This window comes from Silene latifolia, chromosome 4 (assembly GCF_048544455.1).
Source record: "Silene latifolia isolate original U9 population chromosome 4, ASM4854445v1, whole genome shotgun sequence".
In the NCBI taxonomy this organism is placed as follows: domain Eukaryota; kingdom Viridiplantae; phylum Streptophyta; class Magnoliopsida; order Caryophyllales; family Caryophyllaceae; genus Silene; species Silene latifolia.
In genome coordinates, this window is record NC_133529.1 from 58,063,801 (window position 1) to 58,135,889 (window position 72,089).

The 72,089-nt window shown below is 35.7% G+C and overlaps 1 protein-coding gene across 1 annotated transcript; it reads left to right on the top strand.

Moving 5' to 3' along the window:
- The first annotated feature begins 23,542 nt into the window (after positions 1 to 23,542).
- Positions 23,543 to 45,892, top strand: LOC141651547 (putative glucuronosyltransferase PGSIP8). The gene is made up of 5 exons (XM_074459252.1): positions 23,543 to 23,739; positions 43,852 to 44,107; positions 44,340 to 44,541; positions 45,073 to 45,220; positions 45,352 to 45,892. The coding sequence occupies exons 1-5, from the start codon at positions 23,543 to 23,545 to the stop codon at positions 45,890 to 45,892; spliced, it is 1,344 nt and encodes a 447-aa protein (XP_074315353.1).
- Positions 45,893 to 72,089: the final 26,197 nt, after the last annotated feature.

Here is a 72,089-nt window from a genome sequence, read left to right on the forward strand (position 1 = left end):
GACGCACAAATTAAAAGCCGAACCCGACCCAGTCCTAAGGCGCATAACAGAGACCACTCCAAAACTGAACTCAAGCAACCTGAATCACGAATCCATATGAGCCATAAACCGGGCTCAAACACACAGGGCTCGTGACGGAAACTCGGGCTCAAAACAGTCCCATGTCAAACACCATTCAAGACGAGAAACATCATACAAATGCCAAACAATATAAAGGTTTAAACTTTAATAAACAAGAACATTTAAAAAGACAAAAAAAATAGAAATTTCGACGATTGTCGAGTAACCTATCACCGTTACCTTTAACTTTCGAATTCTCGAGTGAAAAACGTTCCAAGTCCGAGCTTTCCTTCAGGGTTCTCAAAGTCTTCACCTAGAAACCGTAATAACAGCCGAGATTAGTTTAAAAACGTTACCTTCATGAGACGGGTCGAGACAAAAACTCCACAAGACTATATCTTTCTTACCTTAAAAGATGAAGGAAGAGATAGGGAGAAGAATGGTACAAAAATCAGGAGGAATGGTGAAAGGACGGAGTCAAAATCTGGGTTTTAAGGACGGCGGAAATGAGTTTGTGAGTTCTGAATTTCTGATGGTGTATTTTTGTTGCTGCAGTGTGATGTTTACAGGTAATTCGAAAAAAAGAAAGGAGGGTCAGTGGGTTGGGACTTGGGATTGGTCTTATGGATAGTGTGTGTGTGAGGGTGAGAGTTAAATAATTATTTAAATGAATGTGAGAGAGAGTAATAAGATAGTAGGGGTATACCGTATATGGTGTGTTGGGTCGTCGGATTTTGGTTGGTCCATACTTTATCGAGGTTCAAAAGTAAAATGTGACGGTCTATAGCTAGACGGAAAAATGTCTCGAGTCTATATTAACTTGAGACGGAAACTAATATTAGTATTGTCACTATTATTACTATCCGACCAAAAATATGTATACATATATTCTTATATAAATTATGCCTCAAGAATATAAATTAAAAATACGTATTTTTATAAAAATGAGCTTTTATATTTATTACCTTTATAAAAATCGCTTTTGAATTAAAATTAATTAAATTCAAAAATTCAAAAATATATAATAAAGTGATTAAACGGTTTAATAAATTTTAAATGTCAAGACGGGAAATTCACGGGTGTTACAATCACCCCACCTTTTAAAAAGTTTCGTCCTCGAAACTTGAAAGTAAAAATGAAAGGTTACATAAAAATAAAACCGTAATTTTGAAATCGGTAACCAAAACATTAAAAGGTTACTTATCGTAAGAATTAAAATTCGTTCAAAAGCTTCAAATAAAATTTTCCGACATAACCAGATCGAAATGTAAATCATTCTATAAATCAAAAATCAAAATTTTCAAAAACATTAACGGAGAGTTTTCAAAAGTATAAGTCTCATTCATGGAACGAAATTGCTCTTGTCGTGCACACAAGAACGCTAACTTTCCAAGTCAAAGACAAGTTTTAGACAAAAACCATTCATCGATAAGCGCAGGACAAGTTATTAGACGCCTTTAATAACGAGTCCTAACATTCCATCAATGTTATAACCAATCGAAAAAGGTAGTCAACTCAAATTTTCTTTTGCAAAAACCAAAATGAAAATAAAAGTTTCATTTTTTTTAAACTCAAAAAGGAGTAAGTCCTTGAAATTATAATATTAACTTTGACAAGGGATCATAAATAACTCAAAGTTAGTTAGAAATTGAGCAAAATTTAAAGTAACTCGGGCTTAGCAATTAAAATCATGATAAATAATTTTACACTCAAAGAACAAATAGAGTACTAAATCAAATTTTCATTTTCGAACCTTTAAATAGGTAAAGTTTTGTAAAAGTAGCATAAAATATTTAACAACGAACCAAGATGGTAGTTTGAAATGTTTAGAAATGGTACGAAATGAAAAGAATTTAGATATCCTAAGAACAAAGTACGCTAAGAGGGTTCAAACCTAACTAGTCAAAAGAGCTATGATGAAGCAAGGAAAAGAGGTGTGAACGGCAACGCTTATGATCAAGGAAAAAAGGGGAATTAGACAACAAGGAAACGCCAGACACTCAAATCTCAAATAACAACATCATCCAAATGGTTCTGAAAACTTCCTATCAACAAAACTTATAACCACAACACTCCCAAGAGTTTCCTCGAAACACTTACGCTACCTCATCCTAAGCCATTCCATGAAACAAGGTACTCCACTATAGGTGTGATTTCACCACTCCAAATTCTCAAACATCTACAAACAACTCCCACGAGATCAAGGTCAAAGCTTCTAACAAACCTATACTCAGATTTAACTAGGGTTAACCATGGGTTCCTCAAAATAGTAAACCATCAATCAAAATCCAAATTCAAAAGTTCTTTTGCCCATTCTATTATCCCAAGGAGATCTTTTTATACTCTCGAAACCTAAGGCATAAATGGTGACATTCTCCAAACTACGAGACAACCACCCAAAACATCTAACTCACCTCAGCTCAATATCTATCGATCCCAACTTATAATTACATCTCAAGAACTCTGGCTACTAATCCTGATTACCGCGAAGTGGATGCCCAAATGAGATTCCAAAACTAGCAAGAACTCTCACCTAACATGGTTCCTATGTAATCATCAGAACACTCACAAAAGTATACCGACTATGCTAAACTCGAGCTCAACTCAAACTTCCAAGTATAAACAACAAGGCTAAGTTCCATAACTTTAGTAACATAGGCAACTCACTCTTAACACGCATAATCCACCAATCATTTATACTCACTTTATCAAAGAACTAGGTATAAGAATCACTAAGTATGTCTCACCACACTACCTAAGTCTTTCCAACATCACAACTTCTCAAAACCAATGGTTATGGGTCAACCACAAACAAACTCCACAAAGCCAAATTATCCAACTAAAATAAACGTCTCACAAAAGAAAGAGAACTATCAAAAAGGCGTTAAGGGAGGATAAGCAAGGAACAAAGGACAAGTTGGGAGATTACAAGAGCAGCTTCCAAGGAAGAGAAAAGAGAGTTTAGAAGAAGGATGAGTATCATGGAATAAAAGTGAGATAAGGTTGATCAAGGATAGAAAACACACCCGAAGCGGTGTCGGGAGGAACGACGGCTCCGACTTGATTCTCAACACGAATGGATCCTCTTGACCTGGCTTCCGGAACATGAGGAGGAGGAGCAATCTTCTTCTTCTCGGGGCAATCCTTGATGAGATGACCGGGCTTCTTGCAATGGTAACACTTCAAGGGCATATCAAAGCATCCAATCCCGGGGTGATAAGCTTGCCTACACTTGAAGCACTTGCGGGTATCCTCAGGGTTGTCTTCCGACGAGTGAGCTTGTCCGCCTTGCACTTGCCCACTTGGTACTTGTCCTCTTGGAAAAGGCTTCTTCTTCTTCTTAGCAGATGACGAAGATGAGGGAACAAAGGATCTCTTGCCACAGGAGTTAGGACGATGATTGACTTGGGCATTCGCATCTTGTTGATTCCGGAGGATTTGAGTAAGAGCTTCCATGATAGTATTCTCCACCTTGGTTGGTCGCACCATCTTCTCAAGACACCAAATAAATCAATCAAGTTAGCGCCTAACAAATAACCTACACAAAGAGACTACTAACTTAGGTCCTTAGTTCTACCCATCTCTCATTCATTATTTAAGGTCAATTTCAAATTTAAATTGGGGTACACGTGTGTGCGTCGGGAGCAGCAAAGGCTCTGATACCAACTGTGACACCCCGCGGTAAAGTGGAAAATATAACTAATAAAATGCAGAATTTTAGGGAATTTTTAAAACTTTTTAAAATTTAAAGCGCGGGTTCACCAAAATCTAAATAGTAAATAAAGAGTGCGGAAATAAAGATTTTAAATTATACAAACGTGATAACCAAGGTGAGGGAAAATATATCCCTCGAATGACAATACAATAAAGGTAGCTCTAAACAATCCTAATAAACCAACTACTAGGGCGAAGTGCTCGCTAGCTCACACATGTCTTCACCCCATGAATGCACCACTAATACCTGTCATTCATGTAAACATGAACGCATACGATCGGTGGGGAGTAACTCAAGGTTCTCCCAGCCACAAAATGTCGAAACGAACATAACAAAGAACTAAAACAGGTAAGTCATGTAAGACTCTTACAAAAATGTGGATATCAAGTTTATGTTTAAACATGGTAATTAAATGAGATGGAACAAGATAGATCAATATTAGCATGATAACGGTTAAACTACTCATATGAGAGAATTAAATAATATGGAAGACAAGAATACGGTCATTTATACAAGGGCACGCATTTCAAGGAACTACAACATAGATATGAGATTAGAATCCGAATCATGTGAAGCAATTAAGTAAAAGGTCAACCAATGCAAATTACAAGGATAGAAACTGTAGCCATTACTTGAAAAACCACTTAGCAAACATTGTACGGGACGTGGCCACTAATGTCACATTCATACTTATGGCTTGCATCTCACCATAAGAACGGATGGGAACATCAATCCCGACGATCATATCGCAACTAGAGGGCTTATAGCTCACCCCTAGTGTCCGATAGGACCAAAACAAACAACAGACAAATACCAATATCTATAACCAAACAAGACCTTTACTACTCATATATCAATATATAATTCCCCTGGTAGGACGACAATGGTACTCCCAAGACTCGGTCCTAGTCTAAATCGCGAGACTCTCGGGACAAAGCACAGTTCCCGATTCGACATGCGGCAGGACAGTCCGCATCCAAGACCCGAACCCTAAATCGGAAATCGAGAACCCACAATCGGCAGGACAGTCTGAAAGAGGCGGAAGATATGAGCTAAACCCACAATCGGCAGGACAGTCCGAAAGAGGCGTAAAGATAAGTCAAGCAATACGGTATAGCATAAAGGCATTATCAAACGAACACGACTCAACCAAGCGATACGAATCAACTTGGAAAGAGACTACTACACGACTCAACCAAGCGATGCGAATCAACTTGGAAAGAGGCTACTAATGAAATGAGCCGATGATAATCTAAATAAGACATTTCATGCCAAATCATAATCATGAATATGAATAAGTAACCCATTTCTTCAATATTTGTCACTTGAATAAAAATTTAAATAAACGGAGATGAACCATTTATGAAAAGCAAAACAAGCATCCAATTATAAATGACTCAATTTAATTAAATAAGTAGAATAATTCACTCACATTTGAGATACGATCAATAAATGGGAATGAACGGATTAAAAACTCATATTATAGGTAAATGAGACATTTCATCAAATTTTGACTTGAATAAATAATAAATTCCACATTTATGATTAATGTGAGAAAAATATATGAATGAACTATATATAACGAATTATGTCATATAAGGAATGAGACGTAATTTAAATAATTCGAATAATCCGAACTTGGCACCAAGGGTACCCCTAGTAAGTTTGGCCCAGTAGCAAAAGGTACCTATGTGCAAGCCCAATTGAGATACATAACTAACCCAATTGAATAAACATACTAGGCCTAATTATCTAAGGCATACCATCACCAAAAGGAAACAAAGGGTTATGGGAATATGGTGTACCCAAGCCTCCCCACCCGAGACCACCTCAAAACAGCCAAGCCATGGCCACACCAATGACCTACGGCCAGCCACAACCCGCAACAACAAAGACCCGCCCGACCACTCCTCCACGGCTGCCCCAAACTGACCACCAAGCAAGCTACCCAAAACCCGTTTCACAACTCGGATTTACGGTCCAAGCTAGGCCGAAACATACCCCCCCATAAACCGCTCAAGCAACCTGAGAGCTACATCGTTCCGACTCGAAAATTCAGCATCACAACAACCTAACGCGGCCACGAACAGCCGACACCCGACTACCACTCACACCATCCGACTACTCATGGCCACCCCTCACACCACTTCTTAATCCGACCCAAAAATCAGACCAAAGCAGACCAAAAGACGCACAAATTAAAAGCCGAACCCGACCCAGTCCTAAGGCGCATAACAGAGACCACTCCAAAACTGAACTCAAGCAACCACAATCACGAATCCATATGAGCCATAAACCGGGCTCAAACACACAGGGCTCATGACGGAAACTCGGGCTCAAAACAGTCTCATGTCAAACACCATTCAAGACGAGAAACATCATACAAATGCCAAACAATATAAAGGTTTAAACTTTAATAAACAAGAACATTTAAAAAGACACAAAAAACAGAAATTTCGACGATTGTCGAGTAACCTATCACCGTTACCTTTAACTTTCGAATTCTCGAGTGAAAAACGTTCCAAGTCCGAGCTTTCCTTCAGGGTTCTCAAAGTCTTCACCTAGAAACCGTAATAAACAGTGAGATTAGTTTAAAAACGTTACCTTCATGAGACGGGTCGAGACAAAAACTCCACAAGACTATATCTTTCTTACCTTAAAAGATGAAGGAAGAGATAGGGAGAAGAATGGTACAAAAATCAGGAGGAATGGTGAAAGGACGGAGTCAAAATCTGGGTTTTAAGGACGGCGGAAATGAGTTTGTGAGTTCTGAATTTCTGATGGTGTATTTTTGTTGCTGCAGTGTGATGTTTACAGGTAATTCGAAAAAAAGAAAGGAGGGTCAGTGGGTTGGGACTTGGGATTGGTCTTATGGATAGTGTGTGTGTGAGGGTGAGAGTTAAATAATTATTTAAATGAATGTGAGAGAGAGTAATAAGATTGTAGGGGTATACCGTATATGGTGTGTTGGGTCGTCGGATTTTGGTTGGTCCATACTTTATCGAGGTTCAAAAGTAAAATGTGACGGTCTATAGCTAGACGGAAAAATGTCTCGAGTCTATATTAACTTGAGACGGAAACTAATATTAGTATTGTCACTATTATTACTATCCGACCAAAAATATGTATACATATATTCTTATATAAATTATGCCTCAAGAATATAAATTAAAAATACGTATTTTTATAAAAATGAGCTTTTATATTTATTACCTTTATAAAAATCGCTTTTGAATTAAAATTAATTAAATTCAAAAATTCAAAAATATATAATAAAGTGATTAAACGGTTTAATAAATTTTAAATGTCAAGACGGGAAATTCACGGGTGTTACAGAAAGGGTCATAAAAACAATAAAAACGGATTAAAACTAATTAGAACAAATTAATGGCAAGATTAATTACAAGGTTTAATAATGAATTAAATAAACTAATTAGGTTAACTACATTATTAATGACGAACTAATGACGATGATGATAATTAACAGATGCAAATATACAAAAGATGAATTCAGAGACTTGATATTGATGAATCAAATCTCTAAAACCCGGATTTGATTTAATGACGAAAACCTGCAAATACTAATTACTTGGGATTTAAATCGGGAATTTAAAGATGATAAACTATTAATGATTTACATGCTAAAATTATTATACGAACGAAATAAGAAACAAACAAGAAAAGACGAAGGAAAATAGAGGAATTAACAGAGGACGAAGGAAGAAGAAGGAGAGCAGGAACTGCGACAGCCTCAGGAAGAGGCGCAGCAGGTGCTGCGTCCCTTCGAAGAGGCACAGCAGTTAAAAGGGTTTGAATAAAGGTTTTATAAATCGGTTTTGAATATGTTTTCGACGTAAACCTTACAATAATAATTACAAAAATAAACTACAATGATAAAAGAAGAGATTTACACCCTCAGACTTACATGATTGACGAAACGAAATTAACTAAGTTAACGTTTAGTGATTGCTCGACTCGAATGTATGATGAAAGTGCCTCTAAGAGGAAAACGAACAAGATTGATTAAGTTGATTGATGTGGAGTTGGTCAAATTGGTCGGTCATGCAAAACGAGGCTGGTACTCAGAAAGATCCGAGCTTACGTGGTCGAAAGTTCAAGCACGTAGATGCCAAAAAGCAAGAGCGTGGTCTTAAAATGCAAAGGGAGAAGAGAAGGGCGGACACTAGCGTGAGAAATATGAGGAACGGAGGTCCCTATTTATAGTAATCACACGGAGGAATTAGGTTTCGGTGAAACTTTGGAAGTAAATCTCGAAAAGATTTGAAAATATGCAGAAAGGAGCTGGGGAAGAGGCGCAACAGACACTGCGTCTCTTGGAAGAGGCACAGCACCTGATGTGCCGTTTCCCCAAGGGTTTCATCATGCGGAAGAAAGATTTCCGCGTTTCTAATATGGAATTGCGGTTTGATCTTGATTTCCTTATTATTTATAAAATAATTTCGGGATATAATTTACCAAAGATTAAAAGATTGAAAATATAGAATAGAAATATCCAGAACATTCAAGAATATTCTGACTCGGCATTTTAAAACGGTTATTAGAAAATGAAGACGGTTTTTGACTCGTACTCCAAATGTACTCTAATTACTGTCAAAACGACCGTAATGGCGCGTAGATGACGACCAAGGGGTTGACACAAGTGTTTGAGCTATTACTTGACGATAAACTTACGAACTGTCATAAATCGTTCCGTGTACCAAACATGCGGCCCAATCATCACCGGGTGGCTTGCGGGAGGTGCAGAAATGAGGTATCTACACATAGTGTAAAACATCTCCCGCCGCATAAACACCAAGACCACCAAAATGAAAAGGGAATGTAGTAAGGCGCCACTTCCAATCCCCAAAACCCGGGCCAGATGCGGTGACAATACCTTCCAAACTGGAAAGAAGAGCAGCATCGAAAGGAAGATGGACCGAAGCAAAAACACTAGGGGAGCAAGTACGAAGAGAGAAATAGAGCTTAGAAATACCAGTACAAGCTCTAAGCAGAAGCAACTCGCATTGCGGGTCCTCAATCCTCGCGACCAAATCCATAAGCACAATGGTCTTAGTCACTCTCTTCGCCACAATCTCACTGCCAAAAATAGGGCAAGTACTGACAGGTCCACCCAAAACAGAGACACCACGCAAGGGCCGAGCAATAGAAGGGGGGAAACCCCCGGGAAGCTGATTCCGAGGATCCTCAACAGGCCAAAAGACCTCAGTCTTGGAGACATTAAGATGCAGTCCAAAACGAGGGCCATCGGCGATAATTAAATCCAAAAACCCTCCCCACCTCCAAAGTGTCCCTAATGATGGTGCCATCATCCAAGTACCACGTCTGCATAGTAAGGTGAAAAGAGTCCCGGATTTTGCACACCAAGGGATGCAAAACCAAAGCGAAAAGCAAAGGACCCAAAGGATCACCCTGCTGGACACCCTGACAAGACCACAAGTAATGCTCCCCATAAAAAAGACGGGAATGGCTGGAGTAACAAAACTCCACCCAACGGGAAAGAACCGGGCAACGACGGCGGACTTCCTGAAGCATGGTCGCACGATGAACAAGGTTGAAAGCATTCTGGAAATCGACCAGCATCATAGAAAGTCTCACCTCAGCACCACGAGCCTCAATGAGCCGATTCAAGGCATGCAAGATAGCCTCTCCTCCAGCGGACACACCCACCCCAAACTGAAGTCCAGCAAAATAAGAGGTCAAAGAAGGACCGACCAAAAAAGCAACAACCTTAGAGACAAGCCATCTCCAGATAGTGCCAACAGCAATAGGACGAACACCACCACCCGGTTCAACAAGCGGCGTGAGAGGGGCGCTGACAATGTACTCACCCAGAGCTAGAGGACACCGGCCCTCAAGAAAAAAATTAGTCACCCTAGTAATAGAAGTGATCAAATCATCAGATATAGCCACAGTAGCACCACTCAAACAGTCCATAAGGTGTTGGGCACAAAACCCATCCCTCCCACAAGAAGTACCACGTGGGAAGCTCTGAATCATATCGAAAACAACTGTTGAAGAGGCAACCAGAGGATGATGATCTCCAGACAAAGGAGGCAAGGAAGGAGGTGGGGCAACCGGATGCTTCTCTCGCAAGGCCACAAGGGTGGCATCGGAGTAGGGGGCAACCCCATAGGAAGAAAGCACCCGAACAACAGCAGTATAGTTACCCTCACAAATCTTCCTCCGACATTGACGGAGGTTAAGCTTACTCAAATCAAGATCCCCCTCCACATGAAATAAAGAAGGACCCTCATCCAAACACTCCTGCAACAGCTGCAACCCCTCCCCTGCCTCCCCCCCCCCCCCAGGTACCCCCCAAGCGAGGATATCCCTAGCAATACTCTCCTCCTGACGCTGGCGCCGAATAGCAGTCCTACACTCAAGATTACTCCGAGGAGCGAATGTCTTAAGTAGACAAAGTGGTAAAACAAGCAAACGAATCCAGCGGGAGAGATCACTAGGGGAACCAGCCACATCATCCAGGGCTCCTTTTAAAGCCCGAGCAAACCCAAGACGACACTTAGGAGGAATAGATTTCACGGTGCGAAGGCCCAATGACAATAAACGATCAAGCGAAGATATAGACCACTGAACAAGCTCAATACTATCATCAGAAGAAACCGAAGTAGAAGGAGCCAAAGGTCTCGGAATACCATAAATATGAAAGTTGTAGAGGCCATCAACACACTCCGGATGCACCACAATATCACCCCGACTATGCCGACATCTAGCGCGAGTGGTACGGGTTTTAAAGCACACCCCACACAACCAGAGCCTCATCCGTCTCAAAGTACTCTCGGCATTGGAATAAACAGTCAAACTATCAGTAAGAGTCTGACGCGTAAGTTCCAACGCCCCCTCATGACAATGTCGGTCCTGAAAATGCTTCTGCCATGCAGCCTTAGTAAGGCCCTTACCAAAACCATCCCGACACGCATGAAGACCCGAAAAAGGACAATGGAACCGCACAAGATCAGGCATAAAAGAAGAAATAAAAACCTTCCTCCTCACGCGCAAGGACCCACGCAACCACCAACCAAAGCCTAAAAAAAATTACCTAAAACGTAACAGCCAACAGGACATTGAAGCAGGTCAACTCTGAAAGTCAACACAACAAGTCAACGCTGCAAGAAACGCTAACCTGCACCACGCAACAATGCACCACACAACTCACCAAACCACCTAACCCAAGCAATCCGTAACCCAGCAGCGGCCAGCACAGACTGAACCCTAAACACCACGGACCAAATAGAGCAAGGAAAAGCAACGGGCAGAAGGCTTCACCACCACCGGAGAAGGCAGCCGAGGAGACACAAAGAGGAAAAGGAAAACAGAAATGCCGAAAAAAGGAAAGCCTTGACACAACGAACCTGACCGGAGATGACAACCAGTGATGATCAACGGCAGCGACAGCCAAGAAATATTCGAGCAAGAAAGCCGGCAACAACCAACGTAGCAGCCGAAAACAAAAACCAAAAAGATCTCGAAACCGAAACCGAAACGATCATGAGAAAACCCAAAACGGAACCCAAAAAGACCACCAAGGCCACCAGCAGACACCTGTGGTCGGCAACGTGAGGTCTAAAGATCGATGGTGATGGTGGTGATGGTGGTGGCAGACTGTAACGCCGACGACAGCAACAGCCAACACATCTCTCTCTCGCACGCTCTCCCCTCACAAACCCTAACGTAGCCTAACACCGTAAATCACACGGTCGACGACGTTGATGAAGTGGCCTGTGTGAGAAAGTGACGGCAGAGTAGAGTGGTGACGGTAACGGCAGCAATGACCGAAGGAGGCGCCTGAAAAAGCATGTAGCAGAACCGATGACTGCAGTGGCCAATAACACCGCTAAACCTAAACCGCAGAAAACCAACCAACCAAGCACCGACGAGCCCACTAACGACGACGTGAAGGGACCGGCGTGAGACAGGAAAGACGATGATGGCAGTGGTGGGAATGACGGTGGCGGCCGAGAGACGGTGACAAAGCGTGAATCAATAATAATAATAATAATAATAATAATAATAATAATAATAATAATAATAATAATAATAATAATAATAATAATAATAATAATAATAATAATAATAATAATAATAATAATAATAATAATAATAATAATAATAATAATAATAATAATAATAATAATAATAATAATAATAATAATAATAATAATAATAATAATAATAATAATAATAATAATAATAATAATAATAATAATAATAATAATAATAATAATAATAATAATAATAATAATAATAATAATAATAATAATAATAATAATAATAATAATAATAATAATAATAATAATAATAATAATAATAATAATAATATTACTATTATTATTATTATTATTATTATTATTATTATTATTATTATTATTATTATTATTATTATTATGTAAGACGGTCTTATTAATTCAACAAAAAAATTTGAAATGACTAACTTAAAAACATGACATGTGTAAGTAAATTGTCCATATTTGAAGGGTAGGTATATGGTTCAAACAAAATATATACTCTCTCCGTCTCAGTCAATAGTTTACATTTGCTTTATTCCCATCACAAAATACAGCAAATGTAAACTATTCATTAATTTTCACACCCGTCTTTATATTAAGAGAAAATTGTTGATTACAGCCTTTTATAAACCCCATTTTGAAAATTACAGCCTTATATAATTTTTTTTGAAAATTACATCCAAAATATTACTTTTCTTCTAAAATTGCACCAACTTGAGGTTTTTGGTGATTTTTGATGATGTTTTTATGATGTATCCTTTATTATTTGAGAGCCTACTTACCCAGATTTTTTACCTCTCCTTAACACAAACCAATTAATCACCCCAAACATCATAAAAACATCATAAAAATTCACCGAAATCCTCAAGTTGGTGCAATTTTAGAAGAAAAGTAATATTTTGGATGTAATTTTCAAAAAAAATTATATAAGGCTGTAATTTTCAAAATGAGGTTTATAAAAGGCTGTAATCAACAATTTACCCAAACAATAATCATAAGGGCTATCAAAGCGCCCCGATTCTCTTACACTTATGATGATTAATACAGAATAAATTTTGCTAGAATTCGCGATAACAAAGCTTTAGAGGATACTTAATGCTTAGAATCAAATACGTATCAAGAGACCATAAGCGATTAGGATATTTCATGTTTTTTTAGAATTATGTGACACCCAGATTTGAACTCCGAAGCAGCTATTCGATAATGTTCTATAATTTAGTTTTAAAATAATCAAGGTCATTAACCCGTACGAAGTACGGGTTTTCAAACTAGTATATGTATAAAAGATGCTTTTTTCAAGCGATTCTAAGCTGTCCACATTATGAAAAATCAATTTAAGAAAATATCATAAATAATATTTTCTGATATAAAAAAAAAGTAAAAAATCTTTTAATTATTATAATATATATTTTCCTAAATTATATTCAAGAAATTTTTCTAATTTTTATATAAAAACTTTGTACATTTCATTTGAAGAAAAAAAAGTATCGTTAAAAAATTTATGAAAATAGTATAATTAGATTCGTGGTAAAAAATGCTATCACGAGAGTATAGATTTCATATTATTTGCACTTATTAAAGATGAATACTTCTTAGTATTTTATATGTTCCACATTGAACATATATAAATAATAAAATTGTCCTACATTGAAAGATTAGTATAAGGTGGGGTGATCCTATGATTATAAATAGAAGGCATCCTTGGAATTTATTTATCAACCCAAAATCTTTTGGGTCTCTCAAGTATTGTCTTAAAGAGTTCTTAAGAGTTTTATCATTTTCACAATATGATATAAAAAATAATGTGGAGAATGTTTTAATTATTATAATAATATTTCCTATATTAAATTGGGTTATAATGTTTATAATGTTTTAGTTATTCAATTTAATGAGAACGAGAATATAAAAATGAATTAGATATTATTTTATTATAATGGGACCAACTCACTGAATATTAGTCAAACAATTAAGCGGACAACAGTTGCAGAAATCCAAGTATAGCAAAGAGCTCATGGTTCAGCTACCATGTTAACTCTAGAAACTGCCAACGCACTCATAATAAAATGCTACAAAAACATTTTCCTAAAAGACGCATAGGTCATAATGTTTTATGTAGTCTTAATACCAAATTTATTTGTATTTTATTATCACGAATTTTTATTTGGGACAGAATTATCCGTAATCAATCTTTTTTTGTTTAAATAGGTACTTAAATTAAAAGAATTACAAAACGTGTTCATACATCAATTAAGGGGGAGTAAGAGGCCTGACTCCAAAGAACAAATCGTTATTAAATCGAGTTAGATGTCGAACTAAGTGCGAAAAAGATAATGTATTTATTAGTATGTTATAGGTCACATATTGAAAAATAATGTAGATGTGGTGAACTTACTACGTATAAATAGTAGAAAAGGCGGGGTCATCCTATTATAAATAGTAGAATTATCCCAAATCGAAAGATTAACATAAAGTGTGTTGATTCTATTAATATAAATAGTAGAATTATCCTATATCGAAAGATTAACATAATGTGGCGTGATCCTATGATTATAAATATGAGTCATGCTTGGAGCTTAAATATCAACCCAAAATCTTTCGAGTCTCTTAAGTATTGTCTTAGATAACTCTTATAAGAGTTTGTATTATTACCTCCACAATAGTGAAATTTATTTGTATTATACTTTTGATTTTGGTGGTTTCACAATTATATAATTATATATAGTTATATCATCTACTTTTCTACTCAAATTTAGTAGTTTAGAAATAAGTTATTTATTTTTTAATTTTTAATCTGAATTTTTAAATAACGAACATACATCGGTAGTATACTTATTATATAAGACACTTTAAAAGTAACGTTACATAATGTTAATTTTTCATGTTAATTTTTCAATTTTTAACATTTTTTCATCTAGAGAGTCCAACCCTTAAAAAGTACTTATTATTTATAAGAAAAAATGTTAATTTTACACGTAAGAAAAACTTTGGACTTTAGACAATATTATTTTGTTAGCAATAAGATAAAATTGATCAAATGTTACCTATATACGTGCGAAAAAACTTAGACTCTGGATAAGATTAGTTTGTTAGTATTTGCTCATTATTAATCGAATTGGATGTTGAACGTACAAATATTAACATATAGTATTTGCTCATATTATTAAATATAACTACTATTAGATATAATGAGTAACAATTGTCCGTATTTCGGGATTCGGGTTGGATGTCGAGCTAGGTGTGAAAAAGATGGTGTAATTTTTTGTATGTTATTTGTCCCACATTAAAAAATAATGGAGGTGTTGTGAATATACTACGTATAAATAATGGAATTGTCTAACATTGAAAGATTAACATAAGGTAGGGTGATCTTATGATTATAAATAGAAGTCATCCTTGAAACTTGGGAATCAACCCAAAATCTTTTGAGTCACTTAACTATTGTGAAGGAGAGCTCCTAAGAGTTTCTATTATCAACGGTTAAAATTAAAATTTGACAAATTATAATTTTGTTGTCACTAAATTGTATGTTTGCTTATAGTAGCCAAAAAACGTAGATGAGTTTATATTTTACGCCTTTACAGTGAAATGATAGCAATAAGATGATCATAGGAGTATACATTACATGTGCTTCGTGAAAGAAAGAACATAAAAATGAACTCCGTGTATCACAAATTAGAAGATTATTATTATTATTATTATTATTATTATTATTATTATTATTATTATTATTATTATTATTATTATTATTTTTATTTTTATTATTATTATTATTATTATTATTATTAGTATTATTATTATTTTTTTTATTTTTTTTTTATTATGAAGGGATGCGCGCAGCTTTCATTAAAATATAAATAAAAGTTTACATGAAATTGGTGGGGAGCCGAGAGACAATATAATTATTATTATTATTATTATTATTATTATTATTATTATTATTATTATTATTATTATTATTATTATTATTATTATTATTATTATTATTATTATTATTATTATTATTATTATTATTATTATTATGTAAGACGCTTTTATTAATTGAACAAAAACATTTGAAATGACTAATTTAAAAGCAAGACATGTGTAAGTAAATTGTCTATATTTGAAGGGTAGGTGTTGGACCTTTAGTCTTAATTAGTTGTTTTGATAATGACAGTAATGATTTGTATGTGGACTTAATATTATAAACATATGCGTGTAATTGTGTGCTCAAGTCTTAATATAGAAAGGAATAATTACAATGATGCAAGCTTGAAGTTTGGCCCAAGGAGGTATAACTTCAAAAGAAGCAAGCTTGAAGTTTGGACCAAGGAGGTACAACTTCAAAGACGTTTGATCGTAATATTCAAGATCAAGATCAAATATCAACCACAAGACTCAAGATGAGAGACTTGTGAAGAGACGATTCGTTTACTGAAGATCTACTGAAGATTAGATAGTATAGGTCGTCATCCGGTAATGGTTTTACTTTATTTGATTTAAAGGTTAGTAAATTTATGACCTCATAGCTATAACTTTACTGCTAGACAAAAATGATGCGTTAAATTTTGGAAAATATATTTTTAATGTTTTATAAGAATAAGAGAGTATTTATATAATTGGAATTATTTAATTAGAATTTAAGTTGGATGTACTATCGGTTTGTAGCACGATATTTATGTCGACATGCAACCTAGGGTTTCAACTAAATTCTATCTCGATTTGTTGTGAACAAGTGGAGGCCAAATTGGACTCATGAGAGCCCAATGTTGGGCCGGCCGAACCCTAGAGGCCGAAATCTCCAACCCTAGCCTCCTACTTGTTCGTCAAGTTATTTAGGGTTTCACACCTTCCAGAATATTCTAAACCCTAATTTCTAACAACTATAAATACCTCTCTTCATTCAACCATTATTGGTGACACATATCTACAATTTTCAAGAGAAAAATATTTAAGCAAAAATTATTTGAGCTTTAATTCTTATTTTACAAATTGCTTATACAAAAATTATGCATCATATTTGTCAATCACTCAAAGGAAATCGTTATAGGATACTAAGTACACAAAGATATTATACTCACTCGCATAACGTGAGATTAGTATTTATCGTTGTACTTTTCTTATTAACGTAAGAGCAATCTAGAATATTTAGCGATACTCAATCTGAGTTATAATCATATTGTTGATTATACGAGTGGATTGATAATTTTTATAATCCGTAGAAATGTACTAAAAATTATTAATCGAGAATAGTGGACGTAGGTTTCGACTTGTGAAACTGAACCACTTCAAAAATCCTGTGTGTCTCTCTTTCTCTCTTTATTTATTTTTGTTATTTCGATTTTGCGTTTATTATTAGTAAATTAATTAGTTGATTTTAATCAATAAAATCAAATAATTAATCTTACTTCATATATTTCGAAAAAGTGGGCATCGTTTTTAATACTCAATTCACCCCCCCCCCCCCCTCCACACTCGTATTCAATCAACAGACTCCTCAATTGGTATATGGTTCAAACAAAATATATACTCTCTCTGTCCCAGTCAATAGTTTTACATTTGCTTTATTCCCATCACAAAATACAGCAAATGTAAACTATTCATTAATTTTCACACCCGTCTTTATATTAATCATAAGGGCTATCAAAGCGCCCCGATTCTCTTACACTTATGATGATTAATACAGAATAAATTTTGCTAGAATTCGCGATAACAAAGCTTTAGAGGATACTTAATGCTTAGAAGCAAATACGTATCAAGAGACCATAAGCGATTAGGATATTTCTTTTTTTTTTAGAATTATGTGACACCCGGATTTGAACTCCGAAGCAGCTATTCGATAATGTTCTATAATTTAGTTTTAAAATAATCAAGGTCATTAACCCGTACAAAGTACGGGTTTTTAAACTAGTATATGTATAAAAGATGCTTTTTTCAAGCGATTCTAAGCTGTCCACATTATGAAAAATCAATTTAGGAAAATATCATAAATACTATTTTCTGATATAAAAAAAAAAGTAAAAAATCTTTTAATTATTATAATATATATTTTCCTAAATTATATTCAAAAAATTTTCTAATTTTTATATAAAAACTTTGTACATTTCATTTGAAGAAAAAAAGTATCGTTAAAAAATTTATGAAAATAGTATAATTAGATTCGTGGTAAAAAATGCTATCACGAGAGTATAGATTTCATATTATTTGCACTTATTAAAGATGAATACTTCTTAGTATTTTATATGTTCCACATTGAACATATATAAATAATAAAATTGTCCTACATTGAAAGATTAGTATAAGGTGGGGTGATCCTATGATTATAAATAGAAGGCATCCTTGGAATTTATTTATCAACCCAAAATCTTTTGAGTCTCTCAAGTATTGTCTTAAAGAGTTCTTAAGAGTTTTATCATTTTCACAATATGATATAAAAAATAATGTGGAGAATGTTTTAATTATTATAATAATATTTCCTATATTAAATTGGGTTATAATGTTTATAATGTTTTAGTTATTCAATTTAATGAGAACGAGAATATAAAAATGAGTTAGATATTATTTTATTATAATGGGACCAACTCACTGAATATTAGTCAAACAATTAAGCGGACAACAGTTGAAAAAATCCAAGTATAGCAAAGAGCTCATGGTTCAGCTACCATGTTAACTCTAGGAACTGCCAACACACTCATGATAAAATGCTACAAAAACATTTTCCTAAAAGACACATAGGTCATAATGGTTTATGTAGTCTTAATACCAAATTTATTTGTATTTTATTATCACGAATTTTTATTTGGGACAGAATTATCCGTCTTCAATTTTTTTTGTTTAAATAGGTACTTAAATTAAAAGAATTACAAAACGTGTTCATACATCAATTAAGGGGGAGTAAGAGGCCTGACTCCAAAGAACAAATCGTTATTAAATCGAGTTAGATGTCGAACTAAGTGCGAAAAAGATAATGTATTTATTAGTATGTTATATGTCACATATTGAAAAATAATGTAGATGTGGTGAACTTACTACGTATAAATAGTAGAAAAGGTTGGGTCATCCTATTATAAATAGTAGAATTATCCCAAATCGAAATATTAACATAAAGTGTGCTGATTCTATTAATATAAATAGTAGAATTGTCCTATATCGAAAGATTAACATAATGTGGCGTGATCCTATGATTATAAATATGAGTCATGCTTGGAGCTTAAATATCAACCCAAAATCTTTCGAGTCTCTTAAGTATTGTCTTAGATAACTCTTATAAGAGTTTGTATTATTACCTCCACAATAGTGAAATTTATTTGTATTATACTTTTGATTTTGGTGGTTTCACAATTATATAATTATATATAGTTATATCATCTACTTTTCTACTCAAATTTAGTAGTTTAGAAATAAGTTATTTATTTTTTAATTTTTAATCTGAATTTTTAAATAACGAACATACATCGGTAGTATACTTATTATATAAGACACTTTAAAAGTAACGTTACATAATGTTAGTTTTTCATGTTAATTTTTCAATTTTTAACATTTTTTCATCTAGAGAGTCCAACCCTTAAAAAGTACTTATTATTTATATGAAAAAAATGTTAATTTTACACGTAAGAAAAACTTTGGACTTTAGATAATATTATTTTGTTAGCAATAAGATAAAATTGAACAAATGTTACCTATATACGTGCGAAAAACCATAGACTCTGGATAAGATTAGTTTGTTAGTATTTGCTCATTATTAATCGAATTGGATGTTGAACGTACAAATATTAACATATAGTATTTGCTCATATTATTAAATATAACTACTATTAGATATAATGAGTAACAATTGTCCGTATTTCGGGATTCGGGTTGGATGTCGAGCTAGGTGTGAAAAAGATGGTGTAATTTTTTGTATGTTATTTGTCCCACATTGAAAAATAATGGAGGTGTTGTGAATATACTACGTATAAATAATGGAATTGTCTAACATTGAAAGATTAACATAAGGTAGGGTGATCTTATGATTATAAATAAAAGTCATCCTTGAAACTTGGGAATCAACCCAAAATCTTTTGAGTCACTTAACTATTGTGAAGGAGAGCTCTTAAGAGTTTCTATTATTAACGGTTAAAATTAAAATTTGACAAATTATAATTTTATTGTCACTAAATTGTATGTTTGCTTATAGTAGCCAAAAAACGTAGATGAGTTTATCTTTTACGCCTTTACAGTGAAATGATAGCAATAAGATGATCATAGGAGTATACATTACATGTGCTTCGTGAAAGAAAGAGCATAAAAATGAACTCTGTGTATCACTAATTAGAAGATTATTATTATTATTATTATTATTATTATTATTATTATTATTATTATTATTATTATTATTATTATTATTATTATTATTATTATGTAAGACGCTCTTATTAATTGAACAAAAACATTTGAAATGACTAATTTAAAAGCAAGACATGTGTAAGTAAATTGTCTATATTTGAAGGGTAGGTGTTGGACCTTTAGTCCTAATTAGTTATTTTGATAATGACAGTAATGATTTGTATGTGTACTTAATATTATAAACATATGCGTGTAATTGTGTGCTCAAGTCTTAATATAGAAAGGAATAATTACAATGACGCAAGCTTGAAGTTTGGCCCAAGGAGGTATAACTTCAAAAGAAGCAAGCTTGAAGTTTGGACCAAGGAGGTACAACTTCAAAGACGTTTGATCGTAATATTCAAGATCAAGATCAAATATCAACCACAAGACTCAAGATGAGAGACTTGTGAAGAGACGATTCGTTTACTGAAGATCTACTGAAGATTAGATAGTATAGGTCGTCATCCGGTAATGGTTTTACTTTGTTTGATTTAAAGGTTAGTAAATTTATGACCTCATAGCTATAACTTTACTGCTAGACAAAAATGATGCGTTAATTTTTGGAAAATATATTTTTAATGTTTTATAAGAATAAGAGAGTATTTATATAATTGGAATTATTTAATTAGAATTTAAGTTGGATGTACTATCGGTTTGTAGCACGATATTTATGTCGACATGCAACCTAGGGTTTCAACTAAATTCTATCTCGATTTGTTGTGAACAAGTGGAGGCCAAATTGGACTCATGAGAGCCCAATGATGGGCCGGCCGAACCCTAGAGGCCGAAATCTCCAACCCTAGCCTCCTACTTGTTCGTCAAGTTATTTAGGGTTTCACACCTTCCAGAATATTCTAAACCCTAATTTCTAACAACTATAAATACCTCTCTTCATTCAACAATTATTGGTGACACATATCTACAACTTTCAAGAGAAAAATATTTAAGCAAAAATTATTTGAGCTTTAATTCTTATTTTACAAATTGCTTATACAAAAATTGTGCATCATATTTGTCAATCACTCAAAGGAAATCGTTATAGGATACTAAGTACACAAAGATATTATACTCACTCGCATAACGTGAGATTAGTATTTATCGTTGTACTTTTCTTATTAACGTAAGAGCAATCTAGAGTATTTAGCGATACTCAATCTGAGTTATAATCATATTGTTGATTATACGAGTGGATTGATAATTTTTATAATCCGTAGAAAGGTACTAAAAATTATTAATCGAGAATAGTGGACGTAGGTTTCGACTTGTGAAACTGAACCACTTCAAAAATCCTGTGTGTCTCTCTTTCTCTCTTTCTTTATTTTTCTTATTTCGATTTTGCGTTTATTATTAGTAAATTAATTAGTTGATTTTAATCAATAAAATCAAATAATTAATCTTACTTCATATATTTCGAAAAAGTGGGCATCGTTTTTAATACTCAATTCAATTCACACCCCCCCACTCGTATTCAATCAACAGACTCCTCAATTGGTATATGGTTCAAACAAAATATATACTCTCTCTGTCCCAGTCAATAGTTTTACATTTGCTTTATTCCCCCTCACAAAATACAGCAAATGTAAACTATTCATTAATTTCACACCTGTCGTTATATTAATCATAAGGGCTATCAAAGCGCCATGATTCCCTTACACTTATGATGATTAGTACTTAATAAATTTTGCTAGAATTCGAGATAACAAAGCTTTAGATGCTACTCAATGCTTAGAATCAAGTACGTATCAAGAGACCATAAGGGATTAGGATATTTCATCCCCCCTACTACTAAGAGAATAAAAATTCTCTTAGTTTTCCCTCCAAAAAGCATATAGTTTAAAAAGGCAATAAATAAAATTTTCTTTCATTACATTATTATCTTTCAATGAATATATTCTTATAAATAAACTCTAATTTCTTAAATAAATTCATAGTTATGATTTTTTCATTAAAATAATATTAAATTATAAAGTATAAGTTGCTAAATTTTTCAGTAATGGAATAATTATTACTGTAGAGAATAACTTGACACATGCTTACTATTAGATTCGTGACAAAAAACATTCACTAAAAAAAATTCACAGCTTAAATAAATTTTTTTATTAGTTTTCCATTTCAATTTTCTTGTTTCATATCAAAATACAATGAAGCGAGCTGATAAATATTAATGAGGTGCAAATTTTAAAAGTATAAATCCTCTTATATACTAAGAGAATACAATTTCTCTAAAGTTTTCCCACCAAAGTGCTCAAACTTATATATGGAAATAAATTAGATTTTCATTTATTAAACTAATTTTTCATTTAAAATAATCTATACATAAAAATTGTATCTCCCATTATTAACTTCGTGAGGAAAAAATATTTTTAAAAATTTTTTAATGTAGTTAAAATATTTTCATAAAATTCACAATTCATGGAATTATTCAATTCTTTTGATTAATTTTAATATTAGTTATTTTTTATAAAAATTCGCGAGATATAAATCTAAAATCTATAACTAATACACTAAAAATTAAAAGACCTATATTTACCGCACATTTGCGCGGGATCTACACTAGTTTTTTATTAGGATATTTCATTTTTTATTAATAGACCATAATAGATCTTACTAGACCCACAACTCGAAATGACATGAACCACCAATAAGACTTGAGATAAATCTTGATTGGGTGTATCAAACTTATTTTATTTCCAAAATTTAAATATTAACATAAACTTAAATTTTAATTTAGCATGCATCAACATATTAGCCATGTCATAAAGTTTTTGTTTGTTTTAACCATAGTACATTTGACATCGCGAAAACCAAAACATAAATCCCAAAATGACTAACTGAAATTAAACTATAACCAGAACAACTGGATTCATCCCTAAACCAAAGTTAAACATTATAAATTAAATGCAAATTGAAATAAACAATTTTCAACTTATACGAACCCAAGAAAAACCCGAACCAAACTCGACGATTGACACATTTGACCAATCTTCTTTAAAACAACTAGTGATTATAATCCGTATATTTGATGATGTAATAAGTAATAATCTCCTTAGAGAAGAACTCCTAATAATATTGTATTGTATGAGATCAATCATCTTTTTTTTTTGTAATACATACTCAAAAAACATAGTCATTTATTAACAAATCTGGTCATTGCTCCTCTATCTGGAGCAGGCTGTTTTAAAAGTTTCCTCCTTTCCTCCTCTTTTCCTCCTTCATCTCCTCCTTTCTCTTCAAACTCACATATAATAACATTCATAAAACAATAATAATCTTAGTTGATCAAACTACATTGACTTGTTAGTTATTAGGTTATACTTCGATGGGAAGTCTACGGTGGCGGATGGTTGCGGCGATGATGGTGGCCATGTTTTTTACGATGGTGGCGGAGGGGAGGTACGGAGAACAAAAGTACAAGAACGCGTACGCTACAATGATGTATATGGGAACACCAAGGGATTATGAGTATTATGTAGCGACACGGGTGCTCATGAGATCGCTTGTGAAGCTTGATGTTCAAGCTGATCTTGTTGTCATCGCCTCCGTTGACGTTCCTCCTCTTTGGGTCCGCGCCATGTATGCATTCCTCTTCTTTTACCATCTTATATTTTGCGGAGTGTGTTGTACCGTCTAGTGAAAAATGAATTCAATTACATACAAAGGATATGTTAACACTCATTTATTCATTTATGATCTTTTTAACTGAGTACTCCTAAGAAATGATTTTGAATCCATTTCTTTCACATGTACTCGTACTAAAGTTTTATAGGAAAATCGGTAACTCGTGTTAGAGTATAAACCGATCGATTTTGGGACTTTAACTATAAACTTAAGTTTTTTTTTGTTGAGATTGTTTCTTAACAACCTATAAAAAAGAGTTTTAACCCATGATGTGGCGTGTAACGTCCATAAAAGTGTCTTTGTTTCTCATGAATTAAGTGAGCTTTTTACTCCTCTTCAATCCGTTTAATTTATTTTTTCGAGGCATAAATGCTTTTATTCAACATATTATAAATTTATAATGCCATGCCAATTGCCAACGTTCTTAAAAGAGATACTCAACTTGGCGGGTTCGTCAAATTACGTGACTTAATATATATCAAATGATACCGGAGTACTCTGTACAAGTTAACATATTCGTAATACACATTAAATGAAAAATACAAATTAACTTAACGTATTTTGATCAATATTGTTAATGAGTATGCTAATTAGAGTTAACTTATTTGCGAATTATTATCCAATCTCAAATAATCTTTCATTAACCAAGCAAGGGCGTCATGGTAATTGGTATAAACTATAGCTAATTAATTATTTTGAGTTAATTTGAAATTGTCTTAGTTTCTTGCTTTCTTAACGAAATTATCTATGAGGAGTGAGGACTAATTGATTGTGAATTTGTGATTGAGTTATATTATAGCAAAGACAATGTGTTTTTTATTTTATTTTTGAAAAAGACAATGTATTGCATTAATCTATTTAACAACAATAATTTCTGACTAAAAAAATCAATAATTTGGAGTTTGGAAGTTTATAAGCATATATTATGACCGATGTGTTTCTGATTATATAGACTGATAGACATTGATAGACGACGTGTTCTTCGGCTACATGTTTAATATTGGACAATTGGATGTATCACGTATGAAGTTGAATAGGTTAGTGAGAGATCTGCCGACCTGGTAAGGAGGAGACCAAGATGCATGGGTATCAATTTGGATTCCCTCGATTTCTTTCTCCTAATTTCTTTTCTAATATACTTTTATTTTAATATATTTTTTCTTTTTTTTTTTCTTTCTTTTTTTTTTTTTGATGATGAGCGGGTTGAATCCCCCGGGCCCATGCATTTCCGCACCGCCACATGGACCATGTAAGCCACCCCTTCGGGGGCTGCAATCATGGTTTTAAATCTCGGTATCGGTCGTGGTCGCGGTATCGGTATAATCGGTCCTTATTCGGTCTTCACGGACGGATCGCGGAGAATCTTAGTGATTTCTCGGGCGATATCTCATATCGGTAGAGTGAAAATCCGATACAACTCGGCCGAGATTTTGAACCCTGGCGGCAGTGGCCAAGTGATCATCGCCCCAGCTGGTAGTCAAACCCGGAACCTCTCAACTCCTGCATTTCTGCAAGCTTCATTGTTTAACCCGGCTACCACTGGACTAACACCACTTGGTTATATTTTATCTTTTCAGTTATTAAAACATTACTTTTATAAAATAACTAACGCCATTAGATCGTCCCTAACATTTAACAAAGCGTCTTGCTTGTGACGGCTAATCTCGTCACAAGCTAAAAACCTCTCACAAAAAGGGAAAGGGGACAAGGTCTCACAAAAAGGGAGAGGGGACAAGGTGGGACACCCCCATGTTCTTCCCACTCACCTCTTAATGGGTATTTTGTGAGAGGAAACGGTATCCGTCACAAGCTTGTGACGGATATCGCCCGTCTTCAATGAGATTTTGTGAACATTTAATCCGAGCTGTTTAACATAAGACTATAATTTGTGATTAGAAAATGGGTTACAAAAATTATTTACCAAATTAGATTGTGAATGAAAATATTTAGCGTTGTGCTATTCAGATATGATCGGAAAGCGAACCATCATCAAATGAACAATACTTGGTTGTCGTTTTTGAAAAAGCTGTACTGTGTTCGTCCAATTCATTTGTTAAACTTAGATTAAAATATTTCTTAGTTCTTACAAATAAAAATGGTAATAGCGATTCTATCCTATTTATACCTAATAGCTCAAATAGTCCTACATCATACGATTAACAAAACCAAGAAAGGGACTACTTGTTATGCAGTTCTGAAGCTAGACATGAGCAAGGCTTTCGACCGAGTATCCTGGCACTTCCTTATGGCGGTTCTGCGCCATATGGGGTTTCCTACTCATTGGCGCGACCTTATTTGGGAATGCATCTCCACAGTTTCTTACAGTGTTCTTATAAATGGGACTCCTTCAAGTATTTTACGACCTACTTCTGGTCTACGTCAAGGCGACCCACTTTCCCCGTATTTGTTTATTATCTGCATGGAGGTTTTATCTCGTCAGCTGGCCATGGCCGAAAGGATGAAACTTTTTACGGGAATCAAAATTTCGCGATATGCACCAACTTTGTCACACTTGTTCTTTGCGGATGATGCTTTACTTTGCTGTAAAGCAACGCCTAACTCTTTTGAAGTTCTACGAGATTTGCTGAAGAAATTCGAAGTTGTATCGGGTCAAATGATTAACTTGGATAAATCCTACATTAAATTCAGTCCGAATTCGCCAGCTGATTTTCAGACACACATGAAGTCAATACTCAAGATGCCTACAGTCTCTTATTTTGGTGACTACTTGGGTGTTCCAATTGATATCCCTCGCAAGAGATCGGAACCGTTTCTCCCTTTAATTGACAAGTTTACTATTCGCATTGCTTCGTGGTCCGCGCTTCATTTGAGCCAATCAAGCAAACTTGTTATTATCTCTTATATCTTGCTGGCTTCTTTAAACCATATCCTCTCCTGCGTTCCTATACCGCATGGGATTTGTCGAAAGATTGATGCTCGATCTTTGCGATTACGGTGGAGAAGTGACTGGAACAAGAATTCGATTCACTGGCTTCATCGTGATATTTTACATGCTCCCAAGTCATATGGCGGTCTTGGTATTAAAAATACTTTCGTGCTGGGCCAAGCCTTACTCCTTAAAAAATTCTGGCACATAACTTCTCAACCAACTTCTTTACTTGCAAAATTCTGGACGGCTAAATATAAAAAAGACTTACCTATTCCGAAGTCCAAGTCTTTGGTTTCAAATGTTTCTTACGCATGGTCGGGAATTTGCCGTGCTGTGAATTTAACTAAAGAGGCTGTCTGTTGGAAAATTGGAAGTGGTAAGTTGATTAATATTTGGTCCAGTCGATGGGTTAATGGCGAGCTACCTACTCTTAATCCACAATGTCAAGACTCACTACCACCTTTATCATCCTTTATTTTGCCATCTGGGAATTGGAATCCAACAATGCTCTTCCGTTACTTTTCGACAACAGCAGCAAAGGTAATCATTGCTATGGAACCTCCCGTACCTGAGATTGATGATTTTATTTATTGGAAATTTACGGAAGATGGTTCTTATTCGCTAAGTCGGGTATTGTTTCCTCCTGGTCACAAACTTCATCCGGTTCCTCTGTTAGATCTAGTGCACGCGTTTTCCTTGGCATATTGTGCGGAGAAAGAACATCACGAAAGTTGTCTTTGCTTCTCTGGCAAATGGCTCACAATATTTTGCCAACGAATGCGAATTTACTTTCACGCGGTTTGAATGTGACACAGGAATGTCACTTCTGTCATAATTCGATTGAATCGATGGATCACTTATTTATATCTTGTTTGATAACACAACATTTATGGAGGTCTTCCTGGCTTGGTATCAATTCCATGGCGAACCCGCTTACTCCTTTTAGCACATGGACTACGGATTTATTATCTTACCTTTCTCATCATTCTTTGAGCCAGAATGAGGACTACAGTTTGATTTACTTTTGTTCTTTAATCCGGGCGATTTGGACTTCGCGCAATCTGGTTGTGTTTCAAAACCATCCTGTTGATCCTGGTTTTGTTTATCGACTCACCGATGAACTGGTAAGTTCTTGTACTCATTTGCAAATGAGTAGATCTTTATTCACGACTCCTGCTTTGTGTTTCTCTCCTACTGCTATCACAGATACCTCTTCCTATCAATCTAGAAATAGTTGGATAACCGTCTCTACACAACGTCATCGTGTTTCAACAATCTTCACTTGCTCCTTTTGGGATTCTGCTTTGGGCCGTTTATTCTCCCACAAAATACGTATCGAAACCTCAATTGACGCGTCTGCAAGAGCCCTCCTTTTGGCTATGCGTTATGCTCAAAGCATGGATTACAGCAACGTTAGCTTCCGAGTTACATGTAGAAAACTATCTTCCGTTCTGTCAAACTTACTGCCAGTACCAATTACTGTACGGAACTCTGTCTTTCAGATCCGTACTTTGTTTGTCCTTCGTAGTTTATGGTCTGTAAGCCTTGCAACAGGCTAACCGTTTCTTGTATCGTGCTTCCAGTTTTAATATGATAGTTTATTGTTGTCAAAAAAAAAAAGTTTATCAAAAGGCTCAAAGGTAGTTGAATGATTGCTAAGACTTAAGAGGAATCATTTGCACGAGGAACTGTTGTCATTACGTAGCTAAGTTATGTTGGGAATGTAATCCCAATATTATTGATAAGCTAGTAACATATAAAGTCTTATATTTAAGTTACTACTATTTATATTTTATACGATGTTTATGTAATTAGTAATATGTAAATATTAGGGGTTAGATTTCATGTGATGTTAAAGACTCTTAATGTTACTAGATGAGTTAGGATTTAGGAGCTTATATAAACAAAGGTTATAAGTCATGTTGAATAAGTGAGTGGGTGTGCTTAATATCCCGAGTTAAACATATAGATTGAAATCTTAGCGATCAGCTAAGTGTTTGATCCAGAAATAGCTAGCTCAAATGACAACGTCGAGCCTATTAACAACGCATCTCACGTTTCAGCTCATGAATCATGGATTAAAGGCTCAAGCTCGAAAATGGAATGAATATCGTCCCAGTTAAATATTATTATTATTAGAATTTAGAATAATTATGTTATTTCCTAAATTTGCAGAATAAGTTAGTTTAAGTTATTTCCTAATTTCAGTTTACAATAAGAATAATAGGTTAGTCCTATTAGCTTTAGGAAAGTCGGAATTATTTTATTTGGCCAGTTAAGGCGTATGTTAGCTGGCTGTTTTGAGTCGGGTTTGCTTAGCCTATTTAAGGCATTGTAATTAGCTTCTTAAAAATACGTATGATTAAAATAAGAAAGCCCTAGTATTTTTGCTGTGTGCAAATTGCTGAATCGGATTGACGCGTTTGATCCAAAATCATTCTTGCTTGACGCGTTCGGGCATTAACACGATTGCTATTCAATAGGTCTTGAATAACAATCACCATTGAACGATTTATAGGTCTAGATCGGGAAAATATCCCCTTGTTACTGTTCACGTTACTATTCACGGTACTGTTCACGTCACTGTTCATCGCCCTTGTTCGTTGAATTCTGGTTCGTGAATTTTTCTACTGTTTTCGTTCTTATTGTTATTATTTTCGTTTGTTTATTTTGTTGCTGCTGTTCGTTTGGATTATGGTTGTTGGGGCTTTGTTAGGGTTGTTCTCGGTTAATCTGGGCAGCAAAGTTCTCGTTGGTTGTTGTTGTTCTTCGTGTTTATCATCTTTGTGTTCATTAGTTATCGTTGGTACTCGGGGTTGCTGGGTATTCTAGAATTTGTGATCAATTTAGGTCACGAGTATTGTGTTATTGCTTCCACGAATTAACGAAAGTTCTTAACTTTCGTATCATTAGTGGTATCAGAGCTTCGGCTCTTGATCCTTTATCAATATGGATTTTAACGATCATGCGTTTATGGAAAGCTTTCGTAAGGCTTTGGAAAGTATCCATGAGACTAACCCACGATGGCAGCCACTGAGAGAACTTCTCAAGCCAGTGGATGAGTTTAAATTAACAGAGCTTCCTGAATTTAATGGTAGAACTGATCCGGAAGACTATCTGGAATGGGAGCGAAAAATAGGGCGAATGTTTGAGTTCAAGGACTTAGATGATGAGAAGTCTTGTAAGTATGCTATCCTTAAACTGAGTCGAGGTGCTTCTTTGTGGTATGAGAATTTGAAGACTCGACGAAAACGGGCTGGTAAGGAGAAGATTTCTTCTTGGGATGCGCTGAAAAGGAAGCTAAGAAAGCGGTATGTGCCATCAACTTATAAGCTTACTTTGTACCGAAAGATTTCTAATTTAATGCAAGGTAAGATGAGTGTAAGTGAATACATTGATGAGTTTGAGAAATTATCGCTGATGGATGAAGTAGAGGAGCCCGAGGAGCAGAAGATGGCTCGATTTTTGCGTGGTCTAAATCGGAGTATAACAATTACGGTTGAGCTCCAACAATATTCTGATTTCGACACTCTTTGTAACTTGTGCTTGAAAGTTGAATACCAAGGCAAACCTAGGTATGATACGTCTAAGTTATTAATGTGGTCTAAGGCCAATGTCTTGGAATCAGGTGGGTCAAGTTCGGGAACCAACACGGTGGTTCAGACTGAGGCCGCAGCAGCTTCTACGGTTGCTAAAACTGCTGCAAACTCCAAAGAAAAAAATGTTATGAAAGTAAGGTGCTTCAAGTGTCAAGGATTTGGACATTATCATAATGCGTGCCCAAATAAACGGAATATCGCTTTATGGGCAGTGATAGCTGTTCGAGATGGGCTGCTGATTGAGGAGGACGAGTCTATGGGTGGTGTATTTAACCTCAATGAAACCATGGAGGAGAAAGAGCAGGCCGCCGAGGTATATGTTGCACCTGTTTATGATACCTTGGTTATTCGGTCCTTACAAGCTAATTTTGTTCCTGTTGATTTGGAGCAATGTGACCAATTGTTTCATACGAAGTGTCAAGTGCAAGATAAATGGTGTAGTGTGATAATTGACGGTGGAAGTTGTACTAATGCAGGTTCAAGTGAGATGGTTTCAAAATTAGCGTTGCCAACAATTGCTCACCCAAGTCCGTATGCTTTACATTGGTTAGGTGATGATAAGAAGGTTCAAGTTTCGAGGCAGGTACTGATGTGGGTGATGTCGTCGGGTCTCCCAATCAAACACATTTATAATACTCAACAAACAACTAGTCAGTGGTAAGTCGAGGTCGATCCATGGGACGGTGTGCTTTGGGTTCTAAGTCTATCTACCTCAATTTATGCTAGTGTCACAATTGATGGGGTTGATGATTCTAATCTAATAAAAGCAATAAACAAGCAACAAAAGGAAAGATGTAAACAAATGACTAAGAATGCTAGGATATCATGGGTTCATAAGGAAATCATGGGAGTTGATCATACAAACATGTTCTCAATTATAAGCAAGCAATTATTGTTGTAAAGGAACCGAGTTGGTTTATGTCTTACGGTTCTTAGGAAGAATTGGGTCCCGGAGCCAAATCGATTAGATTGTACAACACCTACAAGTCGACTTACTTTCCCCCTAATCACTTCTATGCATGGTCTAACAAGACTCGAGTTGGTTTATATCTTACAAGTCAAGTTGAATAGATAAGAGATGGTTGTAAATGCAAGGATTCATAGGCTTAACATTTCATCAAACATAACATGTGCATAGGTTGACATCACAACAAGCAAGCAAATTAATTATGTGAAAACATATTAGATTAAGCATGAATCAATCCCCATGTTGGTTTCCCTAATTACCCATTAATCCTAGCTAAGAGACTACTCACTCTTTATCAAGTTTAGCATGCTAACAAGATTGTCAATCATATTAACAAGGCAAAACATGATGAACAAGTAAGAAAGATTAACAATAATTAAAACAAGGATTAAGAGAGTTATACCTATGGAGATTCCAAAATAATAATGCAAAGAATAATAGAAGTACTTGATGATTGATGGAAGGTTGTCAATCTCCCAATAAACCCAAATGATCTTCTAATTACCCAATAATAAACTTGAATTACTCAATAATAAACTTGAATAATAATTAAAGGAAAGATTAATGTGTGATTTGTGGAAAGATTAAAAAATAATCTATTCTAATCTACTCTTAATGAAAGCTTAACCTAATCTAAAGAAGGATTGAATTAACCTAATAAAAACTTGATGGTTTGATTATTACAAATGGGGTATATATAATAGCGCATCATTAGGTTAAGCAAGGGTAAAAAAGTAATTTAACAATGCTAATTGTTGGGTAGGGAATCGCCGGTCTCAAGAGAGACTCCGGTCTCTTTTTGCTAGTCTCTCAAAAATATGCGCATCTTTCATGGAGAAAGAAGAAAACGTAAGAGCTGTAAGAGAATCCGAGCGGATTGGTCTCGGGACGCTCGGATTCTGGGCTGTGTATTTATCTTTTCTTTCTGTCTAACAATCCGAGCGTCTTGTGGGGGAAGACGAGCGGATTGGGTCTCAGGAATCCGAGCGTCTTGAGGGGAAGACGAGCGGATTGGGAGCAAGACGAGCGGATTGTCTCAGGGGACGAGCGGATTGTCTCAGGGGACGAGCGGATTGGCGGACAACTTCTTTGTTTGAGCTCGGATTGTAAAACGGACGTCATTTTCTCATCCGGACTCCTATTGGAGTGATTCAAAAGCCTAGATCACTTTATTTTTCGATGCCGTTCCATCTAGCATACTTTCAGGGCCAAAGGAGCAACCCTTGGTTTGGTTCCGAGCAATTTCTTCTTGCATTGACTTCCTTCTCGTCATCCGTGCTTTTTAACCTTATGCTCCTTCTATATATTCTTTATTCCTACATCCTTGGTCACCATTCTTGCCTCCTCTTCATACTAGTTCATCTAATATCTTCAATAAGCTTCCAAATATGCACGAAAGGTGGGAATTTCCGCCTTATTATCTCCTTTCCTATAAAACATACGAAATGTACTGGGAAAGCAAAATAGGAAGCATTTGACGGATAAAATGGCTATGGAATGTTATAATAGTATGCAAAATAGGCTCAATTAGGGGACTAAATGTGTGAAAATAATGTTCACATCAAATATCCCCAAACCGAACCTTTACTCGTCCCGAGTAAAGAGGTGACAAAACTAGGACCCTTATTCAAACTAACCTACTAATATAGCCGATGTGAGACAATTAGCGGGTCTCACTCCGCCCCTTTAACTCACAACAAGACAACCATGAGGTAGGATGCCTTCTTGCAAGGCAAGGTGGGTCTTGCCAAAATGGCGACACATCCAAATATTAAAGCACACAAAATCAAGTAATGGATGCATCTACAAAAGAATAGCCACTTTCCTCATCTAAGTGGCGGATATTATATACAAGGAGAAGCAATTCAAGGGTACACACTCCTTCATAGATATGGTTTCTTCAAACTACTAAATCTAGAAGGATACCAATAAATCACCTCCAAATTGTGTCAAGCTAGGGTACCTTTGTCCTCAATCGTTAAATGCTTTTGTCAAGAATAGACTCCCTATGGTGTTAGAAACACTGGAGGATCGCGGAATTCCCCCTCTTGCCTAGACAAGAAGAAGGGTCGTCCCCTCACAACCATGCACAAAACTGGGTAAGATGGATAAAGGGATCAATAGTATTTGAGTTTCATTTTGGGAGTTTGCTTTTGTTGTTGTTTTTCCCCCAATCTCTTGTGGCATATAACATTTGAGAACACTTTCTTTTTGCCATTTCTTTTGATTTTTGGCATTTTCAATACTTGACAACTTTCAACTTTTTGCATTTTCTTTTTGAACATTTTCAAAGTCACCCCATATGTAGTGAGGGTGCCTTATATTTGAAGCATATGAGTTTTCATTTTTGCTCCTCTTTTCTTTTGATGCAATTTGCAAACTTTTTTTTTTTCATTTCATTTCTTGAACTCAAATTTTTGAACAATTTCTTTTTGTGCCCATTCCCTTTGATGACAAAATATATGGTAGAACATGGATGAATGATGGTTGCATGGTTTCAAGGGTCACCTTGGAATAAATGGTAACCAAGGAGTTATCACACCACAAGGTACTCTTGACTAGGCCTTAATCCATGGGTCAAAGGATACTAGCATGACACATCTTAGGGTGTTTTACAAGTATTCTAACAAGCAAAGTTTTAAGAAGAAAAAAGCATCTACTAGGGCTTATATACACTTGTCAAGCTTCCCAATTAGACGGTTTCACAAATTTTTTCTAACATGCAAACTACATGCCATGATGCAACTAACATATATACATCCTAATGCATATGCTTCTACCAACTAGCATGCCAAGTATTCTAAATGCAATCCTAAATTCACAATGTTTTTACCGCATCAATCAAAATAAAGCCACATAGTCATTAACATAAAGAGGAAAAAGGATATTGGAAAGATCATACCATGCGGTTTTCAATATCCTCATGTCTCGGATGTGGCGTAGTCAATCAATGTGAACAAGGATGAACAAACACAATGTATACAATATATACAAGACTACACTATAAAGGAAATGAACTTGTTTTTGGATTTTTAAAATTTTCAAATTTTTATGGTTTTTGATTTTATGAAATTAAAGAACATATTTTTGGGATTTTTCGAAATTTTTCAATTTTAAGTATTTTGGAATATAAATTCTCATCCCCCACTTTATTTTGGACATTGTCCTCAATGTACATGTAGGAGTAGGAATAAAAAGGAAATACATGTTTTGGATTTTTGATTTTTTTTTGAAATAAAGTACAAATGCAATATGATATGAATGAATGCATGCTCTAACTAAATGCAATTCTATATGACATATATAACAAATGCATGCAATCTAAACTTTATTATATGATGCATGATTTCTATTAAGCTATGGTAGCCTATGATCAAACCTCCCCAAACCGATTTAAACACTATTTCTAGTGTAGAAAAGAATATGATTGGTCATTAGTGACTATACATGAATTCTAGTCTATATGCAACTATCTACATGAATCATGTGAGATATATTACAATGCAAATTATACTATATGAACTAACTAATGTAAAAGCAATATGAAATATAATACAAATGCAAGCTAAATATATATGTATATAACTAAATGCAAGTGTAAATGTAATGCAAAGTCAAAGGAAAGGCTATCTTACAAATGGTGGTTTGAGGGAGGACTCCACTAAACTCATTCCTTGTTGCCATGGTTATTGATGTTGTCCATGTTGCTTAATGCTCTCAATAACCAGTCAAAGGCTTTTGAATGGGCTTCATATAAGCACAAATAGGAGATTGGCGATGTCAAAACGTAGTTTAGCCATCTTGGCTTGGAATATAACTTGCTAAACACTCTCGCATTTGTTTTGTCCTTGGCACTTGGCTTCTTCCAATGCTTCAAACCAACAAGCACATGATTCTTGTCAATACAATGTATGAAGTATTGCCCATATTCATCTGGAGGCTACTACTCTTTACCATCTCTTTCAAATTCTATGATGATAGAGCATTGATTCATCAATCCTTCAATAGTAGAAGGAGAGTTCTCATTTCTTTGATGAGGGGATAGTTGAAGGATAAGATGTGGAGGAGTCAACTTCTCACCATTGAGGTCATTCATGCTTTCATTATCTTCACTTTCTTCTTGACCCTCCTTAGAACTTGAACCATTTCCAAAGAAAAGAGCTTCAATTTCTTTCAAACTATGATCAAAGATGCCAACATCATAGTTTTCCTCTTGGCCTCTCAATTCCCCAAAGATTGCAAGTTCAAATTCATCAACCTCTTCTTTCCAAGTTTTACCTCCACTCCCATAAGTGTCAAGGGAACATATTTCCTCTACATGGGTCATAGAGGAAAATTGTGGTGGGAGGTCTTCCTCATCATCATCATCATAGGTGTCCCAAATTGGAGAAGCAAGTCTAGTGTGGGAGCTAGATACATGAGGCAATTTAGACAAAGTGCTTGTCTCATAATTGGCCTCCAATTCATATTCACCATTGCTCTCCTCTCCAACTTCATCATGCTTCAATTCATCATCCACTCTTGGTCCATAATCAATCAAGCACTCCCCTTCCTCAAAAGTTACATCTTCATATTCACATCCATCATGAAGGTTTGTAAAGTTGGGTACAAGTTGGAATATGGGATGTTCAATACTTATGAATTTAGGAGGTGGTGGGGGATTCACAAGAGTAGCTTCATAATGCCATCCAAATTCTTCTTCACCCTCATTATCTTCCCCTTCTTCTTCATTTAGCATTTGGGTGGCTTCCATTTGGGCAATTTGATTTGCCAACTTCTCACCATTAGTAACAATGTTTTTGAGAACATTGTCCCTAACTTGGCTCTCTTCTAGCATTTGCATGAATAGATTTTGTTGGTCCCTTAACATTTGGAGAACCACACTTTGCATGTCAAGATTATGCTCATTCTCTTGTTGTGGGTACATGGGAATTTGGTGGTATGGGTGTTCATTGTAGGATGACATTTGGCATTGATTGTAAAGTGGGTTTTTGATGGGTGGTTGTTGTGGATGTTGGATGTGGGGGCTTTGGTAAGAAAAGTTGGGGTAGTGGTTAGGACTTTCATTGTATGAGTTGTAAGGTAGGGTTGTTTTAACTTGCTCCACAAACTCCCCATACCCATGGTAGTCATACTCAAAAGATTCACCACATATTCCATGTGCCAAGCCTTCGATCATCATCATAACTAGGACAAAGATATAACTACAAACAAGAAAACGGTAAAAACAATCCTTGAGGAACACGTTCCTCAAGGTAAAAGCACAATTAAAATAGACAAACAAGTAAGAACTTAATCACATAGCACCATCCCCGGCAACGGCGCCATTTTGATGTGGGTGATGTCGTCGGGTCTCCCAATCAAACACATTTATAATACCCAACAAACAACTAGTTAGTGGTAAGTCGAGGTCGATCCATGGGACGGTGTGCTTTGAGTTCTAAGTTTATCTACCTCAATTTATGCTAGTGTCACAATTGATGGGGTTGATGATTCTAATCTAATAAAAGCAATAAACAAGCAATAAAAGGAAAGATGTAAAGAAATGACTAAGAATGCTAGGATATCATGGGTTCATAAGGAAATCATGGGAGTTGATCATACAAACATGTTCTCAATTATAAGCAAGCAATTATTGTTGTAAAGGAACCGAGTTGGTTTATGTCTTACAGTTCTTAGGAAGAGTTGGGTCCCGGAGCCGAATCGATTAGATTGTACAACACCTACAAGTCGACTTACTTTCCCCCTAATCACTTATATGCATGGTCTAACAAGACTCGAGTTGGTTTATATCTTACAAGTCAAGTTGAATAGATAAGAGATGGTTGTAAATGCAAGGATTCATAGGCTTAGCATTACATCAAACATAACATGTGCATAGGTTGACATCATAACAAGCAAGCAAATTAATTATGTGAAAACACATTAGATTAAGCATGAATCAATCCCCATGTTGGTTTCCCTAATTACCCATTAATCCTAGCTAAGAGAGTACTCACTCATTATCAAGTTTAGCATGCTAACAAGGTTGTCAATCATATTAACAAGGCAAAACATGATGAACAAGTAAGAAAGATTAACAATAATTAAAACAAGGATTAAGAGAGTTATACCTATGGAGATTCCAAAATAATAATGCAAAGAATAATAGAAGTACTTGATGATTGATGGAAGGTTGTACATCTCCCAATAAACCCAAATGATCTTCTAATTACCCAATAATAAACTTGAATTACTCAATAATAAACTTGAACAATAATTAAAGGAAAGATTAATGTGTGATTTGTGGAAAGATTAAAGAGTAATCTATTCTAATCTACTCCTAATGAAACCTTAACCTAATCTAAAGAAGGATTGAATTAACCTAATAAAAACTTGATGGTTTGATTATTACAAATGGGGTATATATAATAGAGCATCATTAGGTTTAGCAAGGGTAAAATAGTAATTTAATAATGCTAATTGTTGGGTAGGGAATCGCCGGTCTCAAGAGAGACTCCGGTCTCTTTTTGCTAGTCTCTCAAAAATATGCGCATCTTTCACGGAGAAAGAAGAAAACGTAAGAGCTGTAAGAGAATCCGAGCGGATTGGTCTCGGGACGCTCGGATTCTGGGCTGTGTATTTATCTTTTCTTTTTGTCTAACAATCCGAGCGTCTTGTGGGGAAGACGAGCGGATTGGGTCTCAGGAATCCGAGCGTCTTGAGGAGAAGACGAGCGGATTGGGAGCAAGACGAGCGGATTGTCTCAGGGGACGAGCGGATTGGCGGACAACTTCTTTGTTTGAGCTCGGATTGTAAAACGGACGTAATTTTCTCATCCGGACTCCTATTGGAGTGATTAAAAAGCCTAGATCACTTGATTTTTCGATGCCGTTCCATCTAGCATACTTTCAGGGCCAAAGGAGCAACCCTTGGTTTGGTTCCGAGCAATTTCTTCTTGCATTGACTTCCTTCTCGTCATCCTTGCTTTTTAACCTTATGCTCCTTCTATATATTCTTTATTCCTACATCCTTGGTCACCATTCTTGCCTCCTCTTCATACTAGTCCATCTAATATCATCAATAAGCTTCCAAATATGCATGAAAGGCGGGAATTTCCGCCTTATTATCTCCTTTCCTATAAAACATACGAAATGCACTAGAAAAGCAAAATAGGAAGCATTTGACGGATAAAATGGCTATGGAATGTTATAATAGTATGCAAAATAGGCTCAATTAGGCGACTAAATGTGTGCAAATAATGTTTACATCAGGTACGCATCTGCTTTGCAATGGGTTCATACAACGATGAGGTGCTCTGTGACGTGGTGCCTATGGATGCTTGTCACATTTTATTGGGGCGTCCTTGGCAATATGATCGAGATATTGTTCATAAAGGTCAAAGCAATGAATATGAGCTGGTTTCGAAGGGTAAAAAGGTTATCCTAAGGCCTATGTCTTCCCAAGCGGTACAAGCCATGCGTTCTGGTCATAAAAAGAGGTCGAGTCTCACAATGCTAGCTAAAGATGAGGGGATCGAATCTGAATTTGAGAAGGAGGGATTAGAGGACAACAACATTGATCCCGCAATTGATTTCGATCGACAACCTATTTTTGATGACTACGAAGATGAGGGCGTTTGTGTTTCTCGTGTTAGTAAACCGTGTGATTTGTGTAAACCTGATCAGGGGTTTGAAATAAGAGCTGAACCAGCCAAGTATACATTTGGTGCTCGCAAGTTTCAGTCCAGTCTAGATTACTATTTGATTGGTTTTCAGGTACAGCTGGAGGTTGCAGCGTTGGAGTGTTGGTATCGTTTGTTTAGCAAGGACATTCGTGGTAATTTTCTTATGGTTGTGCACGGAGGGAGGTTGGGTGGCTGGCATAAGGGCATTCCGAAAATAAGGCATAGAAACCTCGTGGTTATCATCATTTCCGCTGTCTTGTTGATTGTGTTAAGTTTTCATCCCGAAGGAGCAATACTACAAGAATTGAGGTCAATTCTCTTCTAAGGGGGAGGGGATGATCCAGAAATGGCTAGCTCAAATGACAACGTCGAGCCTATTAACAACGCATCTCACGTTTGAGCTCATGAATCATGGATTGAAGGCTCAAGCTCGGAAATGGAATGATTATCGTCCCAGTTAAATATTATTATTATTAGAATTTAGAATAATTATGTTATTTCCTAAATTTGCAGAATAAGTTAGTTTAAGTTATTTCCTAATTTCCGTTTACAATAAGAATAATAGGTTAGTCCTATTAGCTTTAAGAAAGTCGGAATTATTTTATTTGGTCAGTTAGGGCGTGTGTTGGCTGGCTATTTTGAGTCGGGTTTGCTTAGCCTATTTAAGGCATTGTAATTAGCTTCTAAAAAAAAACGTATGATTGAAATAAGAAAACCCTAGTATTTTTGCTGTGTGCAAATTGCTGAATCAGATTGACGCGTTTGATCCAAAATCGTTCTTGCTTGACGCGTTCGGGCATTAACACGATTGCTATTCAATAGGTCTTGAATAACAATCACCATTGAACGATCTATAGGTCTAGATCGGGCAAATATCCACTTGTTACTGTTCACATCACTATTCACGGTACTTTTCACGTCACTGTTCATCGCCCTTGTTCATTGAACTCTGGTTCGTGAATTTCTCTACTGTTTTCGTTCTTATTGTTATTATTTTCGTTTGTTTATTTTGTTGCTGCTATTCGTTTGGATTATTGTTGCTGGGGCTTTGTTAGGGTTGTTCTCGGGTTAGTCTGGGCATCAAAGTTCTCGTTGGTTGTTGTTGTTGTTCTTCGTAGGGCAGAGCAAAACCGTATATCCGATACGGTTTTAAAAACCGTATCGGGTATACGGTTTTTAAATTCACAATTTTGTCGATACGGATCCGACCCGATTTAACCGTATACCCGGTTTTCGTATACCCGGTTTTTCCGTATATCCGGTTTTCGTATACCCGGATACGGATTTTCGTTGTTTGTTGTTGAATTTATTGTATATGTGATAAAACCGGTACACCATAACTTAAATTTAATAATAGGTTACATATTAAAATAATCAAATTTTCAATATTCATTATACAAATGCATTAGGGAAAAAGAAAGTGGATAAGTTAAAGTGATTTTGGTTAAATTATTTAGTTTTTGTAAGATATTTTTGGTTTTCTTTATTTCTTTTCAAAAACCGTATCAGAAACCGTATACCCGGTTTTGTTTTTTCCCGACCCGGATACGATACGGTTTTTTGAAAACTGTATCGTATATACGGAAATTCGTATCTTATATACGGAAATTCGTTTAATTGAAACCGTATACCGTATCGTATCCGTATATTAAAACCATTTCGTATATTTTTGCTCACCCCTAGTTCTTCTTGGTACTCGGGGTTGCTGGGTATTCTGGAATTTGTGATCAATTTAGGTCACGAGTATTAGACTTCATAGCAACCAGGAGAGAGAAAATCCCTAGGAGAGAGAAAATCCCTTTTGATAAACTCAATCTGATCCGTGTGTATTTCTAGCTCGTCGGCGGCTTTTCTATCGTTGTCTTTGTCTCCGTCGCCGGCGAGCCGAGCTTCTCAAGTTTAACCTGCGATTGATTTTGAATAAAGGGGCTTTGATTGGTCACCGCTGTCAAGATCGTTTTCCCAATTAAGAGGAACGATTACTTTCAAGTGGAGCGATTATCAAGAAGTGGTTGCTCGATTGTGATCTGCGCTTCATTCCACGCTTTTGGTGATATCATTTCCCCTTTCTTGTGGATTGTTCGGTTGTACTTTAGGCCCGATTTAGCTTGGTTAGCTGCAACTGTCGGTCTTTGATCTTCTTAAGCTTTTGTTTTTTGCATTTTGTTGGGGTGGGTTTCTGTTTTTTATTTCCTTTGATCGAGGATACTCTTTGGTTTTATTGTATCTTTGTATGCAAGTTGCTGGTTGTGGGAGGATTCATCTTTAGTTCCTGCTTGTTGACTCTTCCCTTTACTTTGGTTTTGAAGAATTGTATTGGTGCTTCCTATTTTGCTTCTCGGAGGTTTTGTGGTCCGTTGTCTACATTTCTTCTGCTTTGTAACTATGTCTTCCTCTACCATTTATCATAAATTTCTTGAAGCCTTTGCTTGTGCTCATGTTAGCGATGGGTTTATGGAGGAGGATGGAGATAGAATGATAGGCTATTTTATAAAAATGCAGGGATCAGCTAAGGTAGCCTTAGCTGAGGTGAGGGAGCTGAAAGATAAGGGAAACGGTTATTTTAGGCAAAATGACTTTGATATAGCGGCAGCGTGTTACGATGAAGCTTGTAAACTTCTTAGTTTGACCTTGAGAAATATTGGGGGTGAAGATATTCAATCATTATCTGACCTTGCTGTTTCCCTTATTTCTAATATGGCTGGATGTGCCTTGAAACTTGAGGAATATAAAGCTGCTGCGGGTATGTGCTCCATGATTTTGGACACATTTCCTCGTAATGTTAAGGCACTCTTTCGAAGGGCTGTTGCTTATATGAAGTTGAAAAGGTTTCCGTTAGCTAAATTGGATTTGGTTGAGGCCTTAGTTGTTGAACCTAGTAATAAGGATGTGTTAAGGCAATTAGATGTTGTAAAAGGTCACCTTCTTATCAAGGAAAATGGTAAAAGAGTGTTGGAGGTTGCTACTGAAAGTGACGTGGATGAGAACAATAAGAAGCATGTTCATATCTTGGCATCTGACGTGGGTATAAAATATAGTGAAAGTGTGATCACGGAGGTGATGGATGATCATAGTGATGCGATCATGAAGGAAAATGAGAGTGTGAATATGGAGGTGACGGAGGCTCAAAATATATGTGCTAAGAAGTAGGTTCTTGAGTGCTCCAAAAAGGCAGGTGGTAGTTCCCGTCTAAGGATCTCCGTACAATCGTATAAAAAGTTGCTGAATGGTAAAAATGTGAGCTTTTACTGTAAATGTGATTTGTCAATCTTAACAATTCGGATTCTTAAGGATGAGATTATCGAGGAAAGAAACAATATAAGAGAACGATGTAAGAAGAAGAAGAAGAAAAAGAGGAGGAGAAGGCCTAAAAAGTGGAAATCTAAGATGATGGGGGCAATGAAAGACTTGACTCCTTCTGATATTATCAATGTGAAACCTGCCTTTTCTAGCGGATGTTTGAACACGTCCTCTACTGAAGCCGTGACTTCAAGTGCGTCTTCAATATGCGACAATTTTTCTCCTCCTGGTACTCATGTCCCCGAAGATAACTTTGAGGATGTTGATAAAGATCCAAGCGTCCCTGTCTCTCTCGTGAATGATAAGGCTACTTTTATTTGCTCTCCAGCTCAGAAGGATTCTAATGACCAACAACCCTTCATTTTTTCAGCTCGTCCTAAGAAGTGTAAGATTTACTCGTTTGAGAAACCATCATGCACCCATTTTACACCTATGCTTTGCAGGTACCCCTCTGCTCATCATGTGCGTGAGAAAAGGAGAATGGCCATTTTCATGAAGAATCATAGCCACGGGGATGAATCTCCAAGACACAATTTGTCTACTTTCTCCAAAAGTAGATCTCTCTCCCATAAATTTCTACGTCTTCGTGGCGTAAGTGTGTCTTGTTGCAGGTACTCTCTTAAAGCTCAAATAGCGAAGAAAAGAAAAGATATGGCGTCCTCAGCGTACTACTCTAGCGACTCTTTGAAGAAACCTCGTTTTTTAAGAACCCCCACCCCTAGTTTAAGTTATTGTAATAATAATGTAGTGGTTGAACGAGACTTAGAGATGCAGGTGTGCTTTGTATAAGGAACCTTTTTTTACGGCTGTCAAAAAAAAAAAAAAAAATAGGTCACGAGTATTGTGTTGCTTCCACGAATTAACGAAAGTTCTTAACTTTCGTATCAGTGTTGGAGGATTGATTGTATTATTGTTATTGTTTGAATAATAATACAAGTTAGGTTGTGATAAATTCGGTAACAAAAATATTACATCTTTAAATTTTATATTATTTGTATCAAAAATCCCAACAAGTTAACTACCTAAATATTAGTTTATCAGTTGTATTATGCATTTATAATTGTTAAGTCAACTTCAGATGTGTTACCCGCTACTCTGCTAGCAGGCTAGCACCACTACACTTTGACTTTTTTTTTTTTTTTCAATTTTCATCTCATATCATTTGAAAACAGTCTCGCAATTTGCGGGAGCCATTGCGATATTGGGATAATGTTGTTGATATTATTGCTGTTTTCTCCTTCCCTTAGATGATTGTACAAACTTCATTAGGTTAATACTCGGTATAGACTACTAATTATTTGTGAATTAATCGGGGCTAACACGGACCTGCCCGGGGACAATGAAAATATTGCAATTTGCAAATTTTAATTAAATTGTTCAATCTTATTTTTCAATTTTTATCCTATTGGAGTACTTTCTTGCGCCCTAATTGCATATTATGGTTCCACTATTGCAATTATCTACTCCGTATTTATCTTTCATCACAATGATGTCACTCAGTTTTAAGCCTAACCCGCTCTTTAGGGACATCAGACATGCCATCATTATTTCAGGATGATATACAAACCGTTTGGACATGTCATGTGTTTCTTGTTATATGTCATTCTCCCATTTTGAGACAATCATTATTCTCGATACTCGACAGGGAGCTAGAAGATGGACTTAAGGTGGTGATAGTGGAAAATGTGTTCAACCCATATATGGCTAAAGACGATAGTAACAGGTTCAAGTTAACAATGAACAAACTATATGCTTGGAACCTTGTGGAGTATGATAGGGTGGTCATGCTCGACGCCGACAACCTTTTCCTCCAAAAGACCGACGAATTGTTTCAATGTGGCCAATTTTGTGCTGCATTCATCAACCCCTGCATCTTCCACACTGGCCTCTTTGTCTTACAGGTACCCTAACATACATTTCCTCCAACAACACAAGTGTCGTAACCATGACTAGTGTCGTAGACGTGTTTAATAAGGTAATTAATATGAAGCTGGACAGACATAGATAGCACGCTCATATAGTCATATTCTTGATTAAATGTCGTGTTGGACACGAGTATGTCCGTATGACTTGGTACGAAAATATAAGTGACATATATAATAACTGATATTTTTATTTATTTTGGGAATGTAGCCATCAAAGGAGACTTTCGAGGAAATGCTACACGATTTGGAAATGCGAAGGCCTAATCCAGACAGGGCAGACCAGGGTTTTATAGGAGGCTACTTCTCAGACTTACTCGACATGCCTTTGTTTCATCCACCAGCAAATGGCACCAAACTTGTCGGAAATTACAGGCTTCCTTTAGGATATCAAATGGATGCTTCTTATTACTGTGAGTATTATACATAAAAGTTAGGGATATTCTCCCGTGTACCCCTCAACTTTTTCATTTTCTATGATATACCCCTCTTTTCATGCAAAAAAACTTTGACCGTCAATAACTCTAGGCTACAAGTTCAAAATACGATAAACTTTTTTTTCAAATTGACCGTATTTAAGAGGTCTTCCGTGTGAAAAAAAGTTCACCGACGTTTCAACTCATAGTCGGGAATTATGGTCGGTCAAAGTTTATTCGTTAAAAAATGTTTGACCAACCATAACTTCCGGCTACGAGTTCAAAAAGCGGTGAATTTTTTTTTCAAATTGAAGGCCTTGACGAGATAATTGGTTTGAAAAAAAAATTACCATTTCCTGAACTCGTAAAAGAGAATTATTGTCGGTCAAAGATTTTTTATGAAAAACGAGGGGTACACAATAGAAAACGAAAAGGTTCAGAGGTACACGAGAGAATATCCCTAAAAGTTAAGTCCATTGTTTTAGTCTTTGTCGATTTGTTGTCCCTGACAACTTAAGATTGTTGCAGACCTTAAACTTAGGTGGAATGTACCCTGTGGACCAAACAGTGTGATTACCTTCCCCGGAGCAGTGTGGATGAAGCCGTGGTATTGGTGGTCGTGGCCTACACTCCCTCTTGGTTTCTCATGGCATGAACAACGTCGCAACACTCTTGGGTAAGTTCTATACAATATATATAGCAGCTTGCTAAACTTTGGTTACAGTTGTTGGCTTGCTGCGAGTTGTGGCATGTACGCATGTTGAAACCATGACTTTCATTCCTGATAAACAACATTCATTTTGGCAGGTATAATGCAGAAATACCTATGGTGCTCTTGTTGGTGGTTCTATATGTAGGAATCATAGCTATAACCTGTTTACCCCGACCATACGTTCCCAAGTTTTGCTATCGGCGTTTAGACAGGTGTGGTGCTGTATACAACACCGGTCTCAAATTACTAGCATTGGCGTCTATTATTGCAGCCTATATAATTCCCTTCTACATAATCCCTCAGACAGTTCACCCCTTAGCCGGGTGGACCCTTTACTTGTTAGGCTCATTTGCGCTTTCTTCCATAGTGATTAACACCTTCACATTACCAATATCGCCGGTAATAACACCGTGTCTTGCAATATTTGGGGTGCTGATGGTGATGGTGTATCCTTGGCATAAGGACGGAATTGTGAGGGCGCTTGCAGTATTTGGCTACGCCTTTTGCGCTTCACCCTTTTTGTGGCTTTCTTTTGTCAAAATTTGGTCAAGTCTTCAAGTTTCCGAAAGGGAGGCTTTCTTGCCTAGCAGATCGAGTGAATCTCAACCTCTTGTTGACTTTAACAAGATCACTTGAAAGAAGAAGAATGGAAGGTAGTTTCCGGTTTCAAGTTTCACCGTGCTTTCCATGTACTTTCCAAGTAAGACCGTCTTATATAAATTTTTGTGCAACATACCAAAGCAAATTGGAATGTCAGGACATAACTTGTAAATGGATCTCCTCGAGAAGGACAAAGAACGTATTGAATTATTTGTACAAAATAATCTCAACAGTATACCAGTTGATTATTCCTCTGATAACGAGTCTATAGAATTGACTTAACTTAGCCGATCCCAAAATCATTTGTTGTTAATTTTGTATACCTATTGATAACCGATTGAATGTCATAGACTCATGGTGCACGGAACAATTATTCTGACTTGCCATTACATACCCATTGCGTTTTGTTGAATACCAATAATGTTGGTGTACAAAAATTGATGTACGTACCATTAGCAAATTTTGTTGATCTGATTTCTTCTTTTGCTGCATGTGTGTGAAATTTGAAGTTTGATCAGCCCATAGGCCATATCCATAAGTCATTCTCATGCTCATCATAATACAAAACTGATTCCACCACGAAGAGCCGTATCAATCAAAATTTTCTACGACGCTCCAAAGAAACCAAAAAAGAAATTGGCCTATGCAGATCTCGAACCTGCGACTTCCACGTTATTAGCACAATGCTCTAAACTACTGAGCTAAAAGGCCATGCTGTACGTATATTTTGTATTATACTATTTATTATCAAATTTGTAGTTAGAGAGTTTCAGAAACTAAACTTGTTGCCAGATTTTAGCTTATTGTAGATGTAGATTTTAAACATTTGGTCCAATTTAGCATTATGTGGGCATTTCAATTAACGAAGTTGAGTATTTACACTTTAGTCCGGATATTTCTATCTTAAATGAGAATTTGTGGTCCATGTATTGTGCAAAGTAGCTAAGATCGACTTTATCACGTGTCTTCATAGACTTCGGCTATTATAGTATGCGGTGTACTATCCTGTTATGGTTTGTGGGATGGAAGCTTAAACATATCAGAAGACAAGGTCTTCGGCATGTCCTAATCGCCGCTAAATAAAACGGTAAAAAATTACCAAAGATTCAGGTCCAATTGCAACGAATGAAAATATTACTAATCTCTACACCCCCAAAAGAGACTATTAAACGTTAGTAAACTATATATACTAATCAAAGTTAAAATAAACAAGGAAAGAAACTTAATTGAATTAGAGGGTGTTTGTTTCGCGCGTGTGTATGGATTTGAAATCAGAAATCATATCCGAGCGGCATGAGTTTGAAACTTGATTCCTCAAATGTTGGGTTGTTTCAGTTTTGTGTGGAATCGGGTTGAGCTTGATCAAAGTTTAAAAAATAAAAAATAAATAAAAATCTAAAATGCAAATTTTAAAATAATTATTTTTAATATTGTAAAATCATGTAAATAAAGATTTGATCAAATAAATATAAAAACAATTCATTTACAATATTCCATATAAGTTTTTTTTTTTTTTTTTAAAAAAAAAATTGATACCTATTGTAACACCCGCGAAATTCCCATATTGGAATTAACTTAGTTAGTCATTTTATTAATTTATGTATATTTATGTAATTTTATTTATATTTTAAATCCTTTTTATTAAAAAGTTGCTTTATAATAATAATAATAATAGTAATAATAATAATAATAATAATAATAATAATAATAATAATAATAATAATAATAATAATAATAATGCCGTGTCAGCATGGTTCCCACACTTTTGATTGGCTTCAGGCAGTTCCTATTTCTGGGTTAGGGCAGATTATGAACGGGATGACTTATAGATGTGTGCTTAGTTATCGACTGGGTATTCCTTTGTTTTCTGTGCCTTGACCTTGTTCTGCTTGTTCTCGGGTCTTTGATAGGGATATCTACGGAGATCATGCTGTGTCGTGTGCTAGTACTGTTGGTATCAAGCATCGACATAACCTTGTTCACGGACACCCTTTCTGACATCTGCTTCCGTTCTGGGATCTCTGTTAGTAAGGAGGTGGATGTTGGTTTGATCGATGGGCATGATAGACCCCTGCGTCCGACGGATCTTTTGCTTTATTCTTGGGACAGAGGACGGGATGTGTGTGTGGATTTGACTGGATCATCTCCTTTGACTCAGTCCGGGATGTCTGACTTTATGCCCGGACGCGTGGTAGTTGATGTGGCTCAGCGCAAATGTGCTAAATATCAGAGCTTGTGTGAGGCAGTTGGTTATGGATTCTTACCCTTTTCTTTCTCTTCTTTGGGGGAGTTGGGGCAGATGTCGTTGCCTTACTCAAGTGGATTCAGAAATTTTCTGTGTCCAAGGATGCCGGTGCTCGCGCTGCTGCTTTTAGTTTTACTATACTTAGCTTTGCTATTGCTAAGGGAGTGAGCGCCCAGATTGTATCTCGGCTGTCCACCAATTTCTTGTAAACTTTTGATTGATTAATAAAAGAGTGTGTTTTTTTTTAAAAAATAAAATAAAATAAAATAAAATAAAATAAAATAAAATAATAATAATAATAATAATAATAATAATAATAATAATAATAATAATAATAATAATAATAATAATAATAATAATAATAATAATAATAATAATAATAATAATAATAATAATAATAAGGGTGTGGGAGCCCATATTGTCTCTCGGCTCCCCACCAATTTTATGTAAACCTTTATTTTTCTTTTAATGAAAGTCACAACGCATAACCTTTAAAATAATAATAATAATAATAATAATAATAATAATAATAATAATAATAATAATAATAATAATAATAATAATAATAATAATAATAATAATAATAATAATAATAATAATAATAATAATAATAATAATAATAATAATAATAATAATAATAATAATAATAATAATAATAATAATAATAATAATAATAATAATAATAATAATAATAATGAGGGTGTGGGAGCCCATATTGTCTCTCGGCTCCCCACCAATTTTATGTAAACCTTTATTTTTCTTTTAATGAAAGCTGCGCGCAACCTTTAAAATAATAATAATAATAATAATAATAATAATAATAATAATAATAATAATAATAATAATAATAATAATAATAATAATAATAATCAATACTATCAATACTATATATTAATTCCAGAAACCAAGGGACTTCAATGTAATTAAAGAAATTTATACAAATTAATTATACTATATAGTTTTAAATCGATAGCACCGTGTGATGGACCTGATAAAGGGATCTCAATGTAAATATTATATAGTTTTGGTTAAAAGTATAATATCAAGATGCCTTGATGAAGAATATTTATGGAAATTACATTAAATTAAAGTAATTAAATTTAGAAAACACAAGAATATAGTGATTTTCCTTAAAATTAACATGCCCCACTTATGGAATTAATTAGTATCATCATAGAATTATACATTAAATTAAATGTTGTAAAAGTAATAGTAGCAACAACGAGATTAATAAAACTAACGGTATTAATGTGGGAGTAGTGACAATTATAATAATGATAGTGGGAGTAGTGAAAGTAACAGTGGTAACAATGAGAAAAAGTATAAACAATTAAATAACCAATCGACTTAAGGAAATATTTTATTTATTTAAATGTAGGCCGGATAAAATTAACGGGAATAATGAATTTAACAGGAAAAAAATAGAGGAATTAGTAAAAGAAACAATAGTAACCACGAGAGTAGTGAACGTAATGATATTAAGAAAGAATGTCGTGAAAGTAATAATATTAATAACGGGGTAGCGAACGTGTCTCATAATTTGAAAATAAATTTTACATTTCATCATAATTACAAGATATGCCGTAGAAAAAATATATTACAAATAGTAAACGTGTGAGTTAGACAACTCCAACATAGTTTATCTCATTGAAAATAAAAATATTACAGAAACCAAGGGACTTCAATGTCATTAAATAAATCTATACAACTTAATTATACTATATAGTTTTTAATTGATAACAGTGTGATGGACCCGATCAAGGGACTTCAATGTAAATATTATATAGTTTTGGTTGAAGTATAAATTTAGAGAATCAAAATATGAAGATTTTCCTTAAAATAAACATGCCTCACTTATGTTATTAATTAGTATCATCAAATATAATATAAGTAGGTTATATTTTGGAAACTATTAAAAGGTAAATAAATCAAGCTAGATTTCCAAAAGATATAATATTCTATAATTATTTCGATTTAGTTTAATGTATATATTTAATATATTTATATAAATATATAACCTCTCACAATTGTAGGGCTAGATAGTAAAAGTAATTATGTTAGACTTATCAACCTATCTACTACAGATGGGTAACCTTCAAAAAAGTAATTATGTTAGTAGTGAAAATAATTGTAGTAACATTGGATACAATAATATATTAGTAATCACTCATTTGAATAGTCAGAGTAACTATATTAGCCAGGGGAGTAGTGAAAGTAATAGAAGCAACAACGGGAGTAGTGAAATCATCAATATTCACGCGGCAGTAGTGAAAGTAACAGTAATTACGGTGGGAGTAGTGAAAGTAACCGTAGTAATAACGAATGTAATAAAAGTAACAATACTAACAACAAAAGAAAGCATATATGAACAATTAGCTAACTAATCGATTTAAGTAAAATATTAATAGCGGAAATAGTGAATTTGTCTCATAATTTATTTCATCGTAATTTTAAGATATGACATAGAAAAATATATTAAAGATAAATTTATGAGTTATGCAACTTTAAAATAGTTTTATTTAATTGAAAAAAAAATTATTGGTAAATAAAGGTAGCCCGGGCGTAGCCGGGCACCAATACTAGTAGTAATAATAATAATAATAATAATAATAATAATAATAATAATAATAATAATAATAATAATAATAATAATAATAATAATAATAATAATAATAATAATAATGATAATAATGATAATAATAATAATAATAATAGACCATCTTGGCCATTTAGGATGTGTAGCTAGTTTTAAGTCGTGTTCTTAGTCAATTCCGACTCAATTTGAGTCGTTGGGTCTATACTTGTTGTTGGGCCTCTCCCCTCCACCCAAACGCATTACTAAACCCTAACATCCCCTTCTCCCTAAAAAATCTCAGCACACTATTCACCCACCAAACATCTCAATCACCATTTTTACATATTTGTCTTACAAACTTCAAAACTCATTCATATCTCATCCGAATCAAGTGTTTTTCACGCCAAAATCTTCCTCTTTCCGTCCTCCATCTTTCTAGGTAAGACAGGAACCGACTTTCCTCCATATGTAGGCTTGCCGACCCGTTTTCCATTCGGTGCCCTTTTCTAATTTTGATTCTTAGTCTTAATTTGTGTTTTCTTATGTTTAGGAGAAGGATTAGTTGACCTGGAAGTGAATTCTCGCAAGTTAGACGATTTCATTAGAGATTAAGGGCTTAATAAGGTAACCGTGATATGTTACTCGATATTATGTCAATTTTTGTGTGTTTAGTTGTCGAATTTTTACTCATATAAATGTTAAAGTATGTATCTTTGTATGATTTTCATGTTTATTGTGTATTTGTGAAAGATGATATGTGTGATTGTTGAAAGTTTCCATCTTGTGACCATATGTTTGCTTACATGTTGATTGAGTACATAAACCCTCTTATCCATGCCAATTTAATGGTTAATTATGGTTTAAATTCACTAGTTTGTAACTTGTTTGAGTTACAAATGTTTAAGAAAACACTAGCAGAAAAAACCCCTATTGCGTCAATTGAATTACGTCGATTTTAAAAAACACGACGCAAAAAGTACTCACTTCTGGTGGGAATGCAATTTCGCCCTATAGATAAGCTTAATGCGTCGGTTCTTGGAAGAAACTGACGAATAAAATGCATCGCTTCTCACCAAAACCGATGTATTTGATCAAATACATCAGTTATGGTATAAAACTGACGTATTTGATGTTGTTTTTTTACATCAATTGCTTCTAAAGCCGATGCAAATGATATTAATTAAAAAAAAACCCTCATTCAGTCATCCCTGTCAAATATACAAACTCCAAATCCCTAATTTCGTTTCATTATTTCTCACTATCTTCGTCATCCCTCACAGTCTCACACCCTCTCAATCCACCGCGTCGCCAAGGCGGCCAGCCACCACCGTCCACTTCGCACCACCATCTATAGCGCACAACGACGGGTCACTATGCTACCAACTACCAGGGACGAACCCAGGATTTTTCATTCGGTGTAGCAAAATTCTAATATTGATAATATTAAAAAAAAAATGTCAATTACAATAAAGATTAAACTATTTCTACACTATTCGACGAGTTCGCATATCTAAAAATTGCTTTACAATTTCATCATCTGTCACATTCATAAATACATCACGTTCTAGAAAAGTAACCAAACAATCATTTAGGTATTGATCGCCCATGCTATTACGCAATCTATTTTTGATAAATGACATAGCTGAAAATGCCCTTTCCACAGTCGCGGTTGCCACCGGAAGAACCAACACAAGCTTTAAAAGCATGTAAACCTTTGAATGAGTCAGATGCTTCATTGCTTCAACAAGTTTCATGGAGAGTTCATTAAGAGTTTTGAGATTCCAAAATCTATCGTCATTTTGAACATCATACTTGAAGGTATCAAGTTGATATTCAAAATACAACAAATCTTTACGAGAAAATTCACAAGGGTAGAACTCGACAAGTTCAAGGAGCTTCTTCGTATCAAAAGAAGCAAATCGATTTTGAGGATTAAAGCAAGACATACATACCAGCAGTTCTTTACTTTTCTCGTTAAATCGATCGTTAAACTTCGACAAAATTTGATCAATAACGCTTAAGAAAACCTCACCTCGAAAATGTTGAAGATTAGTTACTTCTCTTCGACCACGTCTATGTCTTCCTGGAATAACATACAAATCATCCATATTAGGAATATCAATGCCATTCTTAAAGCAAAATGTACTAACCTTTTCCAAGTGAGCATCCCATCCATTATCTCTTATCCTTTGCAAAGAGCCTTTTGTCACATCCACAAGCTTTACAAAGATTCACAATATCTTGCTCTTTTTTTTGCAATGCAATGTTTAATTCATTTGTTACCCCAAAAATAGTCACCATTAATTGAGCAACAAATACAAAATCAAACGTCCTCAAAGCATAAGAAATGGACTCTGCTTTACAAAGATTGTCGCCCCACTTGTAATCTCTCCAATTGTATCAATTGCATCAAGGATGGAAGAGTACATAGTAAGCACACGCAAGATTGTTTTAAAATGAGAATGCCATCGAGTATCACCTGGTCTGCTCAATCCAAACTCTTGATTTAAACCACTTCCTGATTCAATTTCTCCTACCTCAATTTCTTTCAACATCTGTTCAACTTGTCTTTCTTTAAGAATTTCTTTTCGCTTGGGTGAACTTCCAACAGAATTCAACAAATTTGCAAGTGTTTCAAACAACCAACTACAATCATAATTCTTTTTAGCAACAACAACAAGTATTAATTGGAGTTGATGAGCAAAACAATGAACATAGTACGCACTTGGAGATTCATTCAAAATTAAAATTTTGAGCCCATTAGTTGAACCTTTCATATTACTAGCACCATCATAACCTTGACCCCGAACTTTCGAAAAAGTTAGAGAATATTTCTTAAGTAACTCATAAATAGCTTCTTTCAATGTTAAGGACGTAGTGTCACCTACGTGCACAATACCAAAAAACCTCTCTTTCACCTGTCCTTTTTTATCAACGAATCTTAAACAAAGAGCCATTTGTCCTTTATCGCCTATATCCGACTCATCGAGAATACCAAAAAAATCACCATCAAGTTCTTTCACGATCTTCATAGTTGTCTCCATTGCACAAGCATTAACAATTTGTTTTTGAATTTTAGAAGATGCCAATATGCAATTTTTAGGAGCATTTTCTAAGACAACTTTTGCTATATTTTGATCATGTTGTGCAAGAAATTTCAAAAGCTCAATAAAGTTGCCCCTATTCAATGAAGTCCCTTTTTCATTATGACCACGAAATGACAATCCTTGTAGTAAAAGAAACCTTGTAGTTTTAATAGAAGCTTCTAAACGAGTAAGGTATGCACTTTTAGTTGCGGTAGAATGATTTTCAAACCTTGATACTATGGAATATTTTTGCTTCTTGAAATTATCAAGATCTCTCATAGCATTATTGTGAGCGCTCTTGTGATTACCAACATGGTTATTAAAGGCATCAGTTCTACTCCAAGTTTTAAATCCATCACTAACAAAGGCATCACCTCCTACGGCATTATCTTTTTTGAAAAGATAACAAACAAAACAAAAGGCAGCATCTTTCGTTTGACTATATTCGAGCCAAGACTCAAAATTATTAAACCACTCAAATTTTTAAACTTTCGTTGTGCCTTGCCTATAAGTTTTTGAGGAAAATCATAATCTTTAGGTTGACAAGGACCTCTACGAATATATTCTCTTTGGACTATTTCCTTATCATTAGGATGATAATCTGATATTCTTTTCCTCAATCCCGGATCATGTGGAAGCGATGCAATCTCAGTTTCACTTAATCTTAGTACAATAGAAGGTTGTGATGTAGGGTTTGAATTACCTCTCTCATGAGTTTCACCTTCTTGAGTATTAGCATTAAGTGGCGAAGAACTCTGGCCACTCTATAGAGTTGATTCTTCGTTTGATTTGGAAACCTTTTTCGAGAAAAAACTTGTAATTACTCCATCTCTTGTTCTTTTGGATTTAGAATCTAGAGTCATATGTCAAATAATGTGCAATTAATCTACGACATGAAAGTTCAAATATTAAAAAAGAAATTCACCAAAACTTTTCACTGTTTAGTAAAAATAAACCCATTATTACATGTCTACATTGTAAATGTCAGAAATTCACCAAAACTCTTCACTATATTCTCATTTAAGACGGTACTATCCGTCATAAGTTTAAGACGGCTTAAATTACCCCACTTGTTGCCATGAAAATGTCAAAAATTGTGTTTATTTACCACCATGTGTCATGTGATTAGTATTTTACCCGTCTTTAAGTTTAAGACGAATAGTGTCCGTCTTAAACAAGACTTACGAAGATTAGATTTGTCACAAGATTCCAAAACAAGTTACTAATCAAATAAGCAATCTACCATCTTAGTATCTTACGGAATACGGAGTACTTAAAAAGCTACTTGATACTTCCACTACTAATACAAAGAAAGTAATGAACAGTCTGCAATTTCATCAATTTTCACTCGGCAACGTTTTGTCTTGTACCCAAAATCCCAAATCCGAATTCCACCAGTTTCAATTTGCACTACAATTTTCATCAATTAACCAATTACTTAAATTGCAAAAAGTAACCATCATTTTAATGAACCCATTACTGATTACTAGTTTACTAGGACAGTCGACAATTCGACATTGTATCATTGTAAATCAACCAGAAGCGAACCCAGGATTTTTCATTCGGTGTAGCAAAATTCTAATATTGATAATATTAAAAAAAAATGTCAATTACAATAAAGATTAAACTATTTCTACACTATTCGACGAGTTCGCATATCTAAAAATTGCTTTACAATTTCATCATCTGTCACATTCATAAATACATCACGTTCTAGAAAAGTAACCAAACAATCATTTAGGTATTGATCGCCCATGCTATTACGCAATCTATTTTTGATAAATGACATAGCTGAAAATGCCCTTTCCACAGTCGCGGTTGCCACCGGAAGAACCAACACAAGCTTTAAAAGCATGTAAACCTTTGAATGAGTCAGATGCTTCATTGCTTCAACAAGTTTCATGGAGAGTTCATTAAGAGTTTTGAGATTCCAAAATCTATCGTCATTTTGAACATCATACTTGAAGGTATCAAGTTGATATTCAAAATACAACAAATCTTTACGAGAAAATTCACAAGGGTAGAACTCGACAAGTTCAAGGAGCTTCTTCGTATCAAAAGAAGCAAATCGATTTTGAGGATTAAAGCAAGACATACATACCAGCAGTTCTTTACTTTTCTCGTTAAATCGATCGTTAAACTTCGACAAAATTTGATCAATAACGCTTAAGAAAACCTCACCTCGAAAATGTTGAAGATTAGTTACTTCTCTTCGACCACGTCTATGTCTTCCTGGAATAACATACAAATCATCCATATTAGGAATATCAATGCCATTCTTAAAGCAAAATGTACTAACCTTTTCCAAGTGAGCATCCCATCCATTATCTCTTATCCTTTGCAAAGAGCCTTTTGTCACATCCACAAGCTTTACAGCATTCACAATATCTTGCTCTTTTTTTTGCAATGCAATGTTTAATTCATTTGTTACCCCAAAAATAGTCACCATTAATTGAGCAACAAATATAAAATCAAACGTCCTCAAAGCATAAGAAATGGACTCTGCCTTTACAGTGTCAGCCCCACTTGTAATCTCTCCAATTGTATCAATTGCATCAAGGATGGAAGAGTACATAGTAAGCACACGCAAGATTGTTTTAAAATGAGAATGCCATCGAGTATCACCTGGTCTGCTCAATCCAAACTCTTGATTTAAACCACTTCCTGATTCAATTTCTCCTACCTCAATTTCTTTCAACATCTGTTCAACTTGTCTTTCTTTAAGAATTTCTTTTCGCTTGGGTGAACTTCCAACCAAATTCAACAAATTTGCAAGTGTTTCAAACAACCAACTACAATCATAATTCTTTTTAGCAACAGCAACAAGTATTAATTGGAGTTGATGAGCAAAACAATGAACATAGTACGCACTTGGAGATTCATTCAAAATTAAAGTTTTGAGCCCATTAGTTGAACCTTTCATATTACTAGCACCATCATAACCTTGACCCCGAACTTTCGAAAAAGTTAGAGAATATTTCTTAAGTAACTCATAAATAGCTTCTTTCAATGTTAAGGACGTAGTGTCACCTACGTGCACAATACCAAAAAACCTCTCTTTCACCTGTCCTTTTTTATCAACGAATCTTAAACAAAGAGCCATTTGTCCTTTATCAGCTATATCAGCCGACTCATCAGCGAGAATACCAAAAAAATCACCATCAAGTTCTTTCACGATCTTCATAGTTGTCTCCATTGCACAAGCATTAACAATTTGTTTTTGAATTTTAGAAGATGCCAATATGCAATTTTTAGGAGCATTTTCTAAGACAACTTTTGCTATATTTTGATCATGTTGTGCAAGAAATTTCAAAAGCTCAATAAAGTTGCCCCTATTCAATGAAGTCCCTTTTTCATTATGACCACGAAATGACAATCCTTGTAGTAAAAGAAACCTTGTAGTTTTAATAGAAGCTTCTAAACGAGTAAGGTATGCACTTTTAGTTGCGGTAGAATGATTTTCAAACCTTGATACTATGGAATATTTTTGCTTCTTGAAATTATCAAGATCTCTCATAGCATTATTGTGAGCGCTCTTGTGATTACCAACATGGTTATTAAAGGCATCAGTTCTACTCCAAGTTTTAAATCCATCACTAACAAAGGCATCACCTCCTACGGCATTATCTTTTTTGAAAAGATAACAAACAAAACAAAAGGCAGCATCTTTCGTTTGACTATATTCGAGCCAAGACTCAAAATTATTAAACCACTCAGTCTTAAACTTTCGTTGTGCCTTGCCCATAAGTTTTTGAGGAAAATCATAATCTTTAGGTTGACAAGGACCTCTACGAATATATTCTCTTTGGACTATTTCCTTATCATTAGGATGATAATCTGATATTCTTTTCCTCAATCCCGGATCATGTGGAAGCGATGCAATCTCAGTTTCACTTAATCTTAGTACAATAGAAGGTTGTGATGTAGGGTTTGAATTACCTCTTTCATGAGTTTCACCTTCTTGAGTATTAGCATTAAGTGGCGAAGAACTCTGGCCACTCGATAGAGTTGATTCTTCGTTTGATTTGGAAACCTTTTTCGAGAAAAAACTTGTAATTACTCCATCTCTTGTTCTTTTGGATTTAGAATCTAGAGTCATATGTCAAATAATGTGCAATTAATCTACTGATTACTGAAAGTTCAAATATTAGAAAAAAAGAAATTCACCAAAACTTTTCACTGTTTAGTAAAAATAAACCCATTATTACATGTCTACATTGTAAATGTCAGAAATTCACCAAAACTCTTCACTATATTCTCATTTAAGACGGTACTATCCGTCATAAGTTTAAGACGGCTTAAATTACCCCACTTGTTGCCATAAAAATGTCAAAAATTGTGTTTATTTACCACCATGTGTCATGTGATTAGTATTTTACCCGTCTTTAAGTTTAAGACGAATAGTGTCCGTCTTAAACAAGACTTACGAAGATTAGATTTGTCACAAGATTCCAAAACAAGTTACTAATCAAATAAGCAATCTACCATCTTAGTATCTTACGGAATACAGAGTACTTAAAAAGCTACTTGATACTTCCACTACTAATACAAAGAAAGTAATGAACAGTCTGCAATTTCATCAATTTTCACTCGGCAACGTTTTGTCTTGTACCCAAAATCCCAAATCCGAATTCCACCAGTTTCAATTTGCACTACAATTTTCATCAATTAACCAATTACTTAAATTGCAAAAAGTAACCATCATTTTAATGAACCCATTACTGATTAATAGTTTACTAGGACAGTCGACAATTCGACATTGTATCATTGTAAATCAACAATCATTCAATCAAACTCTTCACTGTATAGTACAAATGAAATTGAATTGCTAAAAAGGGCAACATGACAAATAAGAGGTAGAAATTAAAATTACCTGGCGGATTTGTGGTGATGGGGCGATGCGGCTGTGGTCCGATTGTCGACGGCGAGTCAGACGTCTGAAGAAGCGGTGCTCCAGTGATGCTCGAGGTCGGATCATCCGCCATACTGATTTGGGTTTGAAACTAAGAAATTTGAGAGTAAATTGAAAAGGTATGAAAATTTTCACCAAATTAAAAGTGATATTGTTCATTTGGTAATTAAAGATCAAAAAGGAAGTTGTAGAGATTATATTTTGATAGAGGTGAGAATTCAACGTAATTAATGAATTCATTCACCAGATTTTTAGGAATATGGGTGAGATAATTTAGGAATTGATTAACTGATTGGAGAAAGAGTGATAAAAGATACGGGATTTTTTTTTGGTGTAGCAGTTTTTTCCATTATAAGGGAGTTTTTTTTTTGGTGTAGCATTTGCTACACCTCACTATAGTGTGGGCCCGCCCCTGAAATCAACAATCATTCAATCAAACTCTTCACTGTATAGTACAAATGAAATTGAATTGCTAAAAAGGGCAACATGACAAATAAGAGGTAGAAATTAAAATTACCTGGCGGATTTGTGGTGATGGGGCGATGCGGCTGTGGTCCGATTGTCGACGGCGAGTCAGACGTCTGAAGAAGCGGTGCTCCAGTGATGCTCGAGGTCGGATCATCCGCCATACTGATTTGGGTTTGAAACTAAGAATTTTGAGAGTAAATTGAAAATGTATTAAAATTATCCCCAAATTAAAAGTGATATTGTTCATTTGGTAATTAAAGATAAAAAAGGAAGTTGTAGAGATTATATTTTGATAGAGGTGAGAATTCAACGTAATTAATGAATTCATTCACCAGATTTTTAGGAATATGGGTGAGATAATTTAGGAATTGATTAACTGATTGGAGAAAGAGTGATAAAAGATACGGGATTTTTTTTTTGGTGTAGCAGTTTTTTCCATTATATGGGATTTTTTCTTTGGTGTAGCATTTGCTACACCTCACTATAGTGTGGGTCCGCCCCTGCCAACTACCGTGTTTTCGCGTCTCTTCTCCTCAGATTTGTACCCTAATTTGCCTATTACCTAGGAAACAAAACTTTCCATCTCCAAATTGTTCCCTTATTCTTCCCTAAATTACTAAACTAGCCAGTTGAAGCCTTCTCAACTGAAGGAGTATTATTATTGGGACCTTGGCAGTGAGAGGTTTACAAGCTACATGGCACTGGTAAATATATATTCTATTCACATCTTTCTTTGTCAGCTAACTTGTACTTTAACAATCAGAAGCATCGGATCTACGGGTGAGTCGTGAGAACATAACAAACATCTGACGATTGAAAGAACCATATTATGCTTAGCAATGCTCGGTTTCCTGGTATGGCGCAAACTTGCTTCTGCACTCTGCCTATCTCAATGTTAATGATACACCTTGGATTTCTTTAGCATTGAAATAAGAAACAAATGAGTAATATAGCAAGTAATGCCAAATAGATGAAAAAGAAATAAGCTTTAGTGTTCACATGAGTAGTTCGCATTGCTTGACACTACACTACAAAAAGAATTAAAACAGGCGACTGATTTTGGCGACTGAAATCAGTCGCCAAAATCAATTTGGCGACTGAAATCAGTCGCCAAACGTCAGTCGCGGACCTTAGTCGCCTAGACTCATCAGCATTTGAATTTCCCGCGCTAGTGTTGACATGATCATTTGCATTCTCAGGTGTATCAGTTAATTTATTATAGCTTGGACCTAATAATTTGATTCTCTACATTTGCATTCTCAGGTGTAGCATAGAAATATTGCTACGAAAAATGAAACTGGATTCTCTATATTTTTGTCAACACATTAAGCTTCAGATTACATAAACTCAAGTGATCTTGACTCTAGCGATTATAGTTCCCACGAAGGTAGCTTTGATGAACAATCTGATAATGCCGATAATGAGGTACTTGTATTTTAATGCTTCACAGTATTCCCCTCTCCCAATAATGTGTTACTACAGAATCGTGGCTTGCTTTGAATGTCATATAGTATTTTTTTTTTGGGGAAAGGTACGCTTTCAGTAGAAAAACAAACTATTACAACTTACTTCAAACAAAGGATAAGAAACAAATAAAAAGCAATTATAATCCTTCTACCCATTCCCTGATTCCCATCCCATTTGTTTTAATCTTAAGTCCTTTTAACCTTCCTCTAATCTGCCCCTGCACACAAGTACACTTCCTTCAATCCTGCATCTGTTTCTGCTAGTTCATATCTGATACATGGTCACTGCAACAAATGTGTTCATGTCTGATACATGGTCCCTACATCTGTTTCATGTCGTATAGTATTACAAATGTGTTTTGTTTTTTATCCTGATTTGTCAATAAATTCCTCTAAAAGCTTTTTAGTGAAAAGCTTTAGTACGATGCTTTTATACTGCCTAATACTCCCTCCGTCCTGTCCCAACTACTTGTTTGCCTATTATTAAAATACTCATCACAAATATTAAAAAAGACAAACTATTATTTGGATATACCAAGATAGTTTTATACTGCCTAATACTCCCTCTGTCCCATCCTAATTACTTGTCTCATTCTTTCACACCTCTTGCATACAATTCTAGTGGTACTCCATATACTCTCATCAGTACTCTTACGCTTATGAGCTGGTGTGTTGGGAAGCTTGTATATTTTTTGTTAGTGTGACGACCTTGGTAAACATAATTTTATAATCATATACTATACAGGCTCACAACTTTGTGTACTTTGCTTCTTATCAGACATGAGTACATATCAAGATAGAGACACTTAATTGTTGAAGCCATTTTGCGTGCTTTCTAATTGATATTGTTTGGGTTTGTCGATTAGTCATCTCATTTTTCAGCTCGTGTTCATTAAGGTTTTTATTTACCACCTTCGATTTGAGACACATCTCGTGACCATGGAGGGGCAAAAAAGGATAGGATTATACCCGAGGTATGTATCCTATGTGGTATTATTTACCACCTTCGATTTGAGATACATCTCGTGACCATGTGCTCGGGCCTCCTACTACTTAAAGAGGGTGCTCTCACACATCTATCCCAAGTTTTGTCTGCCTTTCTATATGTAAATATTGTTGGTACGTTGACTACTACAGAAATACTACTTTCTTAATTGCAAACTTATGTTGCTAGCTAGCCTTTCTATATGTAAATATGGGTGCTATTTCCCTTCTTATTGCAGATTATGCTCAGACTCGAGGATGCGAAGATACGCAACAAAGGAGTAGAGCATTGTATATGGTTGCTTCAGTTGGAGCTAATTGCATAGATGTTTCTTGGGTAAACCATAATCTGTAATTGTGGTACTATAAAGATATAATTATGTCTATCTATTTTGCGGCATCGAGTTTGGATTGATATATAGTTTTATGTGAGTTTACTACATATTTAGAGAACATTTAGGATAGATTAGCTTAGTAGCTAAAACGTTTGTGGATTATTTCATTGGATTGTATTCGGAAATTGTTTGGTTGAATGAAATGTAATGTTGTTTTACATGTGATGTATTAGTGGTTGGTTGGATTTTTTGTTGCACGTTTTCAAGTTTTGGTATTCAGATTGTCAGTTTTATGGGAGGTGGTGCCGAAATTTCGGTAGCAAATTTATATATATAAAAAAATACATTAATAAATTGTGTCGGTTCTTGAATGAAATGAAGCAAATGAGGGAAACAAATTTTCGCTAAAACAAAATATCAAATGCACCAGTTCTTGTAACAAATGACACAAAAAAATACAGAAAATGCATAAGTTTTAAGAAGAACTGACGCAAATAATAACTATTTGCGTCAGTTGTACATATTTATTGCGTCAGTTCTAACCATAGAACTGACACAAATGGTGCTTTTTTGCATCGGTTTTTAAGACATAACTGATGCAAATTTTAAACTTTTTGCGTCGGTTCCACAAATGACGCATATCAAATACGACCCCTCGATATACATCAGTCAAAAACAGACACAAAAGGCCCTCTACAACTGACGCAATAGGGGCTTTTTCATTAGTGAAAGGTGGAAACTTTAAAATGTAAACAATTGATTTTCCGTCTCTTGTGTGACCAAAGTTACTTGTCTTAGATGGTATGGTGAAATTGGTGTTGGGATTTTGGGTTTTGGAACTATGTGGGTGAAGTTGGATGAGCCATCATTAGTTTAGAAATTTCCGTCTGAAATTATGTGAACTCCCTCATTTTATTACATGTTCAAATTTATTGGAGAATTTCATTTTAAAAATGTTTTATATTTTAAATTGGATGGCAAAATGCATTTATAAAACTGTCTCATAAAAGTTTTATAAGAATGGAACGAGTTTAGAACAAGTCCCGACTTATTTAGGATCGTCCAAACTCGTCACATGTCAAATTGTTTCACTTCCATCGTCCCTTATTGCATCCCGCTATCCTCCTTCCCCCCCCCCTCCCCCAAATTCCCAGCCATCGCGCCGGTACAGGAGCCGTCCAGGCCATATTGGAGTCCAGGGATCTTTGCTTTGTGTCCCATGCCTTGTCCCACCGGTACCAGTTACCATCCCACCCGTATGAAGGAACCCGTAACGGCCGGTATACACAGAGTCCCACCGGGACAGACCTGTTCACAACCACGACCCCTACCCGTTTCACCGGTACCGGCCGGCAACCACCCTACCCCACCGGCATGACAGCTCTGTTCTGGGTCCTCTATGGTGGTCCTTGTTGTAGGACTGAGCGGTTTTCAGGCCATTTATTAGTGGCTTTTATGGTGTTGCCGGGCGGTCTTTGAGCCGTTATGGCTGCTCATTCTCGTGTTTCATGACTCCTCATTCGTGTTTATTCTTGTTTCATATTTGAATTATATACGTCTTGCCTCATGTTTTATATAATGTAATTCATTTGTTATCGTTTATTTATACTTTATACAAATGAGATTTAAATGAGAAATAAATTGGTTACTCATGTTATAATCTCATGAAATGACGTAGCATATTATATATGCGGGTTATAATGTATTCATTTTCATTTATTTATCATATCTCAAGCATGAATGATCTAATTCAAATAACTTATAAAGATGAAGTAAATTCCCACTCGTGTTAGAATGATATGAAATGACGCTATATACTTCACAGGCGAGTCCTCATTCATTTGTTTACATTTTGCCATTTGTTTCGTATCACTTAAGTTATTTGTTATCACTTGTTCCATTTTAAGCTCAAACGACATATAAATATGAAATATAAGGTTTATTCAAGTTATATAAGATTGAAATTGTATTATATATACTCCACATATGAGTTCTTACTTGTTCATGGGCGAATCTTTATCAAGTTTCAAGTATGAAATGCTTATCTTGAACATTTACTTGTAATGAGTCGTATTCTTGTGAAAATGACATAATGCTATGCCTTCTTGCTTGAATTATCTTTATGCCTTACTTTTGCCGATCTGCCAAGTTTTGGTTAACTCACTCATGCTCTTTCCGCTTCTTTCGTGCCGATTTGCCGATTTCGGAGTACTCGACTTCCGTTCTATCGATCGAGTCTTGGATGCGAAACATTTATCGCTTGTCGAATTGGGTAAAGTACCTCTCAAGAGTCTGGCCAGATTGATACTAGGACCGTATATATTATCTTTATCTTACCAGAAGGAATTGAGTCTTAGAGAAGTAAATGTCTTGCTTGATTATGGTCATTGGCATATGTCTTTCTACACGAGAGTTTACGCCTTATGTGGTTGAATGTAAGAGTCTTGGTCCTATCGGACACTAGAGGTGAGATGCAAGCCTTCTAGTTGCGATATGATCGCCGGGATTGATGCTCCCACCTGTTTTCATGGTGTGATGCAAGCCATGAGTGCGCATGTGACGTTAATAGCCACGTCCCGTGCAATGTTTGTTAGAAGATTTTCAAAGTAATGGCTATGGTTTTCATCTTTATGTATTGCGATGATTGACCACTTGTTTATCTATCTCACATGACTTAAGTACTAGTTTTATATAATTTGGATAGTCGCATATGTCACATGTTATTGGAATTCGTGCTTGTGATTAACTAACCGTATCTATGTTCTTTCCTTTACTTCACTTATCTAAATATGCTTATGACATGCTCATTTTCTATTCTATCTTGCTTTCTCTTATTATTCTAACATGAATGATCCCATGCTTATTTGTTCAAGTGAATTGTATTCTGTATTTATTATACCTCGTATTATTTGAGTTCTTTGTTATGTTCATTTTCATATAGTGTGGCTGGGAGAACCTTGAGTTACTCCCCAATGACTGTGGCGTTCATGTTTACATGAATGACAGGTATTAGTAGGTGCATTTATGGGGTGAAGACATGTGTGAGCTAGCGAGTACCTTGATCGTTGGATTTTTGTCTATCATTATGCTTAGACTCGCCCTTTAGACTTGTTATTCGTGGGATATCTTTTCCCCCTATTTTTGCTAGACTTGGTTTGTAATAACCTAAGTTTGCTTATCGTGGCACTTGTTTAATTTTTATTAGTGACTCCCGTATGTTAAACTTTAATTAGTAATAAGAATTTTTAAAATTCCATACTTTCCGCTTAAATTTATTAGTTATTTTTTTCGCATTATCGCAGGTTGTCACACCTATGAGTATTAATCTCATACACACCTCCCCTATTGAGTATGTGTAGATACCCCATTTCTACACCTCCCGCCAACCACCCAGTGATGATTGGGCCGCATGTTTGATACGCGGAACGATTTATGACAGTCCGTAAGTTCATCATCAAGAGATTGCTCAAACACTCGAGTCAACCCCTGTGTCGTCATCTACGCACCGATACGGTCATTTTGACAGTAATTAGAGTTCATTTGGAGTCCGGGTCAAAAACCGCTTCATTTTCTAAAAACCGTTTAAATGCCGAGTCAGAATGTTCCGGAATGTTCTAGAATTCGCTGGATATTTATTCCTAATTAAACTTAATATTTTAAGTAAATATCTACCCTAATATTGTGTTTCATGGAATAAGGAAGTGTAAATCTACCAAAATTCCATAATAAAACGCGGAAATCTTTCTTGCTGAGGAGGAAACCACCGGAAAAACGACGCAGCAGGTCCTGCGCCTCTTCCAAGGATCGCAGCTCGTGCTGCGCCTCTTCTCCTGCCCTCTTTTCGCCTTTTCTAGAATATTTCCATGATTTGTTTCCAAATCCGTGTCATTTCTAAACGCTTCCATATGTTTAGTATAAATAGAGGCCTCCGGTCTCCATATTTGGCACGCGAGTGTTCCGCCCCTTCTCTCTCTCTCTCTCTCTCTCTCTCTCCATTCTAGACTACGCTATTACCTTTCGACGCCTACGTGTTTGATCAATCGACCACGTAAGCTCAGATCATTCTGAGTCCCAGTCACTTTGCATAGACCGACCAATTTGACCAACTCCATCTTTAATCAACCTAATCAATCTACTAAATCCTCTAACGAGGGCACTTTCCACGCATATTCGAGTCGAGCAATCACTAAACGATAACTTTCGTCAATCTCGTTTCGTCAAACATGTAAGTCTGAGGGTGTAAATCCCATTTTACTATTGTACTTTTATTTTGTATCAATTAATGTAAATCTATATCAAGAGCACGTTCGAAAACCGATTCAAAACCCACCTTTAAAAACCGTTTTTACACAACAGCAGAGGTCAGATGTCGAGAAGAAACACAACAGCAGCTGCGCCTTCAGGAAGGATCACAGCCTTGCTGCGCCTCTTCCTGGGGCTGCTTACTGCTTACTGCTCATGCTCCTGCTCTTCTTCTTCTTCCTCGACTTCCTGCAAATTTCTTTCTTTTCTTGTTCTTTCATTTTCCTTCGTTTTCTTTGTTATTTCAGTACATAAATCATGTTTTAAGAATTACCTTTTAATTGCAATGCTTAATTCGTCCTTAATCCCGAGTAATTCAATACTTGTGGGTTTTTGTCGTTTCGATTCTTTGGGGTTTTGACTTGTTCATGTCGAGGTTCTGGAATCCCAATTTGATACATAAGTTTTCTTCCGAATCTTATTTGTCCATTTTCGTCTTAATCTAACCTCAAGCTTCGCCTTTTTTGTATTTCCGACACGAGTTCATCGTATAATCATAATCATGTAAACGACTATAATTCCTCGTTTAATTCGTTTTATGAGTTGCCCAGATACATATAATCGGTTAAAACACTTCAATTCAAGTCTAACATCGATAATTCATCTTAAATTTACCAACGAACAATAACAAGTGTTGCGATTCTGACTTCACAGCCAGAGCCCAGCTCGAGAACAGACGCATAAGGTGCTGCGCCTCTTCTAGAGGACGCATCAGATGCTGCGCCTGTTCTAGGTTGGTTTATGCCTCTGAACTCTTTCTCGCTTTGACGTAGCTCCTAATTACTGTTTAAATCAACTATTATTCATATTATCACCTCCAATCTGACGTATTTTCATATTTTAATTTTAATTTTATGTTTTCTTTTCTTCTTCGAAATCCCGTCTTTGAACGTGCTTTTGAAAGAGATCAAATGAAGCCTTGTAATTTTAATTATTGTAATTCATTTATCGTAATTATTATGATGTATGATTTAATTGTATGAGATTCACATTTATTGAATCTAACATTTAGTTCGACCAAATTGCTTACTAAAACGCGTGTTAATTGACATAGTCTAATTTCAGATGCTAGGATTAATCAATGTTTGTCGCATTGCATGCATTACATCGACGACATATAAAATATGAACGATTTTCCTAATCATTAGTAGAGGCCGCTATCGAGGCGGGCGGGATTAGGTGTTCGAATTAAAGAACTTCCTAATACGTACCCTCAACCGGCCCCTTACTCCAGTTATCTCTGGACATCCGTGTCCATTGGCATCTCGTGAGTCATTTTAGGCATAGAATGCTAAGGGTAACGAGTTCTTAGTGTTCATGCCATTACTTCGTGTCTTGATGTGGCACGAGGTATTCGAACGGTTTCCAATTTTTCCACAATAAATTGGTGGCGACTCCACAAATGCAGGCTTATTCAACCTTTCACCGGTTTCAATGCCTCACGAATCGGTAACGGCCCATGACGTGTTTTGGCAAACCAAGGTTCTGTGGGAGAAGTGCCGCCGCCTAAAAACCATACAACGCGCGGGTGCGCGTGGCGCGGGTGGCTCATGTCCACAGTTTGGCGACTCCGCTGAGGATGATACACTTACGTGTTACCCAGGGTGAAACTTGAGCAAGGTTAGGGAATAGTTTATACGAGACAGTTGCCGATTTTCATTATTCGATCTTCTTAGGTCGTTTCATTTGGTCTTCCTAGGCCCTAAACCAACCCATTCGACCAATTGTCTCATCCGGACGGTCTAAATTCCTATCTGGGCCTAAAGATGGATGGCGATTGACGTCAACCATACCACGATGCTTACTCATGTTTGTATCAAGAGCTTTCACTACTCGTGCGAATGGACTAGGAACCAACATTCCTCATGTTTGGCACGGACCTCTCCACAGACCAGGGTTTGATTGCTTGGTATGGCAACCCACCCTTTTAAGCCAAAACCTCTTAAATGCACTCAGCACACTGTTATAATGCCTATTTGTATGTGTACATTGTATGTGTTTTCCAAACAATCACGTGTCTAAATTCCTCATTTACAAACAAAATAATGTCAAAATGTTTGTGTACATTTTTCAAACCTTCAAATATCGCTGTTGTAAACCAAATAATGTCGATTTTTTCCGATTTTCAAATTTCAATTTTCCGAAAATGTCTTTTTCAAAAAATCCATTTTGTAAATTAAATGATGTCCAATTTTTTGTAGATGCAAAATCCGTTTCCAATTTTCCAAAACCCTTTTGTGAAATGCCATTCAATTTTAAATTTCTCCATAAATAAAATCCTTTGTAAAATCTCAAAAAAAAAAAAACATAAAAAACAAAAAAAACGTTTTAAATAAAAATGTTTTCAGACAATGTAAATATAAATGTGTAAATTCAATTGGGCTAAGTTAGAGTCAAAATTCAAACCGACCATGTCCTAGTCGGAACTCTGTTAGGTTATAAACCTGTTTTCCCTTATATTTTCGGTCTTTTCAAATTCAAGTCAAGTCCTAAGACCTCACGCCGTCATTTTGGACCCCCTACCCCAATTCAGTTAGGATCTAAACATTTCTGACATCTCGAGTCACACGTGCCTGAATCATACACAAAAGACATAATAAGGCTCACCTTTCAGATCCATTTTCTTTCAAAGCCGTGTTTTCAAAATCTTTCTAGTGACACGTTCCGAGGCTCAACACACGAGTCTCAATGGGCCTGTGGACGCGGGCCTACGGGGGCGCTTGGGGGAGAACAAGCGTTTGTATTTGTGGAGTCGCCACCAATTTATTGTGGAAAATTGGAAACCGTTCGAATACCTCGTGCCATGTCAAGACATAAAGTAGTGACATGAACACCAAGAATTCGTTACCCTTAACATTCTATGTCTAGAATGACTCTCGTGGATGCCAATGAACACAGATGTTCACAGAGATCTGGAGTAAGGGGTGAGGGTACGTATTAAGAATCTCTTTTGATCGAACACCTAATCATACAATACAATACAAGAAATAAAAATACAACAAAGAAAAATTACAATAATTACATTGGATTAAATGATTTATGTCGAAAATACTTCTAAAACGGATAATTTGAGAAAAGAAATAAATAAAGAAATTAACGAACAAGAATTAAGGTGATAATACGGATAATAGTTAATTAATACGTAAGATAATAAACTATGTCAAAGCAAAACGGGAGTTCAGAGACAGAAGTCAACCAGGAACAGGCGCAGCAGAGCTGCGTCCCTTGGAATAGGCGCAGCAGTTGCTGCGTCTGTTCCTTGGCTCAATTCTGGCTGTGAAGCCGGAATTGCAAGTCGTTAATGTTCATTGGTGATTTTAAGGCTTGATTATGAATAATTGACTCGGATGAAAGTCATTTACAGATTATTTTCATGTGAATAAAGGTCATGAAAACAATAAACATGGATGAAACTAATTAAAACGAATTATTACAAGATTAATAAGGATTAATTAACAAATTAATGAAATAACAAATTAAATAGGTTAAACATGTTATTAATGATGAATTAATGATGGGTATGATGAACAAAAGGTGGGAATATGTCAATGACGAATTCCAGAGACTCAATATGGATGAATCGAACCTCTAAAAACCGAATTTGATTTTAATGACGAAAACCCGCAAATATGAATTACTTGAGATTTAAGTCGGGAACTTATGATGAATTAATGATGATGAATAATACATGCTACATGTTAGAATTATTACACTTAAGTTATCGTGTTAAAAGAAATAATGCACAATTAATAACAAAGTGAAAACAATTGAACTATCAAAAGACGAAGGAAGAAGAAAGGAAGCAGGAACTGCGGCAGCCTCACGAAGAAGCGCAGCAAGTGCTGCGTCCCTTCGAAGAGGCGCAACAGTTGCTGCGTCCTTTCTCGACGGTCATCTTCTGATAATCCGTAAAAAGGGTTTTTAAACATGGTTTTACGAATCGGTTTTAGAAATACTTTCGACATAAACCTTACATTATGATTACAATAAATAAATAACAATAAATAAAATAGGGATTATACACCCTCAGACTTACATGTTTGACGAAACGAGATGAACTAAGTATACGTTTAGTGATGCTCGAGTCGAGTGTAGACGAAAGTGCCCTCTTAAGAGGAATTAAAACAGATTGATTAAGTTGATTATGGTGGAGTTGGTCAAATTGGTCGGTCATGCAAAACGAGGCTGGTACTCAGAAAGATCCGAGCTTACGTGGTCGAATGTTCAAGCACGTAGACGCCAAAAAGTAAGAACGTGATCTAGAATGCAAAGGGAGAAGAGAAGGGCGGACACTCGCGTGAGAAATATGTGAGACCGAAGGTCTCTATTTATACTAATCACATGGAGGAAGTAGTGTTTTCGGAGAACCTTTGAAAGTGAATCTCGAAAAGATATGAAAAGATACGAAAAATACGCAGAAAAGGACTTTGGAAGAGGCGCAGCAGGCACTGCGTCTCTTGGAAGAGGCGCAGCACTCGCTGCGTCCTTTCCCAAGTGATTTCCTCCTGCGGAAGAAAGATTTCCGTGTTTTGGTTATGGAATAACGGATTTATCTTGTTTTACTTAATATTTTGTGTGAATATTACGGGAAATTATTTGACAAAGATTAAAGATTTATAAAATATGGAATAGAAATATCCGGAACATTCCAGAACATTCTGACTCAGTTTTAGAAAATGAAGATGGTTTTACGACCCGAACTCCAAATGTACTCTAATTACTGCCAAAACGACCGTATCGGCACGTAGATGACATTTAAGAGGTAGACATAAATGTTTGAGCGATCACTTGACGATAAATTTACGAACTGTCACAAATTGTTCCGCGTACCAAACATGCGGCCCAATCATCACCGGGTGGTTTGCGAGAGGTGCAGAAATGAGGAATCTACAGAGCCTCCACTTTGACTGAGGCTTGGACAAGGCGAAAGTCAAATTATAGCCATTAGGTCAATTGAAGATTACAACCTGACGACTATGGCGACGCGAGGCGGCTCAAGGGGTCTGAGCCAAGGACCTGTCGTCAGGAATATTTTAGAGTCTGTCGACTATCGGGGAGGGTCGTTTAAAGTCCATTAGACTACGTAAGGAGACTCGCCAGCCATAAGAAGAAACCATACCTGAAATTCCTTGAAACTCCAGGGGAAACAAAACGCGATATTGGGAGAAGACAGCAGGACACAGTCTGGAACTGCTGGGAGAAATCTGCTTGTGTTCGGCTTCAAACAAACTTCGGAAGGATTCGGGGTCGACGTTGATCTCCATGTTTTGAAAGGGAATGACTCTCGGTCGTGAATTCTCGCTGGGGGAACATAATCGGGAACTGATCTCCATGTTTCGAGAGGGATGTTTATCCATGTACTCTCGCTGGGGGAACATAATCGGGAACTGATCTTCATTTATCGAGAGGGAATGTCTATCCATGTACTCTCGCTGGGGTAACATAATCGGGAACTAATCTCCATGTCTCGAGAGGGAATGTCTATCCGTGTACTCTCGCTGGGGGAACAGAATAAAGGTGTGTCGAAACACCTGTCAAAGAAGGAAACGCTCGTTGTGACAAGCTAGGTCTTAGATAAAAATAAGGCGATAGTTTGCTGTTGGCTTGGAAGATGTGGATCCGGGCGAAGAACATACGTCAAACGGACCAAATATGCGATATAGCATCAAGGAAGAGGCGCACCAAAGATGGGCCCACGAAATAACGAACTCATAACGAATTTTTGAAAATTCGTATGAAGAGAGGCTGAGGAAAAGGCGCAGCAAGAGCTGCGTCCCTTGCAAGAGGCGCAGCACCTGCTGCGTCTATTCCTGGATGTGTCTTTCCTGCGTAAAAAACCCGATGAAACAGAGGGTTTGTT

Bases quoted from the DNA above. Each gene is read 5' to 3' on its own strand.
- LOC141651547 (XM_074459252.1), top strand. From the start codon at position 23,543: ATGGTGGCGGAGGGGAGGTACGGAGAACAAAAGTACAAGAACGCGTAC. The intron at 23,740-43,851 runs GTATGCATTCCT...GATACTCGACAG, and splicing joins CCTCTTTGGGTCCGCGCCAT to GGAGCTAGAAGATGGACTTA. The intron at 45,221-45,351 runs GTAAGTTCTATA...TCATTTTGGCAG, and splicing joins CAACGTCGCAACACTCTTGG to GTATAATGCAGAAATACCTA.